At 45.0% G+C, this 72089-nt stretch overlaps 1 protein-coding gene across 1 annotated transcript; it reads left to right on the top strand.

Moving 5' to 3' along the window:
* The first annotated feature begins 5211 nt into the window (after positions 1 to 5211).
* FAM174A (family with sequence similarity 174 member A) lies at positions 5212 to 44851 on the top strand. The gene is made up of 3 exons (XM_026649186.2): positions 5212 to 5602; positions 33076 to 33210; positions 44279 to 44851. Exons 1-3 carry the CDS (start codon positions 5346 to 5348, stop codon positions 44280 to 44282), a joined length of 396 nt encoding a protein of 131 aa, XP_026504971.1. The 5' UTR covers positions 5212 to 5345; the 3' UTR covers positions 44283 to 44851.
* The last annotated feature ends 27238 nt before the right edge of the window (positions 44852 to 72089 follow it).

Below are 72089 nucleotides of genomic sequence, written 5' to 3' on the forward strand. Positions count from 1 at the left end.
AGCTAGTGGGGTGCAGGGGAAGCAGCCGCTTCCCCTCAGCACATTTTCCAAAAGCGGCGTGCCTTAGTTAGGGGTTACCATGGCGCCAGCGGGTGGGGCCCACGCTCCACTCTGAAGCTTGGCCTGCTGGCCGGCGCTGACCTCCTGCAGGCAAGGGGGGGGGGGCAGGGGCTGGTCCCTGCGGTGGGGCGGGGCGGCACCGCGCCAGGCACAGGAAGTGGAAAGCAGCGGGGCTGGTACCGGGAGCAGCATAGAGCGGCCACGAGAGGTGGGTGCGGGCGGCCCAGCTCTCCCTGCCTGGGGTTCCCCTAGCCCGCCATGGGGCGTGGGCTCCTCTTCTGCAGCACTGCCCACTGTGGGACTGGGGCTTTCACAGGGCTCTGCCCTGCACGCGCCCAGCACCCCCGGGGCTGCTCCTGCCTCCCCGGGCTGGCCCCAGATCCCCTTCCCCGGGGGGCTGGGGTCCTGCTGCGGCTTGCGCCCCTCTGCCTCCTCCACAGGGCAGGCAGCCCCAGGGGGTTGAAGCCGTGCCACCCCTTCCCCAGCTTCTCCCTCCAGCAGCCCCCGCACCGCCCTGCCAGGCCTGTTCAGCCCTCGGCCCCACCGGGTCCTGCCCTGCCTCATGCAACCCGCCCCTACCGTGGGGCGGCCCAGCCCAGGGGGACTGGGAGAGCCGCAGCAAAGCCCCGCCCGGAGCTGGTGCAGGAGACGAGCATGGCTCTCAGCCCAGGCTCCGATATCAGCCTGCAGCAGGAAGCGGAGCCACCCCCCACTGGCTCAGCCCAGCCCCGCTCTTAAAGGGACACGGACCCCACCGTGGCTCGGGGCACATGGGGGTGTCACCTCACCCCCCGCCTGGGGAGCCCGGCGAGGGGGGTGCTCAGCACCGTAGCAGCGCAGAGGGGAGGCCAGCGCGGAGTGGACCCCAAAAGGGGGGGGGCGCGGAGTGGCCGGAGGAGGAGCCAAGGGGGGCATGGCCAGAGGAGGAGCCAAGGGGGGCGCCTTTTTTATGTTTGCTCCCCCTGCTCTTAGAACCTGGCTACGCCACTGAGATGGAGTCCAGGGTTACAAGAGCATATCACATGTCCTTGCATGGTTTGCTGAATCACAGGGGGCGGCCATTGGATCCTCATTGTCTGAAGCATCCTCAGCAAGAGCCATCTGGGTGAGATGAGTTTTTTTCAATGGCCCATTGTGGGAGCTGAGAGGCCTTGATGGGCTATCAATACACAGCTGTCTAGCCTTGATGTAATTGTATCTGGAGGGTGTCACCCAGGAACAAAACACAGGTTTAAGATACAAGCACATAGCCAATATTCATAACGTCAGATACAAAGATGATACATGTGTATATATAAACAGGATAACAGTACTTAGCAAATAAATTTTCCAATGACACTTTACATCAGTGGGTCTTAACCTGGGGTGCACCTTAACCTGCGAGATGCCCTTTCTGGGGGTGCGAGACATGCCAGATTTTTTTAGAAGGCAAATCATCAAAACCACAAATTAAGCACAGGCACGTAAGTACAACTACTTTGTTTCATCAAACCTATGTATTTATTAACATTATACATTTTTTAACGATTACTGTAATATACAAACAAAAATATACCTAGGTTTAAGGGGTGCGAGAACATATTTTTTAGGTTGAAGGGGTGCAAGAATATATTTTGAGAACCAAAGGGGTGCAGGCTGCAGTAAAGGTTAAGAACCACTGCTTTACATGATACACTTTGTATAAGATTTATGGTAATTGTGTAACAGCAGTGACACAAATCATTACCTTTCTTGTACACAGGGTCACAGGGTCCAAGATTAGAGGTGATCAAAATCAAAATTTACATCCGATAGGAAATTCCAATATTTCTACATTTGTGTACATCTTTAAACCAGGATGAAATGTTGAAATATTAACTTTGGGTGGAATTAAAAGTCTCAAAAAATTTCAGTGATAAACTGCAGTCATGGACACCCATGATGCACAATGGCAATTCAGTCAGAAGAGAGACCATAATGCATCTACACTGCATCATGGGAGATGTAGTCTGGTAAGGGAGCCCAGACGGTAGGGGAAAATAGGTGCATGAGGCACCTGAACTACAACTCCGGTGAGCTGCCACAACAGTTCAGGCAGACAGTTTAATGTCAAATTGGTCTGAAAGTAAATGTTTCTCTTTGTCTGAGCAAACCAAAATGTTTCAATATGGGACAATATTAGCTGAAATTAAATAATTAGTTTAATTTTTCTCAACATAAAAGAAACTTAAAAATAAAAAAAACTGGAAAATTTTGATTTTGTGGAAGCCACATGTTTAAAAAATAAACAAAAACAAAAACCCAATAGCACCACAAAGATATTTCCAGTTCCTGAAACCTGCTGGAGTTTAGATTATTTTGGCTCATAGTCTCCAAATTGTACTGTCAAAATAGAAATATATGTTCATGCTCCTGCTTGACCAGAAAAATCCAGACTGACAACGACACTCTCCAGCCCAGATTTTGTCACAGAAAGTGTAATGTACAGAAAGAAATCAAAGCCACTAAATGAGACTGATTCATGAAATCTGTGGCTGTTGGGGGGGAAAAAAGTAAAGAGTATATGGGAACCCTACTGATAGAGGTTGTCAATATTTCCTTTGAAGAGGGGAATCTACCGTCCATCAGAAAGTACTCAATAGTATAATCAGGACTCAAAAAACGATTACTCGTTGCCTAATTTCTCATTTCTGAAAAGTTAGAATTAACTTTTCAATTATCTTCACTTCTCCACTGCAAATATCTTGGATAGAGAAAGTGGAAATTTTCCATCAGTGTTTTTTCAGCAGAAAATGGGGCTCTCATGAAATCAAAATTGTAATTGCTGTATTGAGGTCTGCATTTTTCCAACAGAACTGAAAAAAATGCACTTCTTGATTTAGCTGGTAGGATTTGGGGGATTGGGATAAAAGAAGTCACTGGAATCAGCTTGTTTTTGCAATTCTGCTGTACCTTTTGCAACAGGCATTTAAGGTCATTAGGATTTGGTACATTACTTTTTATTCAGATAGTAGAATTCAGAAGATTGGGATTAAAACCTGGCATGATCCAGCATGAGCTAGGTACCAGCTGGTAATTTCTCCAGTGCTATTGGACCAAGATGTGTCAGAGGTAGGGTTGCCAGGCATCTGGTCAGCGGCGTCCGGTTGAGGTTGCCAGGTGTCTGGTCAGTGGCGCAGCAGGACTAAGGCAGGCTCCCTGCCTGTCCTGGCTCTGCGTGGCTCCCGGAAGCGGCCGGCATGTCTGGTTCCTAGGTGCAGGGGTGAGCACAGGGGCTCCACGCACTGCCCCTGCCCCGAGTGCTGACTCCACTGCTCCCATTGGCTGGTAATTGGGAGCTGCGGGAGTGGCACCTGCAGGCACGGGCAGCCCACAGAGCCACCTGGCCCCTCCGCCTCAGAGCCGGACATGCTGGCCGCTTCCGGAAGCTGCCTGAGGTAAGTGTCGCTCGGCTGGAGCCTACACCCCGAATCCCCTCCTGCACCCCAACCTCCTGTCCCAAGTTGGAACCCCCTCCTGCACCCTAACTTCCTCCCAGAGCCTGTAACCCAACCCCCTGTCCCATCCCTGATCCCCCTCCTGCACCCAAACAACCTCCCACAGCCTGCACACCCCTCCCATGCCCCAACCCCCTGTCCCAGCCCTGAGTCCCCTTCTGCAGCCAAACTCCCTCCTGGAGCCTGCACCACAACCCTCTGCCCCAGCCCTGAGCTCCTTCCCACACCCAAACTCCCTCCCAGAGCCCGCACCCCCTCCCATGCCCAGCTCCCCTGCCCCAGCCCTGAGCCCCTTCCTGCACCCCAAACCTCTTACCCTAGCCCCACCCCAGAGTCCACACCCCCTCCCACATCCCAACCCCCTGCCCTATCCCGGAGTTCCCACCCGCACCCTGCACCCCTGATTTCTGACCCCAACCCAATGCTCACATCCCTAGCAGGAGCCCTCACCCCCTTCCACACTCCAACCCTGCCCAGAGCCCCCTCCAGCACCCTGAGCCGCTCATTTCTGGCCCCACCCTGGAGCCCACACCCCCAACCAGAGCCCTCACCCCATCCTATACCTCAACCCCCGGCCCCAATCCAGTGAAAGAGAGTGAGGGTGGGGGACAATGAGCCATGCAGGGAGGAGAGATGGAGTGAGCAGGGGCGGATCCTCAGAGAAGGGGCAGGGCCTCAGGAAAGGGGCGGGGCAAGATTGTTGGGTTTTATGCGATTAGAAAATTGGCAACCCCCTCCCCCGTCACAGGGCAGATTTTTATCCAGAAGCTGGAAGATATTTATGATGAACTAGAAACAGCTACAATAGATTTGTTTAGATTCTTTACAGTATGGGGTTTGGGCACAAAAATTACCACGATCCAGCTTGCTCTAGGTGCCGGATCTACAGTATTTCGCAGCCTCATGCACTATCATACACTCAAGGTCTGGAATGCTTTGGGCGCAGTAGGAGGGGCTGGTACACGTGGTCCCTGTTCCTGCCAGTAGCCTTGGGGGTGAGATAAACCCTGAAAGGATCCAGATCTGGGTTGCGGCAGCGCTTGTGTTCTGGGAGCCAAAGGCTGCGAGCGGGCGGGTAGTTGCACTAGGAAGAGCGAGGCTTGTTCCCTAGGTAGTGGATGGTGCAGGGCCCCGGTGAAATTTTTTTTCCCGGCCCCCCAGCAAGGGCGGACCAGCTAAACAGGGCCGACGGGGGCGTGGGGCTGTGAGTCGGTACAAATTACCGGGGCCCGCCGGTCCGGAAGGGGGCCTGGCTTCCCCCCCTCGTCGGCCCTGTTTAGCCGGTCCACCCTTGTTGGGGGGCCCGAAAAAATTCCGGGCCTGGCTTCCCCCTGCAAGTGGGGGAGGAGGAGAGAGCCAAAGACAGCCAGCGGGATCCGGGTACCTCCGGCTCTTGCCTTATCCCGGAGCACAGAGTTTGGGGTGGGTCCCCCCTTTTTGCTCACACTCTCGTCCCTGCGTCCGCAGAGCCCGGCGTGGCGCCTGATACCCGCCTGCAGTCGGCCTCTGCCCAGCGCTACAGCCAGCAGCAACCACCCTGCCCAAGTCGCCACGCGCGCGCCCTCAGGCTTGAGCTGCAATCGCGCATGCGTCGACCCCAGTTTAGTTTTGGAGCGCCGCGCCTCGGTCACCTGACAGCAACAGCGGCGGCCCGGGAGCGTCCATGGCAGCGGCGGCCCTGCCGGACTCGGAGCCATGATGAGAACTTCCGCTTCCTCTGCCGCGGCTGCAGAGCCCGGCCGCGCCTAGGCCGCGGCGGCTCCCCCTGGAGGCCGTGGCCGTACCCGAGCCGGGCAGGGAGGGGGCGCGATGCGGCCGCCGCTGCGCTGGCTCCTGACCGGGCTGCTGCTGGGAGCGCTGTGCGAGGAGGCTGCCGCGGCGAACAGCGACCCGCCGGCCCGCTCGACGCCCCCGCAAGGCAGCACCCCCGGGGAGGCGACGCGGAGCAGCAATGGCAGCAGCAGGGCCCCGCCCGAGCGGGACCAGCCCATGACCCAGCGCGCCCTGGCTGTGCTCGTGGTGGCCAGCGCCGCCCTCATCGTCTACTTCGTGATCCGGACCGTGCGGTGAGGGGCCAGGCGGGCGGGGGATATAAGCCCTGTCGGGTTCTGCCGGGCGCGGGGGTCGTTGCTTCCCCTGCAGTGCCCCACCTCCGGGCCCGGGTGCAGCGGGGCTGGCCGTGGGGTGTGAGGATTTCTCGCTGCACACGCCGGGGGATTTGCTAATGAGCGCTCAGGTGAGGTGTACGGAGCCAAACACTGCGTGCCCAGCGCAGCCTGTCCCGGGGCATCCCGTGGGGTACGACACGGACATCTCGCGCTGTGCATCCTCTGCAGGAGAAACTGCACTGGCATTAGCCTTGCACCCTCCTGTGCCCATCACCTTCGGTTCCTTAGCTGTTTTGCCTTCTTGCTGATGTCAGGTACTTCGGGCAGCGCTTTCTAGGGAGGAGCAGTCCTTTGTTATCTGCCTTGGACTGAATGTCACAGGTCAAGTACCATTCTAAAATGTTGACAGCATAGTTATAGATGCCTACGGGGGGAGGGATAGCTCAGTGGTTTGAGCTTTGGCCTGCTAAACCCAGGGTTGTGAGTTCAATCCTTGAGGGGGCCATTTGGGGATTTAGTTGGGGATTGATCCTGCTTTGAGCAGGGAGTTGGACTAGATGATCTTCTGAGGTCCCTTCCAACCCTAATAATCTATGATTCTAAACATAAAATGTCACATGTTAATCCCCAAACACCTGTGTCACATTTTACACCCATTCAGTCTTGCTGTAAGAATCCTCATTGTTTTGACCACGTTACCCCCTCTCCTTGCCCCTCTGCACGTCTGCTCAAGCACATGTCTACTTGTCTTCACTTTTAATGTCCTTGTGGAGAAACATTGATTTAAAAGTCCTCTGTGGCTTATCCTTGGCTACCTTTTGAGACTTGGGGCTGGTCTACACTACTGTTTAAGTCAATGTAACTTACATCACTCAGGGGTATGAAAAAGACAAGTTACAGCGACCTAAGCACTGTCCACTCCGGCACTATATCGGCAGGAGACTCTCTCTTGCCAACATAGCTTCTGCCTCTCGCGGAGGTGGAGTATTTGTGCTGAGGAGAGAGCGCTCTCCTGTTGGCATATCCCGTTGGTATAGTGTGTCTGGTGAAGACACGCTATGCCAACGGGAGAGCACTCTCCCCTCAGCACAAATACTACAGTGGCGCAGCTGCATTGGTGCAACTGCGCCAATGTAGCGCTGTAGTGTAGACTTGCTCTTGTATGTTGTCAAATCAATAATGCTGCTCTTCATTGCTCACTTGTCGTTATTTTTCAAATTCTTTTTACATTAAATTGAAGATGATCTGTATCATAAAACCAGAAAGGGTAGTTAACTGTTGGAACAATTTACCAAGGGTTGTAATAGATTCTCTATCATTGTCAGTTTTTAAACCAAGATTGGATTTTTTTTTTCTGAAAGATATGCTGTAGCTCAAGTAAGGAAGCTCTATGGCCTGTGTTTGGCAGGAGATAATCACAGTAGTCCCTTCTGACCTTAGAATCTATGAATCTAAACCAGAAAAATGACCAAGTTTAGTGCTGGAGCAACACCTTCTTACTCTGTTTTGCGAGTTCAGCATATTTATTTAAAATAGGGTTACCAGTTTTCATTCAAGATAACATATGTGCATATGAGAGAGAGAGATACATAAATACAATCTGACATGTTTAATAGATTCTAAGGCTGGAAAGGGCCATTGTGATCATCTAGTCTTACCTCCTGTATAGCACAGGCCATAGAACTTTCCCCAAATTATTCCTAGAGTGTATCTTTTAGACAAACATCCAGTCTTGATTTTAAAGTTGCCAGTGATGAAGAATCCATCACAACCTCTTGGGAAATTGTTCCAGTGGTTAATTACTTTCACAGTTAAAAATGTAAGCCTTATTTCCTGTCTGAATTTTCTAGCTTCAGTGACTAGCCATTGGATCATGTTATATTTTTCTCTGCTAGACTGAAGAACTCATATTTCAATTTAATGCCTTTGGTTTGTTTTGCGTCACCAAAGAGTGAATCTTGCACAGATGATCCAATGCAGAGCTGCACTGTGTGATTGCCAATCTTTAACTTGCAAATGTCTTAAAGATTCAACATATACCCCAAGTTGATTCACTTTTGTGGTAAATTGATAATTTTGCATTAAAAGATGTAAGCTTCAAAGTTAATATTTGAGCCCTTCAGCAGTATGCTAACCAATTTATTGCATTATGTAACATCTCTTCTAAAAAGGAATATTATCATTTTTTGACAAGTAAGATCCAGAACACTCAGGTACATTAAGATGAGTGACCTAATTGCTTAAGTAGTCCTAAAACTTTCTTTCAGCTGTAGTCTGGCACAACTGGTATTTTGTATCTTGGATTGTTTTCTCTGACATTAGTTTTCCCTATCCACGCTTTTTGATAGCTTGGAGTCCATGCTGATTTTCCTCTCATTAATAAAATAGCAAGCATATATACTTGCATATGTGGAAAATATGCACTTATCTCTTGTTGTAAAGCTTGGAGATACATGGAGAATGAAAGCATGTGTGAAATTGTGAAATTACTTTATTTTTAAATCCAGTTACTTTTATATGTTTGCAGAAATTTTGCAGGGATGGTTATTGTTTTGTTTTGGGAGAGAGGCATATTTTCATGCACCAAGTACCGTCAAGCTTCAGATGTGATTCTTTAAGGGGACCTGTCAATTTTAAATTGACTTCACTCTGAAAATTTCTTATTTACTTTTGTTACAAGTAATTCTTGTTATTGGGATATTTAGTGCAATGGATTAGGTACACCACGTGTCTTGAAAGGTATGTTTGGGTAGCTATTAATCATTGTAGCAGTGGAGATATATCTGCAAGTTTTGTATCTGTTGTTCTGGCAGCGTCTGGTGCTGCTTTGAGTTTGTGTTTGTCTTGGACTGTGGGAAACTTGCTTCTGTTAATGAATTTGCCAAAGTTGGGGGGTTGTTTGAAGGCCAGAAGAGGGAGTTTGGGAAAGATTTCTTTCAGGACGTGTTCCCTGTCAAGCACAGATTCTAATTGTTTAATGATACCCTGTATGGTTTCCAGCATAGGGTGGTAGATGACAACTAGGGGTGTGCGATTGCAGAGGTTTTTTTTGTAATGAAGTAGGTTCTTTTGATACAGGTACTGATACAGCTGTGCCCTGCAGCACATTTAGTGAAGACACTCTATGCCGACGGGAGAGAGAGCTCTCCCGTTGGCTTAAAGAAACCACCTCTGCAAGCAGCATAAGTGATGTTGGTGGGAGAAGCTCTCACATGAATGCTTATGTCAGTTTAATTTATGTTGCTCAGAGGGGTGAAATATTCACACCCTAAGGGTATGTCTACACTACGAGAGTAGTTCGATTTTAGTTAAATCGAATATGTGCAATCGATATTAGAAAGTCGAACGTGTGTGTCTACACTAAGGACAGTAATTCGACTTTGTCAGTCCACAGTACCAGGGAAAGCGTCGACATTGGAAGCAGTGCACTGTGGGCAGCTATCCCACAGTTCCCGCAGTCCCCGCTGCCCATTGGAATTCTGGGTCGAGCCCCCAATGCCTTCTGGGTAAAAAAATGTGGCGAGGGTGCTTTTGGGTAACTGTCGTCATCCGTCAGTCACTACCGCCCTGCCTCCCTCCCTGAAAGCGCCGGCGGGAAATCAGTTCGCGCACTTTTTGATCAGTGACAGCGCGGACGCCACAGCACTGCGATCATGGATCCCGCTGCGACCATCGCTGCAGTTGTGGCCGTTCTCAACGCCTCGCACCTTATCATACACCTTACCCTGAGGCAGATGCAGAGTAATCAGGCGAGGAGGCTACGGCACCGCCGTGAGGGCCTGAAGTCGGAGAGTAGCACAGAGCTGTCAGAAACCACGAGCCCCAGCGCCCAGGACATCACGGTGGCAATGGGGCATGTGGATTTTGTTGAACGGCGATTCTGGGCCCGGGAAACAAGCACGGACTGGTGGGACCGCATAGTGCTTCAGGTCTGGGATGAATCCCAGTGGCTGCGAAACTTTCGCATGCGGAAGGGCACTTTCCTGGAACTTTGTGACTTGCTGTCCCCTGCCCTGAAGCGCAAGGACACCCGCATGCGAGCAGCCCTGACTGTCCAGAAGCGAGTGGCCATAGCCCTCTGGAAGCTTGCAACGCCGGACAGCTACCGGTCAGTCGCGAACCACTTTGGCGTGGGCAAATCTACCGTGGGGGTTGTTGTCATGCAAGTAGCCAAGGCAATCGTCAAGGTACTGCTGTCAAAGGTAGTGACCCTGGGAAACGCGCAGGCCATCATAGATGGCTTCGCTGCGATGGGATTCCCAAACTGCGGTGGGGCTATAGATGGGACTCACATCCCTATCCTGGGACCGGGCCACCAGGCCAGCCAGTACATCAATAGAAAGGGCTACTTTTCAATGGTGCTGCAAGCACTGGTGGACCATCGGGGACGGTTTACAAACATCTATGTCGGATGGCCGGGCAAGGTTCATGACGCTCGCGTGTTCAGGAACTCTGGTCTGTTTAGACGGCTGCAGGAAGGTATTTACTTCCCGGACCACAAGATAACTGTGGGGGATGTGGAGATGCCTACAGTGATCCTCGGGGACCCAGCCTACCCACTAATGCCCTGGCTCATGAAGCCCTATACTGGCGCCCTGGACACAGAAAAAGAACTGTTTAACTACCGGCTGAGCAAGTGCAGAATGGTGGTGGAGTGTGCTTTTGGCCGTCTCAAGGGGAGATGGAGAAGCTTACTCACTCGCTGTGATCTCAGCGAAACCAATATCCCCATCGTTATTGCAGCTTGCTGTGTGCTCCACAATCTCTGTGAGAGCAAGGGGGAGACCTTTATGGCGGGGTGGGAGGTTGAGGCAAATAGCCTGGCTGCTGATTACGCCCAGCCAGACAGCCGGGCGATTAGAAGAGCCCAGCGGGACGCGCTGTGCATCCGGGAGGCTTTGAAAGCCAGTTTCAAGGCTGAGCAGGGTACCCAGTGACTTTTAAGTTTGTGGACACAGAAGCAGAACTTGCCCCCGTTTCTTTACCCAGTTGCCGTCGACTATCCTCTCCAATCACATACCCCCTTCACCCCCTTCCCAAAAAATAAAATCTGTTCTGTTTTGTTAATGGACACCATTGTCTTTATTACTGTTTTCGCGGGAATGTTTTAAACCTGGGACGCAGACTGTGGCGGGGGGCGGGTTTAGTGTTGTGATGCAAATGATGCTTCTAAACTCCAGGAATGACAGGCTCCGCGGTGGTGGACTGGTTGTTTCAACGGAGCCTGCCAGCCCTCCTGGCCGGGACTGCGTGTATGTGTCGGCTATGTGACTGTCTTGCAGGGGGAGGAGGGTTACAGATCCCCTGCTGCGCGGCTCTGTGATCCAGGGTAAGGACCGCTGCATAAGATCTGTAACTGCCCTCCCCCGCCACCAAGTCACAGAGCAACACCACCCCCCCCCACCACACAGAACATGAAAACCACCTCCCAGACTGACCAGGATAACTAGTCACTGCACTGTATATGTGCCCTGCTGCTGCACCTGCCCCCTGCTAAAGGTGACTGTCCTGTCCAATGACCAAGCCCCTTCCCCCCCCTTCAGACAGACTCCCCTCCAAAAGAAGAGGATGGAAACAGAAATGAACAGAAACGTATTCTTTATTAACAACCGCACATGGAACGGGGGGGTGAAACTTGGACGGGGTCTTGTGTGAGGCGGGTAGGAAAGGACTTTTCAAATTTTGGGGAATGAGAGCCTTCTAGTGGTAGAGCAGTCCGCAGGGGTGGAGTGAAATTTTTCACGGCCCCTTCCACCCCTCCGTGTTTGGACTTTGGGTGAGGGGGGTATGGGACTTGGTGGCGGGGCAGGGCAGTTACAGAGAGACTGCAGCGGGGCTCTCTCCTCCTGCCTCCGGTCCTGCAGAACATCCACAAGGCGGCGGAGCGTGTCCGTTTGCTCCCTCATTAGTCCAAGCAGCGTTTGAGTAGCCTGCCTGTCCTCCTGTCGCCACCTCTCCTCCCGTTCCATGTTTGCCCGGTGCATTTGGGACAAGTTCTCCCTCCACTGTGTCTGCTGGGCTGCCTGTGCTCGGGAGCATGCCATTAGTTCAGCAAACATGTCTTCCCGTGTCCTCTTCTTCCTCCTCCTAATGTGCGCTAGCCTCTGGGCAGATGTGGCTGTGGGAATTGGAAAAAGGGAGTGAATTCCTGAGACAGAGCAATGTATCTGTGAACAGAGAACATAGTCTTTCTCTGTGAACAAGACCATGCAGAGCACCTATCACACGCGCACTGAGGACAAGGTCGAATTTTCTGCCCTCGCCTACAGTGCCTGCGGTCTTGCTGTGGCGAGCTGAGGAGCAGGGCTGGACACCGGACTTTGTCTAGCTGGCAAACATGGTAAGCCGTAGACTTGTGGCCGCTTAAAACTTTAAGAGTGGCACTGGCCTCCTTTCAAATAGAAAGCAATGCGAGTCTCTGCTGGCAGCAATCCTGCAAGCATGAACTCTGCCCCTGTCCCACCCCCTCGCGGCTGTAAACCGCGTGGCTGTAAACCGGCGGTTGCAGTTCTATAAAGGGACGGGCAAGCAGTCCCAATACTAACTTTCCCCTACCTAATTCACAGCAGGGAGTCATGCCAGACATCACCCTCCTGAAGGTCTCCGAGAGCCAGAAGGAGAAGATGCTCCGGGACAGCCTGCAGAAACCGGGGCCATTTGCTGCACTGCTGTGCAAGGCCATGATCCCGGAGTACCTGCTGGCGTTGTGGCAGGGAAACGTGTCCTACCACGGGGGGCCTAATAAGCTCTCCCTGCCCAGGAACCTGCTGATGAGGCTGGAAAAACACCTGCAGGAGGTGTATGAGGAGTTCTCCCCGGAGGATCTCGCCTCTATCCCCGGTTACATTGACCAGTTCCTGGCTTAGGTGCCCTTGGAGGGACAAATGACTGCAGGGTTTTGGGCACTATAATCATGAAGCGGACATTGTGCAATTTTTTGAAAATGGTTCGGACTATATATTGAGGCGCCCAAAAAAAGACAAATCATGATACACTTTGCACTGATTCCCCTTTTGTTTGACTTTACTGTTTACATGTTTTGAAGCACTTTACCCACTGTTCATATTTTCAATCTTCCTGTTTTGTTGCAAATAAATGTTTACATGTTTTAAAGCACTTTAGCTAATGTTAATATTTTAAATACGCCAGTTATGTTGTAAATAAATGTTTAGATATTTAAAACACTTACTGCTTGATCCGTCCCCTGAATCTGTGTCTGGGGTAACGGCTGGGGAGGGTTGGTAGGGGATCTCTGTCAGGGTGATGAAGAGCTCCTGGCTGTCGGGCAAATCAGCGTTGTAAGCGCTGTCTACTGCCTCGTCCTCCTCATCTCCTTCCTCCTCTTCCCCGTCCGCTGAGGAACCGGCCGCGGACAATATCCCATCCTCAGAGTCCACGGTCAGGGGTGGGGTAGTGGTGGCGGCCGCACCTAGGATGGAATGCAGTGCCTCGTAGAAACGGGATGTGTGGGGCTGGGATCCAGAGCGTCCGTTTGCCTCTTTGGTCTTCTGGTAGCCTTGTCTCAGCTCCTTGATTTTCACGCGGCACTGCGTTGCATCCCGGCTGTAGCCTCTCTCTGCCATGGCTTTAGAGATCTTCTCATAGATCTTTGCATTCCGTCTTTTGGAGCGCAGCTCCGAAAGCACGGACTCATCGCCCCACACTGCGATGAGATCCAAGACTTCCCAATCCGTCCATGCTGGGGCCCTCTTTCTATTGGATTGCACGGCCATCTCTGCTGGAGAGCTCTGCATCGTTGCCACTGCTGCTGAGCTCACCACGGTGTCCAAACAGAAACTGCGATTCAAACTGCCCAGACAGGAAAAGGAATTCAAATTTTCCCGGGGGAGTGGCTGGTCAGAGCATCCGAGCTCGGACTGCTGTCCAGAGCGTCAACAGAGTGGTGCACTGTGGGATAGCTCCCGGAGCTATTAGCGTCGATTTCCATCCACACCTAGCCTAATTCGACATGGCCATGTCGAATTTAGCGCTACTCCTCTCGTTGGGGAGGATTACAGAAATCGATTTAAAGAGAGCTCTATGTCGAACTAAATGGCTTCCTGGTGTGGACGGGTGCAGGGTTAATTCGATATAACGGCGCTAAATTCGACATAAAAGCCTAGTGTAGACCAGGCCTAAGTGACATAAAATTTGCCAACAGAAGCTGTAGTGTAGACATAGCCTAAAACTCATGGACTCAAAGACACTGGATTTACGGCTTAGTTAGAACAATCTATAACTCACTAACCCTCCTTTGCCCTAGAACTGCAGAGATGTTAAACTGCCCACTTCACCTTGTATGGTCTTTTATAGCATGTTAATTCCTTATACTAAACAATCCACCCTCTATTAGCTGTGACACTCTGAGTAGCTTTTCAGACCTGAAGAAGGGTTCTGTGTAAACCCAAAAGCTTGTCACTTTCACCAGCGGTATGTTGTATATCTGAGTTAGTGACAACTCAAGATTGTTGAAAAATAGGCTCAATTGGAATTATTTAATCAAAGATTATCAACCAGAGATTAGTACAGGACTATATAGAGTATAGAAAGAAAAGATACATTACCACTCTGTTGTCAGATCTAAGGTGGCTCTGTCTCTTTCCTTCACTGTATCTGGAGATGTATGCAGTTTCATTCCCCAACTTAACTTCTCATACCAGTGTCGTCATATAGGGTTTTTGCCAAAGAAATGTATGTTCTGATGTCATTTCTATACATTCTCGGTTTACCTGATTTATATGTGAAGGCATAATTTATTTACAGCTGAGAGGACCAACAATTCTTTAAGATAGTATCTCTCAGTGGGTCCTTCTTATCCCATGATTATTCTTCTCTGTTGAGTCCCCAACAGAAAACATCTGCTGTAACAATCATCTCTTATTAGTTTCCCAAGTCTTTATATATGCTTATGTAAGGCTATATTTTAACGATGGGGAGAGAGTTTCCTAGAATATCTGAAGTTTTATAGACATGAAGATGCCATGAATTATTAAATACAGCCTAATGCAGGGGTGGGCAAACTACTGCCCGCGGGCTGGATCCGGCTCGCCACCCGTTTTAATCCGGCCCTCGAGCTCCTGCTGGGGAGCAGGGTCTGGGGCTCCAGTGGGGGAGCAGGTTCGGGGGCCGCTCCACGTGGCACCCAGAAGCAGCGGCATGGCCCCCTTCCGGCTCCTACACTGCCCCTGCCCCAAGTGCTGCCCTCGCAGCTCCCATTGGCCTAGAACCGCAGCCAATGGGAGCTACAGAGGCGGTGCCTGCGGATGGGGAAGCGTGCAGAGCTGCCGGGGCAGCCTGCAGAGCTGCCTGGTCTGCGTCTCTGCGTAGGAGCCGGAGAAGGTACATGCCGCTGCTTCCGGGAGATGCTTGAGGTAAGTGCTGCCTGGAGCCTGCACCCCTGAGCCTCTCCCTGTACCCCAAACCCCTGCCCAAGCCCTGATCTCCCTCCCGCCCTCCGAACCCCTCGCTCCCAGCCTGGAGCCACCTCCTGCACCCCAAACCCTCCATCCCTAGCCCAACACCAGAGCCCTCACCCCTCCTCCCCGGACCTCACTCCCCCGCCCCGTCCTGGAGCCCCCTCCCACACCCTGAACTCCTCATTTCTGGCCCCACCCTGGAGCCCTCACACTCTCACTGTCCTGCACCTCAACCCCAATTTTGTGAGCATTCATGGCCCGCCATACAATTTCTATTCCCAGATGTGGCCCTCAGGCCAAAAAGATTGCCCACCCCTGGCCTAATGCATAAAATTCCTGAGTAGGGTTACTTGTCAGTCAGTGTTCTGGGCCTTAGAATTCAACTTATTCTTTGTTAACATTATAAAGATTCTGAAGAATAGTTGATATATAAATAATCAAATATACAGAAAGAAAGGACTAGAAGGATGAATATTTACTAATAGATACTAACAAGAAGTTGGTCCAATAAAGGTTATACCTCTCCCACCTTGCCTCTAATATCCTTGTACCAACCAGTAAGTCATGTATTTTAAATATATCCTTCTTCCATAAGGGTATGTCTACACTACGGGATTAATCCGAATTTACAGAATTCGAATTTTGGAAACAGATTGTATAAAGTCGAATGTATGCAGCCACACTAAGCACATTAATTTGGCGGTGTGCGTCCATGTACCGGGGCTAACGTCGATTTCCGGAGCGTTGCACTGTGGGTAGTTATCCCATAGCTATCCCATAGTTCCCGTAGTCTCCCCCGCCCATTGGAATTCTGGGTTGAGATCCCAGTGCCTGATGGGGCAAAAAACATTGTCGCAGGTTGTTCTGGGTACAGCCTCACCCCTCCCTCCGTGAAAGCAACGCCAGACAACCATTTCGCGCCTTTTTTCCTGGGTGAACACAGCAGACACCATACCATGGCAAGCATGGAGCCTGCTCAGCTCAAGACAGCAGTCATGAACATTGTAAACACCTCGCGCATTATCGTGCAGTTTATGCTGAACCAGGACCAGAAAAACGAAGCAAGGAGGAGGCGGCGATGGCAGCGCGGCGACGAGAGTGATAAGGACATGGACATGGGCACAGACTTCTCTCAAACCGCGGGTCCCGGCGCTTTGGAGATCATGTTGTTGATGGGGCAGGCTCTATCCGTGGAACGCCGATTCTGGGCCCGGGAAACAAGCACAGACTGGTGGGACCGCCTAGTGTTGCAGGTGTGGGACGATTCCCAGTGGCTGCGAAACTTTCGCATGCGTAAGGGCACTTTCATGGAACTTTGTGACTTGCTTTCCCCTGCCCTGAAGCGCCAGAATAACAGGATGAGAGCAGCCCTCACAGTTGAGAAGCGAGTGGCGATAGCCCTGTGGAAGCTTGCAACGCCAGACAGCTCGACCGGTCAGTCGGGAATCAATTTGGAGTGGGCAAATCTACTGTGGGGGCTGCTGTCTTGCAAGTAGCCAAAGCAATCATTGAGGTGCTGCTACGAAAGGTAGTGACTCTGGGAAATGTGCAGGCCATAGTGGATGGCTTTGTGGCAATGGGATTCCCTAACTGTGGTGGGGCGAGATGGAACCCATATCCCTATCTTGGCACCAGAGCACCAGGGTACCCAGTACATAAACCGCAAGGGTTACTTTTCAATGGTGCTGCAAGCACTGGTGGATCACAGGGGATGTTTCACCAACATCAACGTGGGCTGGCCAGGAAGAGTTCATGACGCTCGCGTCTTCAGGAACACTATTCTGTTTAAACGGCTGCAGCAAGGGACTTACTTCCCGGACAAGAAAATAACCGTTGGGGATGTTGAAATGCCTATAGTTATCCTTGGGGACCCAGCCTACTCCTTAATGCCATGGCTCATGAAGCCATACACAGGCAGCCTGGACAGGAGTCAGGAGCTGTTCAAATAGAGGCTGAGCAAGTGCAGAATGGTGGTAGAATGTGCATTTGGCCGTTTAAAAGGTCGCTGGCGCACTTTACTGACTCGTTCAGACCTCAGCCAAACCAATATCCCCATTGTTATTGCTGCTTGCTGTGTGCTCCACAATCTCTGTGAGAGTAAGAGGGAGTCCTTTATGGTGGGGTGGGAGGCTGAGGCAAATCGCCTGGCTGCTGATTATGCGCAGCCAGACACCAGGACGATTAGAAGAGCACACCAGGAAGCGCGGCGCATCAGAGAAGCTTTGAGAACCAGTTTCATGACTGGCCAGGCTACCTTGTGAAAGATCTGTTTGTTTCTCCTTGATGAAAAGCCGCCCCCTTTATTGACTCATTCTCTGTAGGCAACCCACACTCCCCCTTCGATCACAGCTTGCTTTCAAAGGAAATAAAGTCACCATCGTTTAAAAATCATGTATTCTTTATTAATTGATTATAAAAAGAGGGAGAGAACTGAGAAGGTAGCCCGGGTGGGGTTTGGGAGGAGGATCGGAGGGAAGGAAAAGGCCACTAAAAAAAGGTTAAAATAATGACAGCCTTTTGCTTGGGCTGGTCACTGGGGTGGAATGGGAGGGTGCACGTAGCCTCCCCCCCCCCCCGCGTTCTTACACGTCTGGGTGAGGAGGCTATGAAACATGGTGAGGGGGGAGGGTGGTTATACAGGGGCTGCAGCGGCAGTCTGTGATCCTGCTGCCGTTCCTGAAGCTCCACCAGACGCCGGAGCATGTCTGTTTGCTCACGCAGCAGCCCCAGCGTTGCATCCTGCCTCCTCTGATCTTCCTGCCGCCACCTCTCATCTCGAGCGTCTCTCCTCTCCTCACGTTGGTCCCTTCTGTCCTTACATTGGTCCCTCCTATCCTCACATTCACTGGCATCTTTTCTATACTTTGAAACTGTGTCCTTCCACTCATTCAGATGAGCTCTTTCATTGTGGGTGGATTCCATGATTTCCGCGAACATCTCGTCTCGCATCCTCTTTTTCCGACGCCTTATCTGAGATAGCCTTCGGGACGGAGGAGGGAGGCTTGAAAAATTTGCAGCTGCTGGAGGGAGGGAAAAAAGGAGAGAATTTTTTAAAAGGATACATTTTACAGAACAATGCTTATACTCTTTCACGGTGAATAACGCTATTCACATTACATAGCACATGTGATTTCTGTGCAAGGTCGCATTTTGCCTCTTAATATTGAGTGCCTGTGGCTTTGCTGCTAGAGATCACAGACGCAGGTCCGGGCAACAGAATTCGGCTTCCATGCGGCCATGGTAAGCCATTGTCTTTCGGCTTCTGCGCCCTCCTTTCCCACATACCAAGCAAAGCTCGTTGAGTGCTGCGGTTTTTCTGTTAACCTTCAGCAGCAGAAAACAAACTAACCCCCCCACCATCCAATTCTCTGGGATGATCGCTTTATCCCTCCCTCTACCGCGTGGCTGGTATCAAGGAAGATCCCTGCTAGCCACACGTGAAAAGCTCAGCCCGCCCCCCCCACGCTTGGCTTACTACAGGGAAGGATTTCTTTTCAGCCACAGGCAAACAGCCCAGTAGGAAGGGCCACCTCTGTCCCCTTAATTAAATTCCCGTATTTCAACCAGGTTACCATGAGCAATATCACTCTCCTGAGGATTACACAGCGAGATAAAGAACGGATGTTGCTTGAATGCCAGCAAACACCGGGACCATACGCTGCCAGGCTTTGTCATGCAATGATACCAGATTACTTGCTACTAGCATGGCGTGGTCAAGTGTCCTACCACGGAGGACGGAATAAGGCTGCACTGCCCAGAAACCTTCTGCAAAGGCTTTTGGAGTACCTCCAGGAGAGCTTCATGGAGATGTCCCTGGAGGATTTCCGCTCCATCCCCAGACATGTTAACAGACTTTTCCAGTAGCTGTACTGGCCGCGAATGCATCCCAAGTCCTCAGTGCGAATTAATCATTAAAAAATGCTTGCTTTTAAAGCATGTTTTATATTTTAAAAGGTAAACTCACCTGAGGTCCCTTCCATGGGGTCATGGTCTTTGGTACTGGCTTGGGAGGGTACTTCAATCAGGCTGAGAAAAAGATCCTGGCTGTTGGGGAGAACGGAGTGCTGTGTGCTCTCCGTAAGCTCGTCGTCATCGTCCTCCTCCTCCTCCTCCTCCTCCCTGTCCGCAGAATCCTCAGGTGTGGCTGATGAGATTACCCCCACCTCGGAATCCACGGTCAGAGGTGGGGTAGTGGGGGCGGCCCCCCTTAGAATTGCATGCAGCTCAGCATAGAAGCGGCATGTCTGTGGCTGTGACCCGGAGCGACCGTTTGCCTCCTTTGTTTTCTGATAGGCTTGTCTGAGCTCCTTGACTTTCACGCGTCACTGCTCTGAGTCCCTATTGTGTCTCTCTCCATCGTGCCCTTGGAGATTCTTTTAAAAAGTTTTGGCATTTCGTCTTTTTGGATCATAAACCACTATTTTCAGTAATTTGTAAGTGCTGTAAAAGATGGTACAGTAAAAATGTATCATTGCGAAGGATTTTCTTTTTGCTTTTTTAATTTCATTGTAAACTACCCATAACTCATATTATTACTCTTTAAACAATTCCAGAAACATGGAATTCATGTAATACAAGTGAACCAGCTCATTGTAGGGACCAGACTACTCTTTTTATTCCATCATCAGACCCATGGCTAACCTTGCTTCCTCTGAGGATGACGCTTTTGAGAATGCCTTTTAAAGATGAAGTCTCCTTTTTCTGAGAGCTGCTATAGCATCACTAGCAGTTCTGGCAACAGTACATAGGTTGTAATGTTTGTTCTCGTAACAGAAACAGACCTCCAAAGTGCAGGAATGATGATGTATATTGCAGATTCATGAATGGTGAAATTGCCTATTATGACTTTCAGCATTTCCATCCAAAAAGATAGTCATTATATTCCTGAAAGGCTTCCGGTCTAGCACTGTTCATAGTCCTTTGTTCCTTCTGTCTACCAATATTAGACTGAAACTTATTCTTTTGCTGTCCTTTGTATAGTAGAGAGCTGTCTAGATTCCTGTTTGTTTTTTACTGGCTGTTTGGCAGTTGGCTAGAGTAAAAATGATAGATGGCGAGTGGCAACATATTCCTGCAAAGTAATTAAATATTAGTTTGTTTTGGTCATAGCTTGATTGGAAAGTCATTCATTAATTATGGTAGTGGTCTTGGGAATGCAGAACATGCATCCATGCCAAGGTTCTCAAGGTCTGACCAAACCACAGTTTTAATTCTCAGTCTCCTCTGCTTGATCCATTTTTTTTTTCTTTTATAACCCCAAAACTTCCTCTCTGGAGTCCCTGAGAACCGAGGCCTTGTCTACATGGGAGGGTTTGGCACCAATGTAAAAAGTGACTGACTTGCACTGATGCTGCATTCTCTGGCTGGAAGCCAAGGTAACCCATATCATTGCAGTGAATATACATTAGAGGCTCACTGTTCCTGCTACATTGGTGTAACTACACAGGTGCCACACTCTCCTTCGCCGCTGTAGACCTGAAAGCATACTTTTTTCCCCTCCTACACACATTCCCCAACGGCCTTCTCCAAAGTCTCTTCAAACATCTTCCTTCTGGCATTTTAGCTGCAGCAATAATTTGCCAAAATTACAGTAAAATATACTTGCTTTGTTTAATGCCTGTCTCTTGTAGATCTCAAACTGCTTTACACTGGTGGATAGGTATAACTGTCCTTGCTACAGGTGGGGGAACTGAGGCCCAAGGTCACAGCAAGTCAGTGACAGAATTGGGAGTAATAGAACCCAGGTGACCTGACTTTAATTCTGGCACCCCACCAATTTGGTGTTATCTATTTTGACTTTCTTATTTTGGTTTATACATAAAAAAGACTAAAGGAACACCTATGTGTGGCTTAGGTGACTTTGGTGGTATTTAGAATTACAAGTGTTGTAACTTGCATGTCCCTGAGTTACTCCCCTAATAATCTGGTAAATAAAGAAAATAAACTTTGATTCAACCCTCCCACTTTAACCAAAAGTCTGTCTTAGGGCTTGGCTACACTTGCGAGTTAGAGCGCATAAAAGCAGCCCCGGGTGCCTTAGCTCACTACCCGTCCACACTAGAGTGCTCCGACTCCGCGGTTACAGCGCTGCTGGTACTCCACCTCGGCGAGAAAATTAACACTTGGTGCGCCTTGGCTGAAACACCCGGGCATCAGTGTGAACGAGGAGTTGCATTACTGTGCTCTGATCAGCCTCCGGAAACGTCCCATAATCCCCTTAAGTCAAGTGGCCACTCTTGCCATTGTTTTGGAATTGCTGCAGGAATGCGGATATACCCTTTGAAAGCTCCGTTTCTGACAGCCGGTATGCTTATCTGCTCCAAGACAAAGCAACCATTACTGTGGAATGCTGTGTGTGTGTGTGTGAGAGAGAGAGGTATAAAATAGGATATCTCCATTAATTTATATCTCCTAGAACTGGAAGGGACCTTGAAAGGTCATTGAGTCCAGCCCCCTGCCTTCACTAGCAGGACCAAGTACTGATTTTGCCCCAGATCCCTAGGTGATCCCCTCAAAGATTGAACTCACAACCCTGGGTTTAGCAGGCCAATGCTCAAACCACTGAGTTATCCCTCCCTTCCCTCCCCCCCCCCGTGGGGAGGAGGAGGGGTCTGCTGCTGTCTGACCTTACAAGACAGCATGTGGACATGCTCTCAGCCCCCCCAAAACCCACTCTCTCTCCCTCCACATACACACAACACACTCCCTGTCACACTCCACCCCACCCCCATTTGAAAAGCACGTTGCAGCCACTTGCATGCTGGGATAGCTACCACAATGCACTGTTCTCTGTGGCCATTGCAAAAGCTGCTAATGTAGGGTTACCATACATCTGGCTTTTTGGGCCTCAAATCCCCGTCCGGGAGGAATTTCCAAAAAGCGGGACATGTCTGGGAAAATAGGGAGGCATGGTAAGGGGACCTCCTCCTCCCCGGGCTCCAACTTTCCCGGCTCCCGCCACTCTCCCCAGCGCAGCAGCAGCCAGAGCCCGGGAGAAGGCGGCTGCAAGCTTGGATGCCGCCGCTCGGCTGGAACCGGGGCCCGGGCCGGGCTGGAGCCGCTGGGACCGGGGCTTACGCCACTCACCCGCCGGCCGGCAGGGCCGGGAGTGCTCGGCTAGTGGCCGGGCCGGAACCGGGGCCCGAGCCAGGCCGGAGCAACCAGGGCTGGGGGTGCTCGGCGCCGCAGGGCCGGGGCCGGTGCCCTGGGGCCCGAGCCGAGCTGGAGTCGCTAGGGCCGGGGCCGCTCGGCCAGAACCGGGGCCGGCGCCCCAGGGCCCGAGCCGGGCCGAAGCCGCCAGGGCCAGAGCCTCTTGGCTGGCTGCCAGAGGGAGCTGCTCAGCCGGGGGGCGGGGGAGGAGGCACGGACTGGGCCGCGCCTCCTCACGCCGCCCCAGCTTACCTCCTGCCTGCCTGTTTCAGGCTTCACGCAAACATTTGATTCGCAGGAAGCAGGGGAGGGGGAGGAGCAGGAAGGGGCGGAGCGTTGGGGAGGGGGCGGGATCCCTTGGAGTGTCCTCGTTTTCCAGGACTGCAATATGGTAACCCTAGCTAATGTGGCCATGCCAGTGCGCTTGCAGCTGTCAGTGTGGACAGATTGCAGCGCTTTCCCTACTGTGCTCTACGAAGGCTGGTTTAACTCAAAGCACTCTACATCTGCAAGTATAGCCATGCCCTTAGAAAGTGGCCTCCTCAGGCTTACCAAGTTTGTTTCCCACTTTTAATAAGCTTCCCTGAAGAGAGGCGTGGTAAACCCTTAATTCAGGGATAAGCTATGGAAGGTGCAATATCTACACATTCTTAGCCAAATTTTAAAGTGTCTGTTTTTTATTTAAAAAAAGAAAATCCCACTCAATAGTGTTGAAGAGACCGATGTTTGCCTACTTGACACAAATAAATAGGGCAGAATTACTAGTCTTGCCAGGATTTTACACTGAAACCTCCTTAGTTAGGGTGACTAGCCTTGCACTTGCCAGAAAACTAAACTACTTTTCAGTCAGCATTTGCAGTAACCATTTCAAGCAATAATAAAAATTAATCATCTCGTATCAAGGTAATTTAATAAATACAAGGCTTTAAAGCTGCTGTGGCCCTTAATTTTTTTTATTATTATTTCCTTATGAGAACTAGTTCTCATATTAGGCCCCTTCTAATATCGTCTACCATGCAACAAATCCGTCTGCTCCCTAGTTGTTAACCCTGATATCAGTCATCAAAGTAATCAGCCAAAAAAACCCCATACAAATGAGGTGCCATAGGACAACCAATAATGGGGCAAGCTTTTGTGGTTAGTTTACTGGTGAAGAGGAAAAAATACTGATTCTTTTGGTCCTATTTGTGAGAGAAATAAAAACTCTCCTAGTGCTTAAAATAGGTTTTCTAAAGTTGGTGAGGAAATAAAATCGTAGCAAATGAAATGAATAGAGCTTTTGATTCTTATTTTTTTAGATGTTTTCAGTGTGCAGTACTTAATTTGGCATACTGAGTAAAACAGAACATAGCATGCAAAATGTATGTCAGCATTAAACTGCTTATCATGGACTTAATTTAAAATGAAATTTCTAGGAAACTATTTAAAATCTCTTTTGAAGGGTGATTATTAAATTTCTCTCAAGGGTATAAAACCTGCACCTCATGAATGCCCTTCATGGAAGAGAGATTCTGCTCACTTTCAAGGAATAACTTTTATTTTATAGAATAGGGTTTTTTAATTAAGATGACAACTTTTTTGAGGTAAATTGAATTTTTTTCTGCACAGTGAACTATTCAATTTAGTTAAAAATATGCGTTAGTGAAGAATTCAGATTAGCTGTAGTTGATATTTTGTAGTGTGTTCTGTCGGAACATTAAACTGTATTGCATATAAGTTGCTTTACACTGAGTTATTTTACAAGACAGTTAAACTGCTGTTCTCCCTTATGGATGATCACCAAACATTTAAATGATGCAGTTACTTAACTACAATATCTCCCACAAGTCATCTTACTACTTGTAAGGAGCATATCTAAAGATTTATTGATCAAATTCTGTTAAGAGTTTCATGTTAGAAGACACATGTGGTGAATCTATGTCATCTTAATCTATTGCTATCAAATATCTTCAGCCTGTGGGAATGTCTTCACTTGAAGCTGAGGTGTGATTCCCAGCTCAAGGAGACGCAACTTGTGCTAGCTTCATCAAGCAAGCATGCTAATAATAGTTGTGCAGATGCAATAGCATGGGCAACAGCTCAGGCTGGGCACCTGAATATGTACCCACTGGGTATGTACTGGTTAGCCCCTCACACTGCTGCCCACTGCCTGACTACCTTGGATGTGCTACCGTGGCTACACTACTATTTTTAGCATGCTAGTTTGATGAGAACTGTCATAAGTGTCTCAAGCTGGGATTTGCACGCTGAATCCTATAAGTCATCTTAATAAGCAGCTCTCCGGATTATCTAAAATGATTGTCTTAAAATGAAAATTAATGAAGTGGGGCGGTATGTGTTATTCTGTGTTGGGTATATAACGAAAAATATTTGTTTTCCAATAGACAGTTATTTCAGGACTGCTCATCAGACAGAACTGTCTTCTATACAAATTAGTTACCAGTTTACTCTGACTTCTAAGGATAGGGAGGAATTGGTGTTCCTGAAGTATGGTGTTTAAAGAAAGCAAACTTTAAATTCAACTCTTTAGATTTAATTCTGTTGCTCTGCATCAAGGGTAGCCATTTAGACATGGGCAAAGGGAATGTAAAATGCAACCAAGCTGGAATAGTAGTGTGTTACACCCATTTTGCCCATATGTAAATGACTACACAAGATACAGAGTACCAGGGAATGTCAGTCCACTGTGCAGAATCAGTATGTTATGCATTGCTTATCTGTAATTGTCATCATACCAGGATTTGTCACACACGCACAAAACTACAATCTATTTTATTTACACAACATAAATAAAACTGGATGGGGAAATGCTATAGCTCAGACTATAGCAGCCCAACAGTCTGTCCCATTTAAGAAAGGCCGCTGCAGATAATCTTCCTGGAAGCAGGCCTTATCAATTGGGCCCTACCAAATTCTTGGTCCATTTTGGTCAACTTCACGGTCATAGGATTTTAAAAATTGTAAATTTCATGATTTCAGATATTTAAATCTGAAATGTCTCAGTGTTGTAACTGTAGAGGTCCTGACCCAAAAGCGAGTTGTGGGGGGGGAGTCGCGGGGATATTGGGGGGGGGGGGGGAGGGGGTCCACGGTATTTCCACCCTTACGTGTGCACTGCTGCTGGCGGTGGTGCTGCCTTCAGAGCTGGGTGGCCAGAAAGTGGTGGCTGCTGGCTGGAAGCCCAGCTCTGAAGGCAGTGCCACCTCCAGCAGCAGTGCACAAGTAAGGATGGCATAATATGGTATTACCACGCTTACTTGTGCACTGCTGCTGGAGGGGTGCTGGGTGCCTAGCCAGCAGCTGCTACTCTCTGGCTGCCCAGCTCTGTAGGCAGCGCAGAAGTAAGGGTTGCAGTACGATCCCCCTACAATAACCTCATGACCCCCCATTTGGGTTGCGACCCCCAGTTTGAGAAACACTGGTCTCCCCTGTGAAATCTGTATAGTATAAGGTAAAAGTATACAGAAGACCAGATTTCACAAGGGAGACCAGATTTCACAGTCCGTGATGCATTTTTCACGGCCATGAATTTATTAGGGCCTTACTTATCAACACTAATGAAACCTGTCTTTGTCCTAGCCCTGTTAACAACATTTATTGTTAACAATAACATTTATTGGATTTCTGTGTTTATCCAGGGAAGAAGGGGTAAATGGCAGAAGGTCCTAGTTCTGAGACTATTTAGAGCCACTTAATTCAGTTTTTAAAAAGAAGTAATTATTCTCTAAAACCAGATAAATGGAGCTGATTTCAGCAAGGGACAATCGGGGTCACAGATGGATCCATCAGGCTGGGCGAAGGCTGCTCAGAAAGCCCACTCGAGTTCTGATGGGCTTTGATCCTGTAGTTTAGACATATATGTGCCCAGTGTTCTTCCATAGGGGTTGTTCTAGAGTGCAGAATCAGTTTTCAGTCAGTCATTCACTCCCAACCATTAGAGAAGCGTTTATATGAAAACTACTTAGATCCATTCCCCTCCTCCAGAACAATGTTCACTTGAACTAATCCTTCCTTTAATTTCTAAGGCTAGGTCTACACTACCCGCCTGAATTGGCGGGTAGAAATCGACCTCTCGGGGATCCCCGAATCGACGCTCTTACTTCACCAGCGAAGGTGGGAGTAAGCGCCGTTGACAGGAAGCCGCAGAGGTCGATTTTGCCACCGTCCCTACAGCGGGGTAAGTCGGCTGCGATACGTCGAATTCAGCTACGCTATTCTCGTAGCTGAATTTGCGTATCTTAAATCGCCCCCCCCCCCCCCCCCGTAGTGAAGACGTACCCTAAGGATCTGAGGTCTGCTTAGCCCTGTCTCCTGGCTTTAGCATCCTCTTCTAATGCCGTAAAGGGGATAACAGATTTATAAATCCTGTCCAGAAGAGGAGCCGTCTCAGAAGTCCAGAATTGCATATACTAAAGTTTCCTGCTCTCTATTTAGAGGTACCTCTGATTCTCTTTCTTAGATAAACTTTTCATATGACTTTTTCCTGCAGTGCTGTGGGGTTCTGGCATGATTTTAAGTAAGTCTCTGGGGCTCTATGAAGCTTCTGGCCAATAACTGAAGAGGCAGACTTTACAATGTTATACCAGGTAGCCACAAGAAAAGTGATAACTTCCCTCAAATGTCCTTCCCCTAAATGTCGCTCTAAGCTAGAATCTTACATTAAAAAAATAAAATAACAAAAAACCACAATCCTCTTGAATCCATTATCTTGTGGATGACTTCTCCTCTGATGGGAATGAGGAAAAGCAGAGACCTGGGGTAGTGGAATCTACTTCTAGTTCTCTGTATGACTCTGATTACTTTTCATGATGTGTATGGGATTTGAGGACTCTAGCAGCAAGGTTTCTGGCTAAACTAGCCTGGTTTTTGGCACTTAACATGTTATCTAGCTGTAATAATTGTCAGGAACTTACTTGTCTTATAGTGAGAGAGCACAGAGTGCCAGGGATAAAAGGACAAAGTTCATATTCTTTGTGTGCTTTTTGGGGGAGGGCTAGGTGCTGTCTTAATTTTGAATTTCTTGACCTCCTGATTTTAGGTGTGTCTTTGTTTGTAAAAGTATTTGGTATATGCACTTGAAAAATCAGGCACATTAATTGTACTCATCTAAGCTATTTAGTTAAACCTGTGATCAGAAGGTATCCAGTCCTGGAAAAATTACTAGTTGAAGTTAATTGTAAAGACCTGTTCAGCTTTTCTCAATCACAGCAAGGTATCCCTCTCCGTTTACCAAGAAGTTATGTGAAATATGATTCATACACTGATGTATAAAGTACTTTCACCCTCCTCTTAAAACATTTTAACACACTGGCTTTAGTGATTTTATTTACTTTGACAATGGAGCTTACATGTATTGATGAGAAGTAATAAATATCTAGCTGTTAGGAATGTTACTCATTTTTACCTTAGTGGAAAAATGGATAATCTGAATGAATCCAAGAGGTGAGAGATTCTGTGCAGCTAGTTTTAACTGCAGCATAGAACTTGCAGTCCAGCGAGAATGGGATTTAGGGCTTGGCTACACTTGCAGATGTAGAGCGCTGGGCGTTAAACCAGCCTTCTGCGACTGCAGAAGGGAAAACACTGCCGTTTGTTTACACTGTCAGCTGCAAGTGCACTGAAGTGGCCACATTAGCAGCTCTTGCAATGCCACAAAGAGCAGTGCATTGTGGTAGCTATCCCAGTGTGCAAGTGGCTGCAAGGTGCTTTTCATATGGGGGTGAGGGGGTGAGACAGGGAGTGTGTTGTGTGTATGTGGGGGGAGAGACAGTGTATTTTGGGGGGCTGAGAGCATGTCAGCATGCTGTCTTGTAAGTTCAGACAGCAGCAGACTCCCCCTTATGCTCCCCTCCCCCACACTCACAACAGCAGCATTCCATACTAATGGTTTGCTTTGTCCCGGAGCAGATAAGCATGCCGGCTGTCAGAAACAGAGCTTTGAAAGGGGATATCCGCGTGCCTGCAGCCAATTTCAAAACAATGAGAAGAGTGGCCACTTGACGTCAGGGGATTATGGAATGTTTCCGAAGGCCAGCCACAGCATGGTAATGCAACACGTCGTCCACACTAACACCCAGGCATTTCAGCTGGGGTGCAGCAAGCTTTATGCTTCTTGTGGAGGTGGATTACTAGGAGCGCTCTAGCTGCAGAGTCCAGGCGCTCTACATGCCTTGCCAGTGTGGACACCTCAGGAGTTAGGGCTCCCGGGGCTGCTTTAATGCGCTCTAACTTGCAAGTGTAGCCAAGCTCTAAGGGGGCCTCAAGCCACCTTTGTGCCCACCCAGTTCAGGATTGCTATGTGAGCAAAACAGCCCTGATGTAACTTGTACATTCTTGACAGACTGCCTAACCTATATCAACCTGTTTCCGGTTGCTCATGGTATGGGCAGCAGCGCTACTCAGTCCCAGTGCTGCAGCCCTGCCACCAACATGTTATCTTCAGTTTCTACCCCAAGTGAATTCTCTCCAGTTGGATCAGGATTTTTCAGAGCCCATTTATGCTCCTGCAGCCTCTTGACTTAGTGGACAGGGGTGAAAGAGGGTGTAAGACTCTTGGCCAAGCTGTCTAATTGTTTGAACAAGGTATGTCTCTCCTAGCAAAACAGTACTAGGCTCATAGCCTAAACTCTTTAATATGTGATATTGACATGTTGTTCTTTCAGTAGTTGTGTGTGGTGTTTTCTAAAAAAAAAAAAAAAATTCCTCATGTAACTATAGAAGTTGTTGTCACCCATGTGAAGTCTAATCCTTTTTTGTACTCTATGTTGGCCTCAGTGTCTTGGGATGGTGACTTCCACAGGCTGAATATACATTGTTTCTTTTTAAAAAATACAAACAACCTTTTCAGTTTTAAATGTCTTTACATTGGATGCTAACTTGTATTTGAAAAGGGTAAATAGAAACTCCCAACTTACCTTCTGTATGCCATTCATTGTTATATACTTTTGCCATATTCTCTCTTTTAGCTCCTCCCTAAACTTAACGGTCCCAGTATTTTCAGTGTCTCGTATGTCAGTCTTTCCATATATCTAATCCTTTGTCACTAATACTTGATCCCCTTCTACTTGTGTTATATCTACTTTGAGGCAGGGTGATGAGAGCTAATCATGGTATTAAAGATGAGGTCCATTTACTTATATGATAGAAAAATGATACTAAAAATGTTATACTATCCCGTTCTTTTATAATTTTATCCTCTTGCTTACTTATTTGACCAGTGGTGCATATTGCACTATCCACAGTAATGTCCAGTGGTAAAATCTTGACCCCATTAAATCAGTGAGTGTTTTGTTGTCTACTTCAGTGAAGCCAGGATTTTATCCTGGTTTTTTTTCCCCCTGAGTGATCACAGTTAACTTGCAACCCAACAATGTGCATGAGTACTTAATTTTTTTCCCTTCCAGTATGTATTACCTAGTGTTTAGTAAGACTGAATTTCATCTCCTAATAATGACCATTCACCATTCAAGCGGCTTGCACACCCCTGGAAAGGAGACACACACCACTGCATGGAAGGGACTCTTGTCCGGAAGTGTGTGAGCTGCTTGCATACAGTAGTGCAACCAGGGACAGCTGCCAATGAATTTGGTGCCCACCCCAGTGGGCAGGACGGTACAGCCACACTGGAGTAGCTGCCCACGCGAGGCTCTGGCTCCTGTGAGTGGTGGCCCAACATGCTGCTGCTTTTGCCACTAAGGTTCCCGGTAGAGCCCTGCAGCTCCGCGGATATCCAGTTTATATCTGTGGATTAAAAATTTTGTATCTACAAAGGGCTCTACCCATGAATAGTTAGTTTCCCTAATAGATTTTTAGAAGGAACTTTGTTGGAAGCATTTTAAAACCACAAATAAATTGTATCAACCACTTCTCCTTTATCCACTGTTTTATTGACCTTCTCAAAAAATTCCGGTAGACTAATTTGTAAACCCTTCAGAAGAAGAATGGTTTGTGTGTGTCCTGGGTCTTATAGGTGCTACTGCAGTACAGATACTAATAATGGATTTGAGAGGCACAATTTTCTTTGTCTGTTTGATCACATGTTGATCCTGGTGTTCTATAACTGTTTCTACCAATTTACTTGGTACTTTTTGGAAAGGGGGACAATATGTAACAATGAGGACTAAATGCCTATCAAATAATAGTTTTTTTAAAAAAAAGGAAGTCCTTATTGGAGTTAAAAATAGAAAAAGTCATCAAAAATTGCAGTTCTTTTACAGCATTATTATTTATGAATCCAGCATCTCACAGAACAGTAGAGATGTGTACCATGCTCCAAACAGCTCACTGTTGAAGGTCCCGATCCTGCAAAGACTTGTGCAGGGGGGATCTTCACTTAGGTAGATGAGTGGTCCCCCCGCTAAGTTAAATGAGCCTATTCATGTGCATAAAATTAAGCACATGTAAATTTTTGCAGGACCACAGCCTAAATAGGTAATGTGAGAGAAGGATCAAAACACAAACTATTTTGACATGATGATAGGCATAAGTCTTGTCAATTTCTTGACTTTATTTCAGTATAACTGACTTAATTCCTTTTTCCCATGTGTGCGAGTGCCTCAAAATGTGTACCACATCAGCCTTGCTGCCTGTTGTTGTTCCTCCTAAATACAGAAAGTCCTCCTTTAAAACAGAGATGTAGGGCTGAGTATGACAGACAAACAAAAAGAACAAATAGCCAAGTAGCAGGTGTTGGTGTTCAGAGGTAGGATCCTGTTTCCTGGATATGGGACCAGTAGTCTTCATGGACAGTCTTGTCATCTTGCCATCCCTCAACATGAACTTTGACTGAACAGTTTATTTGTTTTATTACTTGTTTAAAGTTTCAGTCTGAAATGTATGTTTACCCTAATGTGCTAAACTCCTAGAAAAAGGGACTTGTAATGCAAACTGGAATAATCTGAATGATGCCATTGATATAAAGTATCTGATCATGAGTCCTTATTTCTATAAAGCAGTGTTTCCCAAACTTGGGACGCCTCTTGTGTAGGGAAAGCCCCTGGCGGGCTGGGCTGGTTTGTTTACCTGCCCCATCTGCAGGTTCGGCCAGTTGCGGCTCCCACTGGCCGCGGTTCACTGCTCCAGGCCAATGGGAGCCGCTGGAAGCAGCGGCCAGTACGTCCCTCGGCCCGCGCCCCTTCCAGCAGTTTGGGAAATACTGCCATAAAGAATAGATTGCTATACTTTGCAGGTGTTCAGCTACGTGCTTTTGTCTGGCATTTAGCTTAGTAATAGTGATAGTTTGGCTCTGTAACAAATAGTTGCCTAATAAGAGTTGTAGTAGTCCAGATACACGCCCTGATCATGGGAGCCCTGGGCTCGTGGGACCCCCACAATGGGCCGGTACTGAGAGCGTGTGGAGTCGAGCGACACTACGCCCGGCTCATGAGACAGCTCATGGTGTCCGGCACCGTCAGGTGGTCCAGGGACATCTATACGGAACACATCACGGGACACCATCAATACTACGTTGAGTACTCAAGAACACCGACCAGGGAAATAACCCACTTCCTTCCCTGATGAGCCAAGGGATGCACCCCACCCATGTACTTATTCGCAACACTGATACTGACTTGGACTCTTTATACATTCCATGGGTGGCGTACCCGAGCCCACTTATCCACTGACACTTTAAAAAACCCCGCTTCCCAATCTGGGTCTATGCTGGTTATGTGATATGTAATCCCTCATAACTCAAGACGGACCCCAGATGTACAGTACCTTCCCTCTTAACTTGTGTATATTTAATTTTAAACATTAACTTTAATAAAAATTTTAAATCTTTACTACTAGTCTAGTTGCAGATAGTGAGTGAAAACACTACAGCATCCACAGTTCTGCTCATTTTGCATTTTTTTTTTTTTAAAGATACGATTTCATTAGACCCTTTTTTTGGTCAGACATCTTGTCTCTGCGTTGTGCATCTGTTCTTCAGCATAGAAGTGTACAGCATGTGACGTAAAGATTAACAGGATTTTCCACTTTGACCATTATTACCAGTTTAGAGAGAGTTTTCAGAACCAGAGGTCCATACTTAATTGCATACTTACATTTGTATGTATGGCTATGTCTACACAACCGCGTAAGTTGACCTACGCTACGCAACTCCAGCTACGTGAATAATATGTGTAGCTGGAGTCGACATACCATAGGTTGAGTTACCATGGGGTGTCTACACCGCGGGGGGTCGATGGAAGAAAATCTCCCGTTGACTTATCTTACTCTTCTCGTTGGAGGTAGAGTACAGGGGTTGACTGGAAAGCGATCTGCAGTAGATTTGGCGGGTCTTTATTAGACCCACTAAATCGACCGCCAGTGGATTGATCTTAGAGCATCAATCCCTGCCATAGTGTAGACCTGCCCTGAAATTACTACAAATCATGGATGGCATTTGCACATAGCTAGGTAGGTGCCTCAAAAAACATGTGGGTCTGCGACTACCTATCTTTGATCCACTGTTACAGTAATTATTCACAAAAATGTAGGTGCACAATTTTATACATATTTTTGTGCCATTTTAGGCTTCCTGTTTTGAGAACTTGGCTCTCAGGGGACTGTTACTCTTTGATATTTCGCTTTTACTCCATTGAGATAAAGAAAATATTTTAAATGATTAGCATATATTAAATAACATGCAAATATGAAGAATTTATATACAGATCTATAATTTAAGGAACTAAAACTGTTCTCTTTAATACAATGCATCTGAAGAAGTGAAGTTTTTTACCTACGAAAGCTTATGCCCAAATAAATCTGTTAGTCTTTAAGGTGCCACCGGACTCCTTGTTGCTCTTTAATACAGTAATCTCAGTTATAACTTTCTGTTTCAGCAATTTTGAAGATTAAAACTTTAAAAACATTCTATTTCAGCCTCAGAAAAAGAAACAAAAAGACCCGAAGGTATGGAGTTTTGGACACCAACATAGAAAATATGGAGTTGACTCCATTAGAACAAGATGATGATGATGATGATACAACATTGTTTGATGCCAATCATCCTCGAAGGTTAGTGTTTAGAAGTTCAGTGTACTCTTATAGGAGTGGAGGAATGATGATGGTCAAGCAACTTCACTACATGTTCAAAAGCACAGCACGCATTGTACGTACTAATTTTCAGATGAAGTAGTTAGGCCCGGAGCATCACGCTTATTCGACAAAGGGACAAATTACAATTTTACATGGGGTCAGTGGCTTTTACATGTGGTTGCTTTATCTGGACTCTCAGTTTATATTCGGAAAATATGAAAGTCTGGTGGGCCACGTAAATGCAATAAATGTGAGCCTAAATTTAGGGATTCTTTAAAGTGGCTTAGTTTTCAGAAGTTGTGTACATGCACAATCTTGGCTTCAATGTGAGTTGGAGATGCTAAACACAGGCACTTTAATCTACATATAGGAACCTAACTGTTTCTAATTCAGACTTCACTGGGGTAGATAGCAGGGGAAACTGGCATAATTATTAAAAATCTAACTTTGTTGCCTTTGGGTGTATGTGCCACTATCTTCCTCACTTCTACGTAGAAAAAATGTGTGGTTCGCAATTCTGTGCCTAAATCCAGTGCTTGGGGTTATGTGAAAATTTTATTTTCTCTCTTGTAGCTAGAGATAGGGAAGGTACTTTAATAGGCTTTCCAATAAATGCCAACGAGGTGGCATGATTTAAATTTTTTCAAGTGTACAAGGAGTCTAAGCTGCGCTTAGATACAAATACCCATTCTTGGCATCTGCGGCTGTAAAGTTACTTTGTACTCCTGTAAATGAGTCTTGTGTAAAGCAAGGAGGAATCTGAAATGCTTTCAAGTTCTGCTTCATGAAGAGATTAAACGTTATCTTATATGCCGAGAAGTACAGTATCTGATCTAAAAGAAATGTGTAGCTGGTGCAGGACAGCTTAAAATACTAAGCTCAACATATAAAAAAGAACTGTGTAAGCTCAAAAACTTCTCTCCCACCAACAGAAGTAGGTCCAATAAAAAGATATTACCTTGTCTCTCACCCACCTTGTCTCTCACATAGTGGTGAGGCAGATTAATGTTTGTCAAACGTAATGCTGTAGACCGCTCCAATCTGTCACATGCAGGAATTACCTTTGGAAAACAAAAGTACAGATACACATCTATTTCCTGTATATATTTTTCTTTGTTTTGGCATGACTGTCTAATTTTTTTCCTCTTAGAAATCTTTTGCAGATTATATTAGATTTTGACACTGCAGTGTATGTATCAAATGTTCTCACTATCACACTTTCTACCTTTGTAGGTCATTCTCTAAACTTAATTCACGTTCTACAAATATGCCAAAAATCAAATCCATTGAAGCTTACTGTGCACTAAGAGAAACCATCTTCTGTGCCCTATTTTTTTAACACCTTTACTTTTCTTGTCTTTTTGGTAGTTATTAGGTTGGTTTCAAAGTCATTGTAACTATTCAATATTTGTTTTTTTTTTATTTTGGTGCTTAGAATTTAGAAAGGCCTCTATTTTTATGACTTCCATATATTTTTCTATCTTTATGGATCAAATTGCCCAATGTTAACACTTAGACCGTAAGTCTTCTAAACCAGTATGTTTATATTTAGTAAATTATTCCATTATATGAGAGCTAATTAATTTAATACTACTGTATCTAATTTTTCATAGTATTCCTGTCATTTCATTGTAGACTTAGACATTTCTGAGATTGCTCACATCCTATAATTCGGTGGTCTTCAGCAAAGCATCTTCATTAAAAACAGTTAAATTGCCACAGATTCTCTTAGCTATGCAACCTGTCATGAAGTACCTAAATCTAAGTGCAAAGCAGATTGCAGTATCTGCAGTAGAGCAGTGTATCTTTCTCCCTTGACAGAATAAATGAGGAGGAAACGGAGAAGAGAACTGCTGACACAAGTGTGTTGGAAAATCAAGGCTGCCTTCATTTTGCCAGCCAAAAAGGTGTGATGTAAAAGGTGTATATGGGCGTCCTTAGCAGCCTGAGAGCTAAATATATTGCTGTACAGTGCAAAAACCAAAGGGACAAATTTGACAGTTGATTAAATCTGAATGGGATTGTACCAAATATCTAGTCAGTTTTAATGAGATGTTCAGTACTGTAAATCATATTTGTTCCCCTTCAAAATATACCTCTGGAACTTAGGTTGCCAGGGCAGTGGCTAGAAGCTGGAACCTTCCTTCCAACAGTTCAGAGATAATAAACTCTTAAATTCATAAAATAAATAATTAAAATTGCTCATTTGAAAAACGTTTTGTTGTCTTTAGAATGACAGCTGTTACCCACATTTAATTTATCTGCTTATACAGCTATATATTCTGGCAGCTATTAATGTAAATAAGTAACACAATGGGGAACATATCTTGCTGCTGAAGATTTTAATAAGATGCTTCAACCACAAAATAGAACCAGCTATTTTGTTCTGAATCTAAGAAAACTAAAGAAAATAGTGATGGTTATGGGAACCAACCATATCATGAATCTGAAAGTAAGAATTGTCCCTTGATGCAGTTGTTTGATACAAAGAGACTATCCATTGTAAAATTCACACTACTACTTTGAGGTGGCATTTTTATAAGAAAATTTAACAAAATGTGACTTCTCCATGGTAAAACAATGATTATAGCACCATACTAGCAATGCAATGGAAAGTGTTACACACTTAGAAATCAGTTATATACTTCACAGTTTGAAGTGATTTAGGTGCCACAGTGATTGGAACAGTATCAGAACCTAGATAGAAAAGCATTTTTAAAAATCTGTGTTACTAATGACGTCCTTGCAGAGCCCAAAGCAAAATTTCTTTTCAGTTTTGTCTATCTTCAGTCTTTTTTTTTTTTTAAATACTCTTATTCTTACATGGATTAAGGGATTTTTGACCCATCCTATACTTGCTGTATTATATACCAGGAAGGTGGTGATATCATGCTCATGCTCTGTTTTGCAATCACAGGTGCTTGCTTCCATTTTTGTAAAAGGAGACTGCAGCTTACTGTCTGCTCTGTAGAGTTGCTATACTCCACAAGGCTGAAACCTCAAGAGCTTACTAGGTTGCAGAGTCTGAGTTCTGCAAGAATAGTGATTTGAGACAGAGTAACTCTGGACAACCTAACCAAACTTAAGTTAACATAGAGCAGTGATACTCAGACCTAAGAGCCAAATTAGCTATCAACCTTACCCAAAAGAGCCACCGTAGTGTGAATTGTTTCATTTACTATATCTGTCTATATATTATTCTTACAGCACAATGACTGACCAAGTATTATTATTTTATCAACTATCCTTGGTTAATAACATAGTAAAAGCATCCCAATTGGTTAATAATTAAATCACAGATTGTTATAATATCATGTGTCTTTTGCATTTTTTTTCAGCACATTAAAGAGCCACTTGCGGCTCACGAGCCTCAGTCTGAGTATCACTTACCTAGAGTTTCAGTTAACCAATTTAGAAAATCATAGTTGTACTATGTACACAACACAGACATAGCATAAATAATATCTCCGAAAGAGAATAGCCTGCTAAACATTCATATTTAAGGTAAAAGTGTTGCAGAGAACTGAACTTGTTCTTTTATGTGTCTTGCAAAGGAAAGAGCTACAAAGTCCTAATTCATTATTCAAGTGCCTTGAGCCACCATCTCAGGATGAAAAGCTAGGGCAAGTGGCTTCCAGGGTCTTCCAATTTCATCCAGTCAATAATATAAGAAAAGATTAATCTTGAAAATCTACGTTACTCAGAGGTTTGTTACATTCTCTCATATTGCACAATTTATTTAACCTAATAGAGAAACTCTCAACCTTTGCAAGAGGTTGATTCAGCAGCTTATTAGGACCCCTCTTTCTCCCCTTCCTTCTTCCCCCCATTCCCCCTTTTTCTTGTCTTGCAATGTTTTCCTACATCGTTTGTTCAGGTAAACCATTTGAGTTATCTCTATAGAGTAAAATTTCAAATAGTTGCTGCTAAATTAACATTGCCATTTACACACAGCATTTTACTGAGTATTGCTGCTCAGTGGCATTGTTTGGAGGGTTAGTGCAGAAATTTGAAACCTGGGTATAGGATACTTAAAAAGTGCATCTTCATGATTAGGAGCATGTTGACTCTGGTTAGACTTTTGGTAGGTTCGTGGCAAGCACTGGTGTAATTAATTAAATCTTTTGAAACTCGTCACTTTTCAAACAGTATGTTTTAATGATTATCAGGATCTGTATTATTCTTAAAGGAATGACAGGTAAGGATTTAAAGGCCTAGAGAGTTGATTTAGGGAAGGAGGAGAATCTTGCAGATGCCTGTACAGAAGGCACCTGGTGCATCTGAACATCTGGCTTACTGATGTAATTTTACTTCCAATGTTTTTTTTAATCATTGGTGCTGTTGATGTGCACAAAATCTTTATCATAGAGATCTGCTGCAACTCCAACCTCGATTGTACAGGAAAACTTTTTTTTTTTAATGGATAAACCCTTTTCTGTTCTACAGACTGATTCATTTATTTTTTTATTGTTTAGGTAAAAACAAATTGCCACATGCTACAGTGAAATTAAAATTGTAACACAAAAGAAAATTTCATATTTAAGGATAATTCTCTGGCTATAATGTATGTAGGGTGTACTTCAGTATTGCAAGAATCCAGTGACTGACATATGATTTCATTTTGTATAGCATCTGTTAACTATCCAAAAACAAATTGGAGTTAAGTAGTTGCCTAATTTAAAATAAAAAAATGGACGTGAACAAGAGAAATAAGAAAGAATAACTTTTTGAAAATAAATGGTGTTCCTGAGGCAAAGGGTACGTCTATACTTACCCGCTGGTTCGGCGGCAAGCAATCGATCTTCTGGGATCGATTTATCGCGTCTTGTCTAGACGCAATAAATCGATCCCGGAAGTGCTCGCCGTCGACGCCGGTAATCCTGCTCCGCGAGAGGAGTAGGCAGAGTCGACGGGGGAGCCTGCCTGCCGCGTGTGGACCCGCGGTAAGTACCTTTAAGTTCGAACTAAGATACTTCAACTTCCGCTACTTTATTCACGTAGCTGAAGTTGCGTATCTTAGTTCGAACTGGGGGCTTAGTGTGGACCAGCCCTAAGATTGCCTACAGGTTTTTCTAGCTGGGAGGAGTTACAAAGGTTTAGGTGCTTGCACTATGTCAAGTTTGTGTGAAATAATTGTGGGGAGGCTGGTGCTAGGTAGAAGGGGACTAAAGAAAAAGTATGTGAGGTAGGCTGGAGTTTGTCCATTGAGGGCTTTATGAACAAGGAGGGCAATTTGGAACTGTCCCCTGAAACAAATGATTGAGCTAGTAGAGTTAGTTGAGGTTGATTTGGAACTGCAATTTGACATACATATAAGTAGCCAGCCAGCAGTACTGAAAACTGAAACCATGTTCCCGATAACAATCAGTTGTGGGATACTTTGATAGCTGTAGACAAATGTCATGGAGAAATAGGTGTTTTTGTCTTATTTTACAGAACAGATAAAATACAAGGCTGTAGATTGCTCCTTCAGAAAGACTTGCCACACTGGTTCTCTAAAATAACAGAACACAGTGTAAAACAAACACCTGACAACTTGTGTTAGAGAATACTTGTTGGCATTCATATTACTTACAAAAGTCCCAGAGGTTAGAATATAGCCCTCAGAGTATCCTCATCAACAAGATTTACAAGAGCAAGCATCTGCTTTGTGCAGCTGAAACTTCCTGATGTGAGCCAGCCATGAAGTTTACTGCTGAAGTTGTGAATCCAAAAAAAAAAAAGCCTTTGTTACTTAGGGTATGTCTACACTACGAGAGTAGTTCGATTTTACTTAAATCGAATATGTGGAATCGATATTACAAAGTCGAACGTGTGTATCCACACTAAGGACAGTAATTCGACTTTGTGAGTCCACACTAACGGGGCAAGCGTCGATATTGGAAGCGGTGCACTGTGGGCAGCTATCCCACAGTTCCCGCAGTCCCCGCTGCCCATTGGAATTCTGGGTCAAGCCCCCAATGCCTTCTGGGGAAAAAAATGTGTCGAGGGTGGTTTTGGGTAACTGTCATCATCCAACCGTCACTCCCGCCCTCCCTCCCTGAAAGCGCCGGCGGGCAATCAGTTCATGCACTTTTCTGGTGAGTGACAGCGCGGACGCCACAGCACTGCGAGCATGGAGCCCGGTGCGACAATCGCTGCAGTTATGGCCGTTGTCAACACCTCGCACCTTATCATCCACCTTTTCCAGAGGCAGATGCTGAGAAATTGGGTGAGGAGGCTACGGCAGCGTGGTGAGGACATGAAGTCTTAGAGTGGCACAGACCTCTCGCAAAGGACGGGACCCCGCGCCGAGGACATCATGGTGGCAATGGGTCATGTTGATGCTGTGGAATGGCGATTCTGGGCCCAGGAAACAAGCACGGACTGGTGGGACCACATAGTGCTGCAGGTCTGGGATGAATCACAGTGGCTGTGAAACTTTCGCATGCGGAAGGGAACTTTCCTGGAACTTTGTGAGTTGCTGTCCCCTGCCCTGAAGCGCAAGGACACTCGGATGCGAGCAGCCCTGAGTGTCCAGAAGTGAGTGGCCATAGCCCTCTGGAAGCTTGCAACGCCAGACAGCTACCGGTCAGTTGCGAACCACTTTGGCGTGGGCAAATCTACCGTGGGGGTTGCTGTGATGCAAGTAGCCAACGCAATCGTTGAGGTACTGCTGTCAAAGGTAGTGACCCTGGGAAACGTGGAGGTCATCATAGATGGCTTCGCCGCGATGGGATTCCCAAACTGCGGTGGGGCTATAGATGGAACTCACATCCCTATCCTGGGACCGGACCACCAGGCCAGCCAGTACATTAACCGAAAGGGCTACTTTTCAATGGTGCTGCAAGCACTGGTGGACCATAGGGGACGTTTTACAAACATCAACGTCGGATGGCCGGGCAAGGTTCATGACGCTCGTGTTTTCAGGAACTCTGGTCTGTTTAGACGGCTGCAGGAAGGTATTTACTTCCCGGACCACAAAATAACTCTTGGGGATGTGGAGATGCCTATAGTCATCCTCGGGGACCCAGCCTACCCGCTAATGCCCTGGCTCATGAAGCCCTATACAGGCGCCCTGGATACTGAAAAAGAACTCTTCAACTACCGGCTGAGCAAGTGCAGAATGGTGGTGGAGTGTGCTTTTGGACGTCTCAAGGGGAGATGGAGAAACTTACTGACTCGCTCGGATCTCAGCGAAACCAATATCCCCATTGTTATTGCAGCTTGCTGTGTGCTCCACAATCTCTGTGAGAGCAAGGGGGAGACCTTTATGGCGGGGTGGGAGGTTGAGGCAAATAGCCTGGCTGCTGATTACGCCCAGCCAGACAGCCGTGCGATTAGAAGAGCCCAGTGGGACGCGCTGTGCATCTGGGAGGCTTTGAAAGCTAGGTTGCACAGTGAGCAGGGTAACCTGTGACTATTAAGTTTGTTTACAGAGAAGCTGAACCTGCCCACATTTCCTTACCCAGTGAATGTTCACTATCCTCTCCAGTCACATACCCCATTCACCCCGTTCCCCCCCTTCCAACACACCTTTAAAAATAAAATCACTGGAAATTTGTTAATGAACACAGTTTTCTTTATTACTGTTTTCGCAGTAAAGTGTTGAAACTGGGACGCAGACTGTGGTGGGGAGCGGGTGTAGTGTAGTGATGCAAATGACGCTTCTAAACTCGAGGAATGACAGGCTCCTGCTCCTAGAGTGGTCCGCACTGGTGGACTGGTTGTTTCAACGGAGCCTGCCACCCCTCCTGTTCAGGACTCTGTGTGTGGGGGCTATGTGACTTTGTGGCAGGGGGAGGACGGTTACAGATCCCCTGCTGCGTGGCTCTGTGATCCAGGTTAAGGACCGCTGCATAAGATCTCTAACCGCCCTCCCCCGCCACAAAGTCACATAGCCCCCACACACACACACAGAACATGAAAACCACCTCACAGACTGACCAGGGTGCCTAGTGACTGCAATGTGTGTGTGACCTGCTACTGAACCTGCCCCCGCGTCTGTACCCTGGTAAAGGTGACTGTCCTGTCCAATTACCAACCACCTTCCCCCCCCTTCAAACAGACTCTCCTCTAAAAGAACATGATGGAAACAGTAATTAACAGAAACGTATTTTTTATTAGCAACTACACACTTAGGGGATGAAACTGGGACGGGGGCTTGGGTGAGGCGGGAAGGAAAGGACTTATCAAATTTTGGGGAATGACAGCCTTCTGGTACTTGAGCGGTCTGCAGGGGTGGAGTGAGAGTTTTCACGGACTCTGCTGCCCCTCCTTCTTGGGACTTTGGGTGAGGGGGTTATGGGACTTTGTGGCGGGGGAGGGCGGTTACAGATAGACTGCAGCGGGGCTCTGTCCTCCTGCCTCCGGTCCTGCAGAACATCCACAAGGCGCCGGAGCGTGTCCGTTTGCTCCCTCATTAGTCCAAGCAGCGTTTGAGTCGCCTGCTGGTCTTCCTGCCGCCACCTCTCCTCCCGTTCAATGTGTGATCGATGGATTTGGGACATGTTCTCCCTGGGTCTGCTGGGCTGCCTTGGCTCGGGAGCAGCCCATAAGTTCCGAGAACATGTCGTCCCGTGTCCTTTTCTTTCTACGCCTAATCTGCGCTAGCCTCTGGGAGTGTGATGCCAGGGTAGGTCGGGAAACAGTCGCAGCTGTGGGATGGGAAAAAGGGAGTGAATTCCTCGGAAAGATAAATTTTGTTGTGAACAAAGAACATAGTCTTTCTCTGTGAACAAGACCATGCACAGCACCTATCACATGCGCACTCAGGACAAGGTCGAATTTTCGGCCTTCGCATTCAGTGCCTGGGGTCTTGCAGTGCAGATCTGACAAGCGGGGCAGGACAGCGGAATTTGGGTAGCAGGCTGACATGGTAAGCTGTAGACTTGTGGCTGCTTAAAACTTTAATAATAGCACTGGCCTCCTTTCACGTTCAAAGCAATGCTCCTAGCGTTGGCCAGTTCCGGCTGCCAGCAATCCGGCAAGCATGAACTCTGCCCCTGTCCCACCCCCTCGCGGCTGTCCCAGGAAAAGATCCCTGTATGCTGCCCCTCTCCCGCCTCCACCGCGTGGCTGTAAACCGCCGGTTACAGTTCTGTAAAGGAACAGGCAAGCAGTCCCAATACTAACATTCCCCTACCTAATTCAAAGCAGGTCACCATGAGCGACATCACTCTGATGAGGATTTCAGAGACCGAGAAAGAACGGATGCTTTGTGAAAGCCTGCAAAGACCAGGGCCGTATGCCGCCATGCTCTGCAAGGCAATGATCCCGGAGTACTTGCTGATAGCCTGGCGCAGAAACGTTTCCTACTGTGGAGGACACAATAAGGCCGCTCTCCCAAGGAACCTCATGCAAAGGCTTTCCAATTACCTCCAGGAGAGCTTCATGGAGATGTCCCATGAGGATTTCAGCTCTATCCCCGGACATATAGACCGAATTTTACTGTAGCTGCACTGGCAAGGAATAAACAGTAGAGCGCCTAGGGCAAACCAATCATGATAAACCGGACATTGTTAGATTTTTTTGCAGTAGTTGCACTGCCAAGGACTGAAACGTTAAGCGCCTAGGGCAAACAAATCATGAAAAACACACTGTTAATATTAATGTTCTGTTCAAAATAAATGTTTACATGTTTAAAACACTTACCGATTGATCCTTCCCCTGATTCTGGGTCCGGGTTAACACCTGGGGACGGTTGGTAGGGGATCTCTGTGAGGGTGATGAAGAGATCCTGGCTGTCGGGGAAATCAGCGTTGTAAGCGCTGTCGACTGCCTCGTCCTCCTCATCTCCTTCCTCATCTTCCCTGTCTGCTAACATCTCCGAGGAACCGGCCATCGACAATATCCCATCCTCAGAGTCCACAGTCACTGGTGGGGTAATGGTGGCGGCCGCACCTAGGATGGAATGCAGTGCCTCGTAGAAACGGGATGTCTGGGGCTGGGATCCGGAGTGTCCGTTTGCCTCTTTGGTCTTCTGGTAGCCTTGTCTCAGCTCCTTGATTTTCACGCGGCACTGCATTGCATCCCGGCTGTATCCTCTCTCTGCCATGGCTTTAGAGATCTTCTCATAGATCTTTGCGTTCCGTCTTTTCGATCGGAGCTCCGAAAGCATGGACTCATCGCCCCACACAGCGATCAGATCCAAGACTTCCCGATCAGTCCATGCTGGGGCCCTCTTTCTATTCTGAGATTGCATGGCCATCTCTGCTGGAGAACTCTGCATCGTTGCCAGTGCTGCTCAGCTCGCCACGATGTCCAAACAGGAAATGAGATTCATACTGCCCAGACAGGAAAAGGAATTCAAATTTTCCCGGGGCTTTTCCTGTGTGGCTGGTCAGAGCATCCGAGCTCGGACTGCTGTCCAGAGCATCAACAGAGTGGTGCACTGTGGGATAGCTCCCGGAGCTATTACCATCGATTTCCATCCACACCTAGCCTAATTCGACATGGCCCTGTCGAATTTAGCGCTACTCCCCTCGTTGGGGAGGAGTACAGAAGTCGAATTTAAGAGACCTCTATGTCGAACTAAATAGCTTCGTTGTGTGGACGGGTGCAGAGTTAATTCGATTTAACGCTGCTAAATTCGACATAACCTCCTAGTGTAGACCAGGCCTTAGAAATAGGGCATTTCAGTAGATCATAAGTAAACATGTTTGGATTGAAAGGAATCAGACTTGGTGTATTTGAATCTTGTGGAAACCTAATATTAGAGTTTAAAAGAAATCAGATTGACAAATCCTTGGTTCTTAAATACAATACATACTGTGCAGTACATACTATAGAATCTTAAGTCTTTAAACTATTCTTTTTGTAAAGATAAACCTAGCATGGAGAAATAATCATACTTTAAAATGCACTATTTCATCATTATACAGTATAACAGATCTAGGGAAGGATATTTTATGTATGATGCAGACTTCTTTTATCAGTATCAGTATTTTATCAGGTTTTTGGACAAGTTTAACTAGTCAGAGCAAAAATATTTTAATTTCTTTTGTTTTTAAAGGTGTTTAAAAATGTATGTGTTTAAAGATTACCACCTCTGTCTGTTCTATTGCAGATAAGTATGTGCCTTTCATTGAGAGAAATCAACAGAAAGAGGAGGTTATGCAGGAGGAATAAGAAGCCAATATATCAACAGGGTTGGGGGGGTATTTAAATAGTGTATATTATGGTATGCTTAGTTTGTTGCAATAAATACTATAACAATTTGTTGTACCTCTTTGTATATACAGAAATACTCTAAATTCAGAGGGGTTTACACTAAAATTCAAAACTATTTGGAAAAGAGAGTCCCTTTTAAAACAGGGTATTTTCTGCTTATTTTAATTCCCTATTTGTGTATATGTATGGTATACTTTTCTATACCAATCTGGAATATGTTCACTTATTTTTGCCAATGTAATATTTTAAGTCCGTATCAACAACATCATCTTATGTATGTGTGAATTCTGTAGTACGGCTAGATTTTCTGTAGTTTAGTTGAGATTCTTTCCCTATCTTGAAAAAGCTCTGTGCCAAACTACTGCCTCTTTTTTGTTTGAAATTTTTAACTAAATGAATGTGAGTTGCTGTACGTAAACATTACTTAAAACTGCCAAGTGCACCAATAAAATGTTTACAATATTCCTAACATTTTGTATGACACTTTATTTATGCAGGTTTTAAAGTTGCCTTTGATAGGATCCTGAGAAATATGGTAATGTTATGGCCATTCTAGTCAACCAGTTATGACTGATAATGGTTCCATTGGCTTCTCTAACAAATGCAGTCACACTGACGTAAAGCTGGTGTATCAGAGTGGAGACTCTGGCTCCAGGGGCCACTTTCTCAGTTAATGTAAATCAGTATAGCTACATTGACATCAGTGAAGCTACTCTGACTTCCACCCGCTGAAGATCTGGTCCTTGGTATTCAAAGCCACCCAACAAAGGTAGAGCAAGAAGCCTTCATTTAAGCCTGTAATCCTTTCTTTAAGATATTCCAAGTTAATGGAGTGGCTGATATAGGACTCCGTAAATAAAGAGTTAAAGGAGAGTCATATAACTAATGTCAATCAACATGGGTTTATGGAAAAAAGATCCTGCCAAACTAAGTTGATGATGTTTTTTCAATGAGATTACAAGTTTGATTGATAAAGGTAACAGTGTTTATGTAGTTCCTTACAGAAATTTAAGTACGTTTGACTTGGTACTTCATTACATTTTGATTTAAAAAAAAAATTAGAATGATAGAAAATTAATATGGCTCACATTACATGGATTAAAAGATGGCTAACTGATAGGTCTTGAAATGTAATTGTAAACTGGGAATCAGCATTGAAAGGGCCTGTTTCTAGTAGGGTCCCACAGGGATCGGTTCTTGGCCTTATGCCATTTAAAATTTTTATCAATGACCCGAAGAAAACATAATTATCACTGAAAGTTTGCAGATGACACAGATTGGGGGAGAGGTAAATAATGAAGAAGGTAGATCATTGATACAGAGCCATCTGGATTACTTGGTAAGCTGGACACAAGCAAACAATATGCATTTTAATGATTAATATAAATGTATACATCTAAGAACAAAGAATGTAGGCCATACTTACAAGATGTGGGACTGGATCCTGGGAAGAAGTGACTCTGGGGTTTGTGGTGATAATCAGCTGAACATGAGCTGCGCTGTGGCCAAAAGGGCTAATAAGATTCCTATGTTTATGCATCGAAGGATCATAAGTAGGAGTAGTGTGTGTGATGGGTTGGATCACAGAAACCCCCCTGGGAGCTGCCACCTGATGTGCCAAGACTACCTCTGCTCCTGTCTTTCCCTGCCAGCTCAGGACTCCAGACACTCCCGTCTGCTCCAACAAAGACCCAGGGTCTGAATTATTTGCCCCAAAGCTGCAGGTTTTCCTGAAAACAGCTCACAGAAATGTACTTGTCTTTAGCATTCAGATGCCCAACTCCCAATGGGGTCTAAACCCAAATAAATCCGTTTTACCCTGTATAAAGCTTATGCAGGGTAAACTCATAAATTGTTCACCCTCTATAACACTGATAGAAACATTTGCACAGTTGTTTGCTCCCCCAGGTATTAATACATACTCTGAGTTAATTAATAAGTAAAAAATGATTTTATTAAATAAAGAAAGTAGGATTTAAGTGGTTCCAAGTAGTAACAGACAGAACAAAGTCACCAAGCAAAATAAAATAAAATGTGCAAATCTATGTCTAATCAAACTGAATACAGATAATCTCAACCTCAGAGATGCTTCAGTAAGTTTTTTCCTCAGACTGGACACCTTCCAGGCCTGGGCACAATTCTTTCCCCTGGTACAGCTCTTGTTCCAGCTCAGGTGGTAGCGAGGGGATTCTTCATGATGGCTCTCCCACTTTGTTCTGTTCCACCCCTTTATATATCTTTTGCATAAGGCGGGAATCCTTTGGGTCTCTCTGGGTTTCCACCTCCCCCCCCCCCACCCCCCCCTACCACACACACACACTGAAAAAGCACCAGGTTAAAGATGGATTCCAGTTCATGTGACATGATCACATGTCACTGTAAGACCCCCCTAAGCCTTCATTCCTACCAGCCTGACTCACAGGAAGGCTTGCCTGCAAACAGAGCCCCAGTCCATTGTCCTGGTGATGGGAGCCATTAAGATTCCAAACCACCATTAATGGCCCACACTTTGCATAATTACAATAGGCCCTCAGAGTTATAGTTCATATTTCTAGTCCCAGATACAAGAGTGGTACATTTATACAAATAGGATGATCGCACTCAGTAGATTATAAGCTTTGTAATGATACCTTACAAGAGACCTTTTGCATGAATCATATTCCAGTTACATTATATTTACTCATTACCATATTTTTATAAAACCATATAGACTGCACAACGTCACAGAGAGGTTATTTTATTTCTGTATTTGTCACTAGTGTGACTGCTGCTGGAATACTGTGTGCAGTTCTGGTGCCCACAATTCAAGAAAGATGTTAATAAATTGAAGGGTGTTCAGAGAAGAGCCATGAGAATGAATAAAGGATTAGAACACATGCCTTATAGTGAAAGACTGAGCTTCTTCTTGAGTCTATTTAGCTTAACAAAGAAAAGGTTAAGAGCTGACTTGATTACAAGCTGTAAGTCTCTTCATGTGAGCAAATATTTAATAATGGGCTGTGCAGTCTAGCAGAGAAAGGTATAACATGATCCAATGGCTGGAAGCTGAAGCAAGACAAATAAGGTGTAAACATTTAACAGTGAGAGTAAGTAACTGTTAGAATTTACCAACGGTCATGATGGATGCTCCATCAGTGACAATTTTTAAATCAAGATTGAATGTTAGTCTAGAACATCTTGTTTAGGAATTATCAGAGGAAGTCCTATGGCCTGTGTTATACTGAAGGTCAGACTACATCGGGGGTGGAGGACCTACAGCCCCTGTGCCAGGTTCGGCCCGTTGATTAATTTTATCTGGCCTGCGGAGTGGGGTGGGGGGCTCGTCCCACTCCGCCTGCCCACCTGGCACTCCAGCCGGGGAGCGGGGTGGAGGTGTGGGGCCTTGCCAGCCCGCAAGCCCCCTACCCCACTGCCTGCCTGGTGCACCGGGTGGACAGAGCGGGGTGAGCCCCCCATCCTGACCCAATTCCCCGGCAGGAGCGCTGGGCAGGGGGTCGGAGCAGGTCGGGGCACAGGAGTGCCCATTTTTCTAGGGTCCCCCAATTGGCAAGAGCTCCTGTGTACGCCCCTTTGGCCCAGTGGGAGGAGGATGGCAGGCGAATGAGCGGCAGCCCAGCAGCGGCAGAGGAATGCTCAAAAAAGGTAGGCCTGTTGCTTGGGGAGCCAGGCCCAGCATGAGACACTGGGACGGGAGCCGTTGCCACTGGAGAGCGGTGTTTCCTCTTGGAGCTGGGTGTGCACCTGGTGCCCCAGAGGGCCCCTGTCCAGAGTGTCAATCTCCCTCTCCAAGGCCAGCTGGAGGGGGTGGGAGGGAGGCGGCCCCAATCCATCTGTCCTCTTCCCCATCGCCCACCCACCTGAAGTCGGGGCCCACCCAAGTGTCCCGTCCTTGCTACACCACTGGGCCGACCACCCCGGAGCAGGGAGAGGACAGCCCCTCTCGGTCCAGTTCTGGGGAGGAGTTCCCTCCCCTGCCCTCACCCCCAACATCCCAGGGATCCTGCACTCAGCTCTGGGCCCCCCAGAAATATACTGACAAACCGGGGGAAATTCAGAGAAGAGCCACACAACAGCACCAGGGGATGGTAGGGCTGATTTATGATGAGAACCGCATCACAGCATCTGATCCAAAGACCGGGGTAGTCAATGGCATGGGCTTTGGATCAGACCCTTGCTTTTTACTTGTGTGTGGGCCGCGATTGATTTTTTTCTCTGGGTCAATGGCCCCGATAGAAAAAAGGTTCCCCACCCCTGGACTACATGATCACAATAGTCCCTGCTGGCCTTGGAATCTATGACCTCATTTAAGAGCGCACAAATTATGTAGCTAGCAGAGCTGAAGACCATAATTAAAGAGCGCAAACAAACTAATTATGGCTGTCAAGTGATTAAAAAAAAGAATTACGATTAATTGCACTGTTAAACAATGATAGTAATCTGCCCATATGAATAGCTACGGTGTCTCAATGTGATATGGAGATTTACTAGTAATATTTATTGAAAGCACATGAAAATAGTGTGTTTAATGGAATAGAAATGCCTGCTTTTTCTCCAATTGTTGCATTACAGTATTTCTAGAAATCTCAATGGGGAGAAATGCTCTTCTACTTCTAGTTAGAGCTGGGCTGAATTTTTCCACTGAAACTTTTTTGGCTGAGAAATGCAGATTTGGGTCTACTGAAATACTTCATGAATTCATGTTGATTTCAGCAAATTGTTTCAGATGGAAAGAAGAGTGAAAAAAGCAAATGTCAAAACAGTTAATTTTGACATTAACAGAACATTTTGATGTGTGTGTTGAGGGGAAGGCACTAGATTTTTAAGGGAACTTAGGTGCCATTCACATAGCTGAGGGTGAGGTAGGGTAATGGTGATTCCACACACTTATACCCAACAGTCTCCCACGTGAGTGCCTTAATCACTAAGGGTATGTCTACACCCAGCCGCTAGTTCGGCGGCTGGCAATCGAAGTTCTGGGTTCGACTTATCGCGTCTTGTCTGGACGCGATAAGTCGAACCAGGAAGTGCTCGCCGTCGACTGCGGTACTCCAGCTAGACGAGAGGAGTACCGCGGAGTCGACGGGGGAGCCTGCCTGCCGCGTGTGGACCGAGGTAAGTTCGAACTAAGGTACTTCGAACTTCAGCTACGTTATTCACGTAGCTGAAGTTGCGTACCTTAGTTCGATTTGGGGGTTTAGTGTAGACCAAGCCTAAGAAGCTATGCGGTATTTTGATGTGGAGCTGTTACACTTTGTATCTATATAATATGGTTACAGGATTGTCACTCTGAAACCTATTATGTCAGTAGAGGTCAGTGTGAAGTGAAAGAAACAGCTAAAATTACGGCTGAGGGCTTTCTTCATTCAGAATATCACCAGGTTGAATCATCACTGGGATTAATTGCAATTGTCTGTTTCCATCCAGTGTTAAAATTCGTAGCCATTTTGACGTTATGAATTACATCTAAATAAAATACAGCTACATTAAGGCATGTAATCTGTTATGTCAAAAGTCCTAGACCAGCATTTTTCAAAGTGCGGGTCGCAGCCCAGTACTGGGTCACTCTGGTCAGCAACGCCGACCGGGATGTTAAAAGTCCCGTTGGCGGTGCTGCCCAGCTACCTGTTCTGACACCGTGCTGCACCCTGGAAGTGGCCAGCAGCAGGTCCAGCTTCTAGGCAGGGGAGTCACAGGGCTCCACATGCTGCCCCTGCCCTGAGCACCAGCTCCGCAAGCCCATTGGCTGGACCAGCCAATGGGAGCTGGGGGCGGGAGGGCAGTGCCTGCCTTCCGCCTAGGAGCGGACCTGCTGCTGGCCGCTTCAGGCACAGTGTGGTCTGCGGTGCCAGCACGGGCGGGAAGTCTGACTCTGCACCCGGGCTGCGCCGCTGACCAGGAGCCACTTGAGGTGAGTCCGTGCCCCAACCCTGCGTCCCAATCCCACGCCCCACCTCTGAGCCCGCCCCAATGCGGAACCCCTTCCTGTACCCCAAACCCCTCATCCCCGACCCCACCCCAGAGCCCTGACCTCCCGCATCCCAATCCCCAGTCCTAAGCCCCCCCAAACCCGGAGCCCAGCACAACCTCCTAGATACAAATCAGCACAACCACCCACACAACAACACAACCAGCACCCATAACCCCAAATGCACAGAGCCACTCATGGCAGCACACATCCTGTTTGTCACACACACAAATCCACACAACTCTCCCAGCACAACACAAGCCATGCATCACAATATCACACCAAAGCCTAGAATAATTACTGGTACTTCAATGTGAAGAGATGGAAACAGCTAAAGAATGGCAGAATGTTTTTGTTTAGAATATCACCAACTTCAGCCATCACTGGGATTCACATTCTGTTACTATCCCATTTTTAAGTTCTCAGCAATTTTTGGCTTTTTTACACACAGGACTTTATGAATTATATCTGTGTGGCAACACAGGCTTCCAGCTGCTAGTATATGCCTATACAGTCATTGGGGCAGAGAGAGAGAGTGACTCTAAGCTAGGTGGTTAGGGCTCTATCCTGGGAAGGGGGACAACTATGGTTCAAGTCTCTGCTCCAGAGAGGAGATACAAATCTGGGTATCCCATATCCCAGGTGAATGCCCTAACTGCTGAGCTGTTGGGTAGAAGGGTGACAGCACCTGCACCCCCTCTACTTTCTTTTTGTGAATGATGCCTAAGTCCTCTTGTGAATCTAGCTCTTTGTTTGCAAAGCGTACTATGTCCATACCATCAAAGTCCAGGGCCATCCAGAGGATTCAGGGGGCCTGAGGCAAAGCGGGGGAGTGGACATAAAAAAGGCGTCACCCGCTGCAGTGCTTGTACTCACCGGGCGGCACTCCAAGTCTGCGGCAGTGGCGGGTCCTTCAGTCGCTCTGTGTCTTCAGCAGCACTGAAGGACCCGCCGCCGAAGTGCCGCCGAAGTCCCGGAGCGGGTGAAAGGCCCGCCGCTGAAATGCCGCCGAAGACCCGGACCGCCGCCAGGTGAGTAAAAAAAAAGGCGCCTCTAGCCAGGGAATGGATTCTCAGCCAGGGCTCGCGGGGCCCCTGCGGGGCCTGGGCCCTGGGGCAAATTGCCCCACTTGGAACCCCCTCTGGGCGGCCCTGTCAAAGTTGAGTGTCTCTCTAAATTTATTCTTAGCCAAATTACAGTGGTGATAGTAGTTTATATCTTTGGGCTTCCTTTTCATTGATTTTTTGTAAGTGAATTTAGTGCAGGGAAAGTACCAGATTGACAGCCCTGTAGCCGGAAGGTCTCTGAACAGAATAGGATCAGTAGTAGTTATTAAGCTTCCCCACGCTGCACTGTATACCATAGCTCTGACCTCTAATGATAAGGTAGTTTGAGCTTCACTCATGTTCAGCCCTTGGTATTTCTGCTGAGCCCACCAAAGGGAGTGCCAATTGTGGGTTTGGTGGTATTCTCTTGTTTGATCAAATAAATACATTGCCTACAAATAATAAGCTTGGAAGGCTTAGATTTTAATTTAGCAGACATAGATTTCACTGTGCACACACAAACGGATTAAAAAACATTTCCATCGATAACTGAAATGTATGGATAGGCAAAGTAAGAAAAATGTTGCTTGAGAATGTTAAAGTTTGATTGAAGGATATTTATTTTGTATATTTTGACATGTGATGTTTATACTTTGTGTTTTAGCTGTTGTAAAGCTTTAACTTTTTGAATCTTAGCATCTACTGTCATTAACTGGTTGTCTGACCACCCTATAATTTCCTGCAACTGTGGTCATTTAAATTGATAAAAATCAAAAATTGATTAAAACCCATAATTTTGTGCAACTGAAAATTTAAATCTATGATAATAGAAAAATATGCTTTAAAAAACCGTTGACATTATCTACTGAAATTATTTAAAAAAAAAAATCAAAATCAAATTGTGCCAACCCGATCTACAAAGAACTAGTCTGGGATAGCCAGATTCAGTTCACAGAGGTATAACCCCAAATAGCCATCAGATAATAACATTTTCATTGTCAGCTGGTCTTGATTTGAACTGATTGCTGAGACATGAAAGGCTTTATATCTCATTATCAATCCCCAGAAGTATTCAATTCTTTCTCTAACAGCTCTAGTTAAGATGGATTCTTCTATACTCAACCTGGCGTATTTAGAGGAGAATTTTTTTTAGTTGCAAATGATGTGCTTTAGTTAACTTCAAAATAACTCTGCTACCCACACCAGCAATAACTCAATATTATTTTCAATATTGCAACCTCACCAGCTAATCAATATTTAGGTCTGGATTCAGTAAAGCACTTAAGCACATACTTAAGTCCCATTTACCTCAATGGGGCTTAAGCACTATTGTAGAATTGGGGTAGACTGTCAGGTTCCAGTTAGTGAGTTCAACTGTAGGAAAGTGGATAAAAGTTTATATAATGTTGTAACCACCCATAACAAATGTTAACGGGAAAAGGTACAAAATGAAGACTGTGATAGTTCAAACAAAAATGTTTACTGTTATAACTCAAGAACTGCGTTGAGATCATTTCTGGTAAACAAGAGGATTGTGGGATACCAGCTGTACTGTTGGAATGCAGCTACCTGTGGAGGTACATAGACAGACATAATATCCTTTCAATTTCTATTCATTATATTTATTTACAAGCTTAAAGCAAAACTGAATTTAACAAACTATGGAATTTTGACCTATTTTGAAGCAGGTGTATTTAAATGAAAACTTGCAATATGAAAATAGATCCATGCCCCACATTTAATGTAGTTGAATATTCAATGCTCCTTATTGAGTAAATCTGGTACTTTTGCATGAGCACAGAAGCATTGCAGATTGAACAACTTCCCATCGGTGTGGAACCGGATAAATACTCTGTCAATGTCATGAAATGCATCCCTAAGCATAGCTGAAAAAAGGATGGAAAGGAGCATGGAAGCCAGTATGCAATCTTGTGTGGTAACATTGGTGACTATAAAGGGGTTCTTTATCTCAGCATTTTCCACCTGTCTGGCCATCGTCCCATCATAGAAGGTCTAAATTATAGAAATAAACTTTGCAGGGCATCCAAAGATGAACAAAAGTTTCAAGAGTCTCTCACGATTTACAGCGCCAAAAGCTTTAGTTAGGTTGACAAACACCATATCAAGACCATGGTTTTGCACCCAGCACTTTTCCTGAAGCTGATGGGCTGTGAAGATTATGTCTAAAGTGCCCTGTCCAGACTGAAATCCAACTGAGACTTAGTGAGGATGGTTTCTATAAGATGGGTGTTAAGTCTATTCAATATGACCTGTGCAACAATTCTCCCAGCAAGAGAGAGTAGAGCAATCCGTGCTTATCACAGTTTGCCCTATCACTGTTATGTTTATAGAAGTGGACAAGATTGGCATCCTTGAATATCTGTGGCACTGACTTTTGGTCCCAGATAATGCAAGGAGAGCCATGTGAGGTGCCTGGCAATGTGGTAGCCACCCTGCATATATATCTTTGCTGAAATGTCATCCTGTCCAGATGCTTTCCTTTGTGACATCTGCTTGATTGCTCTTATAGTCTTTCATAAGATGGTGCTACTGCAAGTTTTTCTTTTTAATAGGTGTTGTGGAAGAAATGTTGGAATTGTGATTAAGAAGTTAACTGAAATGTTTCATCATTGGGAAAGTATTTCTTTTTTGTCAGTTAAGAGTTGACTGTTGTCCAGTGTCCCTATAGGGGTTATCCCATTGAACCTGTGGCCATAGATAGCACAAAGACCAGCAAAAAAGCTTTCGGTGTCTGGTCTGCTTCCAGTTGTAACTCCACCGCTTTCTTTTCCCAGCACAAGATTTTCATTTTCCAAAGTCTGGGCTGGATCATCTGTTTTGCTCAGTGGATATGTAGCCTTCCTAGCTCCCGGCTTCCTTGTATGCTCGATGGGTTGCATGCAATGAGTTCAAGAGTTGACATATTTCAGGTCATTCTCATCAAATGAGTCCTGATGTTTCCTCTTAACGAAGCTGAGAACTTCAGCAGCCATAATATAGGTCGTATCTTGAAAATGTTTCCAGGCTGTCTCAACTTCCACTGAAACTTCTATAGCTAAGGGAAATACTTCCATGAGTTTCTTTTGGAGTTCGGTCTGTTTGTTTGAATTTGTTATTTGTTGATGTTTGTGCACTGGTTGATTGATGACATTCAGTTTTTAACTGATCACTTTACTTGTGCAGTAAATTCCTTTGGTTTCACAATTAGCCTAAAGGAAATGGAAGTACTGGACCAACCTATTCTGAGGGACGTACATGTTGATCTTAATAATTAGATAGACAACTCTCCTCTGAAGTCCATGGGGAAGTTTTGCTACCTAGGGAGTATGCTGTCACAGAATACCACAACTGATTATGAGATTACCCATTGCATGGCCAAGGCCAGCTTTGCATTTGGAATGCTGTCTCACCACCTATGGAATGATAGCGGTGTTAAAACAAGCACTAAGCTAAATGTCTATGGGAGAGTTGTGTTCCCAATGCTTCTATAGGGTTGTGAGATCCATACCTACTGTCTTCAGTCTGTTTGCAGGGTCAAATGGTGGGACAAGAGTCCCAATATCAAAATCCTTAATCATTGTTGGATCTCTGGCTCAGCTGTGTTGGCCTGTGCATCTTTTTCACAAGGCCAACTCGAGAATACTCAAAGCCCTATTTTATGGTCAGCTATAGCAAGACATTCATTCTCACGGTGGCCAGTACAAATAATATAAAGATACACTGAAGTCAAGCTTGAAAGTATGTCAGGTTGGACCCAGCAACTCAGAAGCAATCCCCCGCAACAGAGTATGGTGGCAGCAGATTTGTCATGTCTCTATTAACCACTTTGAAGCAAATCACGTTAACATTTATGCGAAAAATGTGAAGAGTGCAAAGCAAGGATACAACAGCCTGTAATGGTCCTGGACAATCTTGTCTGTCCCACATGTAACTTTTTGTGATTCTTGCATGTTTCTGACTTCGCATATACCTATAGTGTTTTTGAAATACTCGTACGTTGACAGTTGACAAACGCTATACACAATGTATGTTCAGTAGGATGGGTGCTCTTGTATGCACTTCTAGCAGAGTAAAATAAGTGTCATTCTCTTAACTTAAAAATGGCAGCTGCATATTTAATTTCCCACATACTATGCTGAAAATTAAGGAAATGAAGCGTTTGGCCTTATTGTCTCCTGTGCCAAGAGTACAGTGAAATTTTAACCAGCTTCTGTTTGCTGGTAAGGACGTTACTTGATTTCTTCAAATAGAAATTAGTTTACTAGGGAGCTTTTGTTTGTTTTGAGTTAGTAATTAATATAAACTGAAAAGGGAGGGTCAGCATACTTGCTGGATCAGTAAGAATCCATAGTGTCCAAAAGATTTGATAGGGAACAAACTCTGGTTTTTGCTGGGATTTTTTTTGGGGGGGAGGAGGCTTGGTGGGCTAGGTACTTCTCTGTGTGTGTGTGTGAGAGTATGTCTCTGTGTGTTCTCATTGCTCCTCATAGTTATTAATCGTGATGTTCTCTGGTCCTATTTTATGGGGATCTGTATTAGGGTTTTTTCTGCTTCTTTACATTTGCTTTGAATAACAATATTTTGTTCTTCCCAAATGGAAGATGTTTCTCAGTTTGTACTCATTTCTGATCTGGAATAAAAACTTCTCATACACAAGCAGTCCTTCCACCTGAAATTGACTATTGGGTAACCACACCATAGGCTCTTATGGAAGCAGCACAGAGACAATCAGGTGTTCACTTTCTGTACTAACAATATAAAGACACACTGAAGTCAAACCTGAAAGCATGTCAGTGTATGTATGTAAATCTCTCTCTCTCTCTCTCTCTCTCACACACACACACACACACACACACACACAAGTTAGAACATGCCAAATTAAGATTGTCTATGTAATGTTCAATGATCAGGTGGTGCTGTGTGTAAAATACCTTATTGAACCTAACCTTACCCATACCTAAGAAAGCATCAAAAAATCTTATGGAAGACACATCTCGTGTATATCTTTCTGAAAACTAAGCTTTGTAGTCAGTCTATATCTATATACTGAAGCCTGACCTGCTAGTAGCAGCCCTGCAACCTTCTGTGTACAAGAAGTAAATGACATGATGTCCGAAGTAAACTAGTGCCAGGGAAGAACAAATAGAAAGAACAAAGCAACAACAGTTGCAAAGAGAAGGAACAAAGCAACAAAGTTTGCAGGATATCATCAGCATGCCCCAGAGAACATAAACTTTGATAAACCTTCACAATGGACAGACTGGAAGCAGTATTTTTGCAACATTTCAAATTGCTACAAAGCTCCACCAGGAAACTGGAGATATTCAGGAATCTAATTTATGCTACAGGGAAAGCAGGAGGAGCATCTTTTTGAATCCTTTGACTTTACTGAAGACAGTCACAAAAATGCCTATGAAAGTGTTCTGCCTATGTTTGATGCATATTTTATATCAGAGAAATGAGGTTTATGAAAGTGCATTTTTTTCACTAGACCTTGGGAGAGACTAGCTGCAGATGTGTATGAATTCAGAGGACAGCATTCCCTGATTGCTGTCGACTAGTTTTCCTGGTATATAGAAATAATACACTTGAAAGACATAATATTTCACAGTGTTATTGAGAAACCAAAGTGCACTTTTGGTCATTTCGGTATTCCTTAACAATTAGTGATGGACAATCAGCCATAATTCATTGCAGCAGAATTTGTCATTGGGAACGAAATATTATTTTGTTCATACTACTTTTTGTTTATTGTACTGGCAGCCATTGACTGTACAGACAGTGAAGGAAATCCTACAGCAGGAAGAACTATTTCTTCCTCTTCTGAATTTCAGATCATCACCATTAGCAACACAACTCCTGATAGGAATGTATTGAAACTCATTACAACTAATGGACAGCCAGCTGACCAAGTTGTTACACATTTGAACTGTGTAATTAGAAATACAGCATGATTCAGAGACACTTAACAGACTGATATGTACTGGACTTCAAAGTTGATGTGATAGTGTATATTTTGTAAATGGTAGGAACGTAGAACTTAAAGAGGCAGATGCAATGGAATGCTAAAGTGTATTATACTGTTCAGCCACTAGGTGGTGCTGTATGTAAAATTAGCTTATTTAAGCTAACCTTAGCCACACCTGGTAGATCATTAAAGGATTTAATAGTGAACCCATCTGGTGTGTATCTCTTTGAAAAGTAAGCTCTGTAATCAGTGTATATCTGATGCAGAAGCCTGACCTACTAGTAGCAACCCTGCAATCTACCACGTGCAAGAAGTACATGACAGTCTGTGAAGCCTTAACTTAGCCCCCTTGTACATATGCATTATGATGCAGCATAATAGAGCAGATGGAGTGGAAGGTTTTGGAGTTGGATCCATGCCCCTGCAAAGAGTTTCGGGAGAAGCAGGACAAGGTCCTGGCCCTCATCTCCTGATCTCTGGTTTCTGACTCCATCCTGACTTTGACCCTCATTCCTGCCTCTCAGTTCTAACCCGGTACTGCCTCTGATCTCTGATCTCCGACCACGATCTCAGTCTGACTCTGACCATGACTCTTGTTTACAGGACCTGGCTTTGTGATTCCTTTAACTCTGGCCTGGTGACTCCACCGCAACCAGACCTAAACCGTCCCAGGCAGGACCATCTTCAACAATATCTGTACATGCTCATGCTTCATACCATCCACTTCCTTGCCCTCATGTCCTGCCCCGACACCAACGGGTAGTATTGTTACCACCTGCAGAGGGCAGGGAGCCCTAGTGGTCCAGTCTGTACTCCACTCTAGTTCCACCTCCCACCAGGGATAGTAGTTGGCAGTTCCTCCATAGCTTGTATCTGGCATGGTTCATGGAGTCCCCTGATACCTGTCCCTTCTGCAGCAAGAGGGAGACCCTGGTGCACATTGAAGTACTGTGCGTAAGGCTGCAGTCCCTCTTCTGTCTCCTTCTGACACTCTCTTACTGAGGTTCTGACTGCACTTTACCCCTCTTGTTTTTAATCTCAGCACACCCCATCCACGGTCCCACAAAGTCATCAACCTCCTCCTGGCACTGGCCAAGATGGCCATCCATCACACAACAAGGGAAGCTAGAGTGGGGGGGAGTAGTACTCCGTGACTGTGGTGCATATTTCTAGTCTCTTGTCAAATCATGTCACCGAGTGCAGTGTTTGTGGGCAGTGTCCACTGCCACCTTAGACACTTCAGAGGAGGGGCAGGCACTGCCTGGAGTGTCCCATTCTGGTTCCCTAATTTTCAACCTTTGACCTCCACTCCCATTCCTTGTTTTTCATTGTTGCCCTAAGTAATCATTTGGTGCCTGAGCTCAGTAGTTCCTCTCCCTTGGTTTAGGGTGGGTGGGCCTTATGTTTTGGAAGGGTCTTGGCCCACATGTTCCCACATACTCCATAGGTACACACCTTCCAACCTCTACAACAAATAAGGCAGAGGTCTTATAGACAACAGCCTAATTCACTACACAACACTGATTTATTCCCAGAGCACTACACCTCCATTGCACTGATTTGCTTGAGTGTATTTCTTCCATATTTGAACATATTAACCCCCATTCTGCCCTCAGGTACTGCTAAAGAACCCCTCTACCCCAGAATTTGATTTCTTCTGCATAACCTGTTACAAAAATCTTGTCTGTGCTTGAGAGGCATAAAGAGCCTGAGGGTGCTGGACGGGAAGTTGGGCATACGAGTGCACATGGCTAGGCTGCCCCAACATGCAAATTGAGCCTACACAGACTCCCTGTTTGGGAGGAATAGCTAATGGACCAGAGACCAAGTGACAAGCCCACATGACCAAACTACAGGCCTTTGACAGCCTGCACATGGCTGTGCCCGCCCCAACAGGTGAGCTGAGTCTGTAGTGGAGAGGGACAGTGTTTGCGGGGACAGAGCTGTTGGGGTTGGATTGCAGCAGCCAGAGGAGAAGCAGCCCAGGTGTTGCTCCCTGCAGCAGAAAGGGAGGTGCTATTTTGTCTCTCTCTCAGCCATAGGGCTTGAGACTGATTCAGAGCCCCCAGCTGCACAAACGAGAAAATGAACTTCAAGACTCAGCCACACCTGGAAGGACTGATTGCCAACTGTGCCTGTTAGCAGGGGCAGCGAGTTATATGGGCCCATGGTACCCATGCTCCTGCAATATTCAGGGCCCGGGGGCCTGGCTCCACCAATGTTCAGGGCGAGGTCTCTCCCCCGACCCCACCTGCCGCCCCCGCACACCTCCCCTGGAGCATCCCTGCCTTCGCCCTGGGCAATGGGTGGCTGCCCTGCTGCTCCGCACTGCGCTCCCTCGTTGGCCACTGCTAGCTTTAGCAAAGGGAGCGGCGCTGGCAGCAGGCTGAGGTGGCTGCTGTGCCTGTGGAGGGAGGAGGGGAGAAGACGCACAAGTGATGGCAGCCCCCCTCTCCTGTATCACCCACCAGTAGATGACTCCAACTCCGAGGGGGTTCCTGGCGTCTGGACCTAAGCAGCTGGGGCTTGGGTGAGTGTTGAACTTGTGACACCCTGCCCCTCCCCTCCCCTGCCTGCAGTCACCACTCCTGCCCCACGCTGGGGAAGGGGCAGCCCCATCCCCCACCAAACAACGATGAAAAATGTTTGCTGCCTCCTGAAGAACATCACAAAAGAAGGGGCTACATTTTGTTTTAATTTTAGAAAGTATTTGCTTTTGAGGGTTATTGATCCAAGCATGCTTGGCTTTTTCCTTATTCAAAAAAGGTTTAATAAAGTTGAAATTCTTAGTTAAATAAAATTTTCTTATGATAGTGATATTGTGCAATATAGGGAAACTGTTAAACGCTTACTGGTTCCAGTCCATTTTTACATTATTTTAAAAAATATATATCGGCTTACAAGGCAGGTGTGTGTGTGGGGTGGGACTTGGACCCATTCTGGGCACCACCAAAAATGATACAAACCTGCCACCCCTCCCTGTTAGGCCTCCTCTGTACCAAGGGACAGCCAGGGCTTAATGCAGCTGGGCAAGCCCTTCATCTGAAAGGGTGACTTGTCAGTTTCCCAGCAAGAGATGCCAGCCTTTCTCATTTTGCTCCAGCTCCATCAACCAGCAAGTCCTGTGGGGACACTTTGGGGGCATTTTAGTTATTTTTTACTTAACTTGGGAGTAGTTCACATTTATTGCTGTGCAACTGGTTGATAGCCTGAAGTCCCTTGTCTGTTCCCTTTCCTTTATTTTAGTTTTCCCTTATCCTTTCTGGGAATAAAACGTTTGTTTAGCTTTATAATCTGTCAGCCCTTGATTTTTTTCCTTCATTATGAGTAATGTCTTACAGATCATAGGCAACGTCTGTTAGTTTATGTACCTGGCTGCTTGGTGGAGGCACTGAGTGCGAAGAATATCTAACAATTAGATAAATGGGGGAAAACAATGTGAGGAACTCAGAATGGGACTGTGCTACTTCTCATAAAAAAAGTCAAGTAAATTATACTATAAATTTTCACTTTTATCCTATGTTATGCAGAGTGCCTGCACTCAGATCCATACATGACCTCTAAAGAAACAAGATGAATGCACCTCATTAAAAGCACAAAAAGCCACAACTCCACTACTCTGGAAATTCCCAGAAGCATATTCTGTATATAACATTACTACACCTCAGATACACAGAGAGCCCTTCTTTTAAGAGGACTCTCAAATTGCTACACAATGAATTATAAACGATACAATTAACTCAGGAAAGAAAGCAATTTTCACAGAAGATCAATGGATTTTTTTAGGTATGATTGCAAATGGCAGATTCGGAATTTATAAAGCAACCATGCTGTCATCAATTATTTAAGTACTATCACCATGACTTTTACTGCCAAATAAGCTGTGCTGGTACTCATGTTATCCTGAACGTAGAAGCTGCAAATTTATCAACTTTCCATCCATGAATGTCACCTTTTTAATTTGGCCCATGAATCACCTGATTTGATTCATATTATTTATTCTAAGCAAACTTCATATTCAGCAGGAAGAGTCTTCAATGCTGAATCACGCAGGCCTCACTGAATAGATTGTGGAAGCAGTTAGGGCATACAACATGCAGAGATGTGTCTCTCAGAGAAACCTAATTGTGTATGTTTTCAGTGCATGATTGATTTAATTCTGTTTGCATGACACGTTTAAAATGTGTAACAGTTCCTTTAATATCTCACACAATGGGCTCTGAAATAGGAAGGAAGGACTCTTAATTAGGGTTAAAATAGTTAGACAATGGTTTAATTGAAACAGTTTAATAAAGAGTGTGAGTCTACAAAAACATTTACTAATGTCAATATTTTACAGACACAACTCTGCTGTGGACGAGACGGACTGCTGATCTGTACTGGCATGAAAATGCATATATTCCTCATGTTATGAGTTTCCAGTTTTGGTATACAAGTTCTGTGTGGAAAGACAACATTAAGCCCAGTAGTCTAAAATCCAGTTTTGGACTAGGAGAATGGAGAGGAGGGAAAAGCTAAACAAATGTGGGCCAGCAAATCCCTTGGCCCGCGCCGCTTCCTGCAGTCCTCATTGGCCTGGGACGGCGAACTGCAGCCAGTGGGAGCCACGATTGGCTGAACCTGCAGACGCAGCAGGTAAACAAACTGTCCCACCCGCCAGGGTGCTTACCTTGGTGGGCCGTGTGCCAAAGGTTGCGGATCCCTGGTCTAGAATATCCTCAACTTGTGTAAATCAGGGTAGCTCAATTGACTATAATGTAGCTATGCTGATTTACACCAGATAGGGACCTGGCCCATAATGTTTGTGTGAGTGATATGGACAAGCCTCAGTAATGGGCTAAGTTATAAGGCACTTTTTATAGATGGGACTTGCCATTTGTGGTACTCAGTCTCCAGCTGACGGGGCCAGGTGTCACTGATGTGTCTTACAGTAGTATTGGTAGGGAGAGGCCAGTTTTCTATAAGGCTAAGTTAAACCTCTAATAAAGTTGCAGTGGGTGTCTTTAATCCTCTTATCTGTGTAGCTTTTATTTATTTGCCCAGGCTGTGAGACTCAACAATGTGTTTTGTGTGCTTCTGCATTTGTTAACTTTATAACATACACATGTGAAATTCAACCAAGCAGATCTATCACAAGCAGTGCCATTGAGATCCAGACCTTTCCCTTCAATTTGCCTCCCCACTGTGTTTTGCTGCTTTATAAAGCATTCCTATTCCTCTGTGTTGTGACTCCTTATCATATGATAATATGAAATGTTACTTTTCCTTTGTATGTGCTGCTGCTTCGTGACCTAAATATCATCAGTATTTTAGATATCTTGAATAAGGCATATTGATTCCTCTAGTTTTCATTGTGATGGATAACTGAATTAACAGCCAATTCTGCCTATCTGGAGTTTAGATGTATTCTGGGTGAGTTGCTGTAGGACTGTACACAAGTGCAGAAAAGCCGCCTTGCTTTGATGTAATTATTATTGCTTTGGAGGAGGTTACTTTTTTGTGTCTCTTAAAAAACTTCTCTAACTTGTTCTGGGACGCAGGCCTGTGCTTTAAGCATAAGACTATTCTTCTTCCCCTAGAAGGTGGGTTTAAGGAATTGATATCCCGGAGACAGTCAAAATCAGTTGTGGTACTCATGTATCATTAGGATGTCAGCAAATCCAGAGGTTAGGAGCTTGGGCCACAATGAGAGTGGGTCTTATGGTAAGAAAAAATAAATAGTAAACATATTACAGGAACCTGGCTTGGGAAGAAATACTCATGTAATTTTATACCACCCTGATCTTTTTTTTTAACACTCTTTATTGCAAACATTACAAGAATAGACATGTTCATAATGCTTTTCTTTGTTTTCAACGACATCTAAATCTGCACTATACTTACATCGTGATCTCCAAAGGATACAAAATTGTATAGAAGGGGTAAGTCATATGTATTTTTAAATATTTGACTGTTTCCTTTTTCCTTTCAAACTCCTCTGAGTTCTGTGTTGTCCTTGCTGAGTCTTGTTCCATTATAATGTTTACTCTAATCAGTTTTACCTCTGGGGGCCATCCATCTTCCCACCCAGAGCAAGCTGCTATGTTCTTGTTGGAGCCTGTAACCACATGTGAACAGCCTGCTTTGGGAGCTCTCCTTAATTGGCTTGAAAAGATCCTTTCTTTTACTTCCACAAAGGCCCTTTCTCAGTCACTGGTAGTTAGATTGTGGGTTATTACAGAGCGCTTCCTCTCCTAATCTGAGCTTCAAAGGAGAGCTATCCTGCAGAAAAGTTGCAGAGTATGGGGCGCTGGCTCTTTTAAAGTTGTGCCCTGACTAACTTTGCATCAGTTGGCCAAGGATGAACCCTTTAAGTTGGGCAAAAGCTGAGACATCGAAAAATCACTAGTCACTGAAAATCCTGGTCACCTATCTCTGTCTATATCTGTGTGGTTAGCAGAAAGGAGGAATGTCTCATCAAAACTAGGAGGATCTCCAGTGGCTATGCAACCCAGGAAGATGGCAGAACCTCATTTTTTTGTAGCAGTGCCCTCAGTAATTTAATAAATAAACACAACAGACTGTTACACTCTTATTTAATGCACTACAGGAAACATACGCTATTGATACCTGCAGGTGTAGTGAGCAATTAGTTCTACATGCTTGGTTTTACTTCAGATGTAATTGCTAAACAGGTAGTTTTGATTCGCATGGGATGATTCCTTCTTGTGCCTTATATTGCAGTCTCAAAATGACATCGCTGCATTCTGTTCATGCCTAAAAAGACAGTGAAGGGGAAAATGAACAGAACGCATTTAAAATACTAGAATGGGAAAGAGAAAGATGACAAAAGAAAAACTGCAAGACAATAATAAAATGATTGAACGCAGCATAAACAATGACTATACTCTGCATTTTTAAAGCAGCAAAAAGACTTTTAGCTGTTTATAGTGTTACTGCTATCAGGGGTGGCTCTATATATTTTGCCGCCCCAAGCAGGGCAGTGAGGCAGCCTTCGGCGGCATGCCTGCGGGAGGTCCGCTGGTAATGTGGATTCAGTGGCATGCCTGCGGGAGGTCTGCTGGTCCCGCGCCTTCGGTGTACCCGCCACCGAATTGCCGCCGAAGCCACAGGATTGGTGGACCTCCTGCAGGCATGCCGCCGAAGGCAGCCTGACTTGTGCCCTCACAGCAACCGGCAGGCTGCCCCCCGCGGCTTGCCGCCCTAGGCACGCGCTTGCTGCGCTGGTGCCTTGAGCCGCCCCAACTGCTATGAATACTTAGATCATTAAAGTTGAGTCTTGTAATACCTTTTCCAGGAGGATTGGCACTGAGCTTTCGTCTCTAATCCTCCCCCACAGCAGGAATCCTGCTTCCTTCTTCTCCTCTGCTTTCTTCCTTCTTCTCCTTTCTCACCATTTAGCCACTCACTAAGCCCTTCCTCTTTCTGCCACACATGTACTGATACATCTAGTAGGCCTTGCACTCCCCACGCACTTCCTCTCAGCTGCTTCCCTCATATGTTTCTGTATCCCATGTGATTTATTCACTGGCCCCAAGCTAACATCCTGATGTGACATTCTTCCTTTTGCTGAAGCCTAAGAAAGTAGCCAGACCCTCCAAGTAATATTCAGTCTCCTCCCTGTAAGTCAATGTGTATTAAACAATTAAATTTCTGATCTGCTTTGAATATATACTCTAGCCAGACCCCCTAAGGTATTAAACTGCCATGCAATCTCCTCCCTGTGTAAGTCAATGTGTATTAAACAATTAAATTTCTGACCTGCTTTAATATATACCCTATAGTCTAAATCTGAACTGGAACTGTAAACATTCAGAACAAGAATTCTTCCCACCTCTCCCTAGAAATACTAAGCTAATTACTATACATATTCCCTCTAGAGCTCCTGTATTTGAACCTTGGTCTTACATTTAATTTTAAAAGTTTTGCTTCAGGAAAGAAACAACTGATATCAAACATCGTAAGAGTAGTAACAAAAATCATTCAGATCATAAACAGCTGTTTGGTTGATTATGTTCATGTCTTTTTATTCACTATAAATAAACATTCACACGAATATGGTTCATTTCACCCAAATGTTTAGGTCATGGCTGTTCTTTGTAAAAATTCCTGTAGTTTAATGTAACCAGAAATAATAGCACATGAGTAGGAGTACGTGCTATTCATGGTTTGTCACTCAGTATTTTGTATTCTTGGGTTTAAATAGTTTCAGTCGTCAATCAGGCAACAGAAACAATATCATCCAAACAATCACATATCATTCATTAATAGTAGATAATCAAAATGAAGGTTGCAATCCATAGACTGATGACTGTTCATCAGTATGCAGTAAATCAGGATCAGTTCACAAATCATTTGCTAACAGGAAAAAAGGGCTAAACTAATGACATATAGGGGAATAGATCATAAGCTGCAGCCAAGGAGCACAAAGGAAGAGGGTCACAAAGTTGTCCTTTCAGCTTCCCCAGTACTGATGCCGAAGAAGCACCTCTCCTTCTAAGGCTGCTCTAAACTGTGCCAACTGCCAACCACATAAAAGACTGCTACAGCCACCAGGGATTGCTGGGGAGAAAGGAACTCCAGCAGCAGGCTGTGTGGGATAGAGGCTGTAGAGAGCATGTAAGAATTCCCCTATAAAAGGAGCTGAAATTTAGGGCTTCGTGCGAACACGGTACAGCTCAGCATAAAGGCTATTATTTGAAACGAATACTTCTGTCAGCTCTAATATATCTAAAGAATATTGCAATTGAAAACTATGTATTGTATTGTTAAGTACATTGTTTACTTCTATTATTTTAAGACCAGACTATAAGCTGTAGAGAAGACCCAAACTACAAAATTCACATGTGGATTTTGAGCATGCCAAAGTTTGAAGTGTTTGCAGTCTGGGATTCTGGTTTGATCCGTTATAAGGACCAGGAACAATAGAAATAATTGGATCTGGAGTAACATAAAGTTTTCAGTTCCCTCAGTGCCAGAAGTGTGTTATCTCTTCTGTTTTGCTTCAGGCCCATCTTTAAAAGTGGTACGTTTTAATGGCTAAGATTTGGGGCCAAAATATTGTTTCCTTAGGAAACATGCTTTGATTGCTGTATGAATAAATGGGGACATATAGTTCCACATGAATCCGAATGGAAGGTTTTGAAATAATTTCTGTAAGAGTATGAGTATAGCTAGCCTTTTGGGGCTGGCATGTGAAGTTTGAGTTGGAGTGTCATTTTAATTCCTCCAGCCTCCAGTCAAAATGTAACAGCAGAGTAACAAGACAAAATAATGATGACAGGTGAAAGAGTGGTGATATGGGGTTGAGAGAAAAAATTCCTGAGTTGCACCAAGTTCCTTGAGACAGAGGCCAGAGGGAAGGGGAGCCAGAGGAGAGTGAAGAGAACTGACTGAGGATATGACACTTAAGGCAGAAAGCCTGGGAATGGAAAGGAAGAAAACCAGTAGGAGATATTGAATGAAAGCATGAAAACTCAAAGCAATAATCGGCACATATCTTTTCTCGGTTTTATTTCTGTTAGGATAAAACTCAGCCTGTTCAATATCCGAGTAAGTAGAAAGCAGGCCAGGATGCTTGCAGCCACTTCATACTGTGCTTTCAAAGTCCAGGCATAAAGCAGACATAAAAAAGCATACTGCACCACCTGGATAGCTTTCACATTTATGCTTAACATTAGAGTCATTTTCTAGTTGCTGCACTGCTGATTATAAACCCTGCCATTAGACATGGTACAGACATACTTCAGTAGGAGGGCCTGGCTGGTAGAGGAGGGGGTGTTCCTTTTCACTGGGAAGATGGAGAAGTTTGTTGGGGTTTTTTTTTTAAAAAAGAAATACACTGACTGTCAAAATGAATTTGAAAAGCTAAAAGGTTAAATACAAGGAAAGGAGATTGAGAGAGATCAAGACAGTCATTTTCCACATTTCCTTAACCTCTATTTAGTCTTTCTTCCTCTCTCTCCCGCTGTGCTGCTGAGTTCTAACACTTTGTTTGTTTCACTTTATTTTCTCCTTTTCTTCAAATTGCATTTTTTTGTGTGTGTGACACTTGGGAATCCTTTCCCGCTAGTACTAAATCTTGTACAAATTATTTAGAATGTCATTTAGAAGCAGCAAAGTGGGGGCATGGTCAGAGAGGTACTGTTCTGAACATGGCACATTCTTTACTTATCTGTGCCCCCAGGAGTCTTCTAAGCTTTATTCACTTAGTTTGCTCACAAAATCATGGTTTACTGTTATCAATTCAGAGTCAATATAGCTGCTGAAGAGCAAGCTGTACACTGTCCTTCCTTCTGCAGCGGTGAATAGTCAGCTAAACTTTTGATTCCAGAATTTTTCTCCTTATGATCACTGGTAATGACATATGAAGCAGAAAGAACAGCTTGTTTTGTGGATGGGAAATTGAGCTTGCTGTAAAAAAAAAAAAAATTTTTTTTTTTTACTTGTAACGAGCAAATCTGTTGCTGAAGTCAGTGATGAAGAGAAACATGGGAAACTCAGGCTGCTGTTTTTACAAAGTCACATCCCTGATCATAGCCATGCACTAAATCCCCTTGAGAGTAATTTGTACATAACTGTGCTATTTAACGTGAAATGTTAAGAGATGATTCTGGAGAAGCTCAACAGAAAAATGCAACTGAGATTTAATTGCTCATATGTTTATTTCCCTTTAATAATATGTACCCATGCAGTGAGGATATGAAACCACAGAGACTTGAATACAAAACTGCAATCTTACTGCTTATCTTCCAGTGTTATGCCAGTTGGAGTTGTACGCAAGTGGGGTCACCTGAATTGATGATACAACTCCAAGTATTCCATTGATCTTTTTTAATGTGTGTTTTTAGCCGTAGAGCAATTCTGAACAATTAAATGTAACACAAAGATGGTTCTGTCTAGAATTGCTTCAGAGATTTACAGATTCATGGATAAGGCCAGAAGGAACCATTTTGATCCTCTGGTCTGATATCTGCATAACTCAAGCCATAGGACTTCTCTGAATTAATTCCTGTTTTAACCAGAGCATTTCTTTTAGAAAAACATCCAATCTTGATTTTAAAATGGTCAGTGATAGAGAATCTACCACAGATCTTCATAAGTTGTTCCAATAGTTAATTACTGCACTGTTAAAAATATTGTGCCTTATTTCTAGTCTAAAGTTATCTAGCTTCAAGACATTGGATCTTGTTATATTTTTTCGGCTAGATAGGACAACCTCCCCTACTATCACAAATCTGCTCCCCATGTAGATACTTATAAGACTGACCAAGTCATCCCTCAGCCTTCTCTTTGGTAAGGTAAATAGATTGAGTTCCTTAAATCATTCACTATTAGGGTGACCAGACAACAAGTGTGAAAAATCAGGATGGGGGGCGGGGGGGGGTAATAGGAGACTATATAAGAAAAAGACCCAAAAATCAGGACTGTCCCTATAAAATCGGGACATCTGGTCACCCTATTCACTATAAGAAATGTTTTCCAGTCCTTTAATCATTCTTCTGGCTCTTCTCCAATTTTTCTAAAGCCTTCTTGAAGTATGGACACCAGAACTGGACACAGTATTCCAACAGTGGTCACTTCAGTGCCAAATACAGAAGTAATATAACCTTCATATTCCTAATTGATATTCCCTTGTATAGACATTCAAGGATCACTTTAGCCCTTTTGGCCTCACAATTATACTGGGAGCTTATGTTCAGTTTGATTATTCACCAATTCTTTTTCAGATTCACTGCTTCCCAGGCATAGATCCTCCATCCTGTAAGTCTGGCCTGTATTCTTTGTTCCTAGATGTATGATTTTGCATTTGACTGTATTGACATGCATATTGCTCGCTTGCTCATGGCTTTACCAAACATTTTAGATTGCTCTGTACCAGCAATTTACTGTCCTCTCCATTATTTACTATTTCCCTAATCTTTGTGTCATCTGAAAACTTCATTAGCAATGATTTTATGTTTTCTTCCAGGTCATTGGTAAAAGTGTTTAATTCCATAGAGCAAAGAACTGATCCCTGCAGGACCCCCACTAGAAACATACCCCTTTAATGGGTCAATTTATTGTGTGCCTTGTTTTACTTTTTTTAATCAATATGTGTGCTATCAGGTAAGTATCTTATAGAAGTCTACATCTTTTAGATCAACACTATTAATTTTATCAACAAAACCTGTAATCTCATGAAAAAAGATATCAAGTTAACTTGCCAAGATAGATTTTCTATAAACCCATCTTGATTAGCATTATTTCTATTACCCACCTTTAATTCCTTATTAATTGACTCCACTAACAACTGTTCCATTATTTTGCCCAGGGTTGATGTCCAGTTGACAGACCTATAATTAGCCAGATCATCCTGTTTATCCTTTTTAAATACTGACACAATATTAGCTTTCTTCCAATCCTCTGGAACTTCCCCAGTGTTCTAAGAATCATTGAAAATCAACATGAATGGTCTAGATTGGTCATCAGCCTGTTTTTAAAACTCTTGAATGCAAGATATTTATACCTGCTGATTTTAAAATGTCTAACTTCAGTAGCTGCTGTTTAATCTCCACCTGAGTTACTACTGGCATGGAAAGTATTTCATCCTCATCATATGATATGAATATATCACTTGACTTTTTCCCATTTAAAGAACAGAAATATTTATTGAATACTTCCACCTTTTCTGCATTATTATTAACAATTGCATCATTTCCATATAATAATGAACTAATACTATTGTTAGGATTCTTTTTGTTTCTAATATACCTATTGAAGTCCTTATTGTCCTTAACTCTGCTGGCTAAAGATTTCTTCATGTGTTATTTTGCTTCCCTTATTAATTTTCTACAGTTATTAGCTTCCGATTTAAATTCATTGCTATTAACTTCCCCATTTTTCCATTTGTTATAGATATGTGTTATAGCTGCTTTCCCTTTCCCTCTTAGTCAGGTTAGTTTTTCAAACCAGTATAGCCTTCTTTCTTGATTATGGCTTTTGGGGAACCTAGTTAAATATTCTTAAACAGCTTCTAAGTATCCTTCACATTTTTCTGTTTAAATGCTTTCTGTCAGTTGATTTGGTTCATAATTGGAGCAGGTCAAAATCACTGTGTTTAATTAAAATATTTATTCCAAAATGCTAGCAGTTTTTAAACAAACACTATTAGAACAGCTAAATGAATAGCAAATAGGCAAGGTTAAAAATATTCAAAACAAAACAAAACAGAATAAAAAGATAAAGATTGGAAAAGGAAAAAAATATTGGGTTACATTTCCTCCTTCCCTCCAACTACAGCGGTGTGAATAATTTTGGGGTGAACCACAAACTATTTTAAAAAAATTGGAAGGGGGGCAATCAAAAAGTCAAAACCAATATTATTTTTAAAAAATAATGAACTGAAATTTTGAAAAAAGTTATTTCGAAATGAAAATCTAAAAGTTTTGTTTAAAAAATGTCAAAATGAAATGTTTTGATTTTTTTCTAATTTTTTCGTGGTATTGAAACTGATACAAATTTGCAAAATATTTTGGTGTCACTGAATCGGCATTTTTCTCTGAAAAAAGTTTCAGACAAAAAATTTGCCCAGCTTTACCTCCATCTCCTGTTTTTCTGTCCTTTCCTGTCTATGTTGCCTACTTAACATCCAATCCTTCAAACACTGACTATTCATTTCAGTGCTTATTATTATGAGTAGCATTAAGACAGGTACTGGATTGCATAGATGTCATTCAGAGTATAATCTGAAGAGATTGAGATCACACAGATGCAATATGAAAAATATATACTCATCTATATGATTATGTGCAGGCACATATATCTGGTCTTTTCTGTCTGCTTAAATGAGCTGTACTCAAATATTTGCATATGCTTAACTTTGAAAATTGGGTCCTAAATATTAGAATTGGCTTTATTCTCCAATCAGCACAGCTCTAAAATTACAAATGTTAACAGACACTCTTTGGGTACGTATACACTGCACATTTCTTTCATCAGCATGAATTGTAAGTACATGTGTGGCCACCCTAGCTTGGGTACAAATATCCATGTATCTGGTGAGGCATGGCTTAGTCAAATACAGTAAAGACATGCCTGAAGGCTGTGAGTATATACACAAGTACACACCTTACACAGCTCTCTAGTCGCCAAACCGTGCCTCCCCATCTACACTATTTTTAGCAGTGTAGTGTCCCGCTGTTTCCCCATTGCTGGAGCCTTTTCCCTACACAGGAAAAGGCTCTGGCCGCATGGGGGCAGTGGGGAAAGGGTCTGTTAGCGCCCTACTGCTGGAGGCTTCCCCTGCTGTAAGGAAAGACACTGGCAGCAGGAAAAGGCTCCAGCAGCTGAGTCTTTTACCTCTGCTTCCTCCCTGCCAGATTCCTCCACACAGTGAAAGGTTCTGGCAGCGGGGAGCTGCTGATGCTTTTCCCTGCTGTGTCCCCTCTGCCAGAGCCTTTCACTGAACACAGCTGGCTTTTCACTGCAGTGTGTAGCTACATGTACACTACATGCCATCACCAGTGGTGTGTAGAGTAGAAGTATCGTTTGGCTGTTGGTGAGAAGTGGCAGACTCCTGAATATTAATTAGGTAGATTTGCTTTACAAAATTCTGAACATATATATTTTCCATCCCATTTGTCTCTCTTCTCTATTTAGACAGTGAGCTCTTCAGGGCATGGGCTGTCTTTTTCTGTGTGTTTGTTCAGCACTTAGTACATTGGGGCCCTTATCTGGGTTGGGGCCT

The sequence above is a fragment of the Terrapene carolina genome, unplaced genomic scaffold, assembly GCF_002925995.2.
Source record: "Terrapene carolina triunguis isolate 2854851 unplaced genomic scaffold, T_m_triunguis-2.0 Scaffold69, whole genome shotgun sequence".
NCBI classification, from domain to species: Eukaryota; Metazoa; Chordata; order Testudines; family Emydidae; genus Terrapene; species Terrapene triunguis.

Bases quoted from the DNA above. Each gene is read 5' to 3' on its own strand.
- FAM174A (XM_026649186.2), top strand. From the start codon at position 5,346: ATGCGGCCGCCGCTGCGCTGGCTCCTGACCGGGCTGCTGCTGGGAGCG. The intron at 5,603-33,075 runs GTGAGGGGCCAG...ATTCTATTTCAG, and splicing joins TTCGTGATCCGGACCGTGCG to CCTCAGAAAAAGAAACAAAA.